The sequence below is a fragment of the Notothenia rossii genome (assembly GCF_949606895.1).
Source record: "Notothenia rossii genome assembly, chromosome: 6".
NCBI classification, from domain to species: Eukaryota; Metazoa; Chordata; class Actinopteri; order Perciformes; family Nototheniidae; genus Notothenia; species Notothenia rossii.
This window is the reverse complement of record NC_136909.1, coordinates 8,386,760-8,447,707: the sequence shown is the minus strand read 5'-3', so window position 1 is coordinate 8,447,707 and position 60,948 is coordinate 8,386,760. Positions and strand designations below refer to the sequence as shown.

General features: G+C 40.5%; 2 protein-coding genes across 2 annotated transcripts in view; both read right to left on the bottom strand.

Moving 5' to 3' along the window:
• Positions 1-16,704: 16,704 nt before the first annotated feature.
• Positions 16,705-44,087, bottom strand: cdca2 (cell division cycle associated 2). Its single transcript, XM_079687093.1, is given in 16 exon segments — positions 16,705-17,127; positions 17,129-17,730; positions 18,513-18,660; positions 19,462-19,533; positions 23,427-23,492; positions 24,306-24,436; positions 26,566-26,640; positions 26,721-26,766; positions 27,353-27,699; positions 29,128-29,248; positions 34,641-34,769; positions 35,138-35,280; positions 35,631-35,796; positions 41,160-41,296; positions 42,462-42,654; positions 43,883-44,087. Coding segments are annotated over 15 exon segments (2,718 nt in total). The 5' UTR covers positions 43,883-44,087; the 3' UTR covers positions 16,705-16,785.
• A 6,215-nt stretch (positions 44,088-50,302) lies between these two features.
• sema4c (sema domain, immunoglobulin domain (Ig), transmembrane domain (TM) and short cytoplasmic domain, (semaphorin) 4C) overlaps positions 50,303-60,948 on the bottom strand; it is a 113,325-nt gene continuing 102,679 nt past the window's right edge. Inside the window, exons 14-17 of the mRNA XM_079690790.1 lie at positions 56,894-57,051; positions 56,346-56,437; positions 53,663-56,151; positions 50,303-51,830 (exon numbers count right to left, since the gene is read on the bottom strand). Of these exons, the coding sequence (XP_079546916.1) occupies positions 55,256-56,151; positions 56,346-56,437; positions 56,894-57,051 (1,146 nt within the window). The 3' untranslated portion in view covers positions 50,303-51,830; positions 53,663-55,255. The remainder of the gene's footprint in view (positions 51,831-53,662; positions 56,152-56,345; positions 56,438-56,893; positions 57,052-60,948) is intronic.

The following is a 60,948-nucleotide window of genomic DNA, read 5'->3' as shown; positions in this document are numbered from 1 at the left end:
TTTGGCTGACCAGTTTCCACATTAAATATGATTATTAATGTTAATCTTTTTTTTTTTAGACCCCCTTTCGTGAGATGTGCTGCTTAAAATAGGATCTGATTGATTGCCTGTTTAGGAATAGTAGATGAGGATGTTTACATATTGAGTTGAGGGGATGTTTTCCAAGGAAACAACATCACAGATTTCATTTCACGCTTTCAATATTAACTCATGTATTAAGTCATGTAAAAGTATTTTTCAAATAAGAAAAACCTACTATAGCTGAAATGGTGAATCCAATAATTGATTTATTGATTAATTGATTGACGGAAAATGAATGGGCAAAAATTGTTTATTTGTTTAGAATATTTTAAAATGCACCTATCACTCTATTTTTAGGCAATAGCATAGGTCTCAGATATATAAAAAAATATAAAAAACATGTCTATGAAGTGTTTTTCTCAAAATACCAAACAGATCACCCATTCTAGCCATGCCTCATATCCCTCTATTTCACTTCCTGTTTCAAAAGTGCTGATTTGGGGTATAAAGCTTTTTTTTTTTTAAATTGATAAAAAAGGAGGGGGCTGAGCTCATGCGGGACCCGGCAGCTACTGTCTAAACTAAATACTGCCGTGATGAAACGCCATATCATGGATTATCAAGGATAATTTCTGAAACAGTATGGAGCTCAAAGGCTTTCTCTCTTGCCGGTTATAACACAAGGTGAGTTCCTTTTTACTTCCTGCTTCTTCACACACATGCTCTCCAGTACAGGTTAGCTCTGAGTGTTAGCAATGCTAATGTAAACACCGACCATATTACGTCCAAAACAGTTGGGCATTGTTTCTGATAGCAAAGTTTGTGTATTGTATTGATTAACAAATGTACTGCATCCCCCTTCATGCTCTGATTACCATGCTTTTAGTTGTTGTTGTTGTTGCTGTTGTTTTCGTTTTTAATTGTGACCTGGCCAGTTTCCCCTTAGCCTATACAGAGCTCTATTCCTCAAAATCCTTTTTTAGATCCTCTATTGTGAAGTGTGTACTTAAAATAGGATCTGATTGATTGCCTGTTGAGGAGCAGATGAGGATGTTTACATATTGAGTTGAGGGATGTTTTCCAAGTAAACGCAGTCTCTCGACACAGAACACTTTCAATATGAACCCTGTTGTTATTGGAATGAACTCACTTTGTCATAAGATGTTACAAATCATTTATGGGAACTTGCATTGAATTGTGCACGGTAAAAAAGTCCTGTAAAAGTACACATTTATGAGAACTGAAATATTGAATCCATTCATTGATTAATTGAATAACTGAAAATGAATGAGCATTCATTGATCGATTAGAGGAATATTTTAACATTTCTTCTAATACTACGATGACTCTTGTCTTTATAATACGTTTTTATTTATTTATTGTGAGCTAGCAACGTTCCAAATAGCCTATACGTAGCTTTATTAATCCAAATATATTTTTATATCCCCTATTATGAGATGTGTACTTTAAGTGCACCTATCATGCTATTTTTAGGCAATAGCATAGGTCTCAGATATATAAAAATATATAAAAAACATGTCTATGAAGTGTTTTGCTCAAAATACCAAACAGATCACCCATTCTAGCCATGCCTCATATCCCTCTATTTCACTTCCTGTTTCAAAAGTGCTGATTTGGGTATAAAGCGTTCATGCGGGACCCGGCAGCTACTGTCTAAACTAAATACTGCCGTGATGAAACGCCATATCATGGATTATCAAGGATTATTTCTGAAACAGTATGGAGCTCAAAGGCTTTCTCTCTTGCCGGTTATACCACAAGGTGAGTTCCTTTTTACTTCCTGCTTTTTCACACACATGCTCTCCAGTACAGGTTAGCTCTGAGTGTTAGCGATGCTAATGTTAACACCGACCATATTACGTCCAAAAGAGTCGGGCATTGTTTCTGATAGGGCCGTGGGTGTAAAGCCAGCCTACATTTCAGATATTACATGCAAATCTGGATCAGCTCCATTGTAGCCCCCTTTTTAGAGATTTGGGTACAGAGGAAAAGAGAGAGGGTTTTATTTTCTGACGCTGCATGAGTTCCCTGACACACCGGAGACACAAATTTATTTATAAAAGACATCAAAAAGTGCATTTTGCATGATAGGTCCCCTTTAAAATAGGATCTGATTGATTGCCTGTTCAGAATTAGGGAACGAGGATGTTTACATTTCGAGTTCAGCAGTTTTCCGAGTAAATAAGGTTTATTGAAAGATAAAGTTACATAAAACTAAAATGATTATTATGATAAACTTTTTTAAATAGCAGCTTTTAAACAAAGTGTTTACATGAAACACAACATATTTAACGCACAAAGATAATTAAAATGAACTAAAGCCCAGCAACTAGACATGTAATAATACAAAGAAAGTCAAACAAACTAAAATGTATAAAACATAAAGAAAGTAATTCTAGAAAAGTGAGTATTAAAAACTGATTTAAAAGACCAAAACAAATGAAGCACCTCAAAATTGTACTTCATACAGTAATTGAGTAAATGTACAGAGAGGTGAAAGTCAAATATTTTACTTAGTGTTAAGTATTATCATTAAAATATACAAAAAGGAAAAGACTATTTTAAATATTTATGCATTATTGTTTTTGTTGCAGCTGTTAAAGATGGAAGTCTTTATGAATGTAATCCAGGTAAATGATTATTAACAAGTAAGGTATTAAATACATGCAGTGAAGTAAAAAGTACAAGCATAAAATAACATAAAGTTGAATAAAGTTTGAAGTTAAGGATAAGTATTATTACTCAGGTATCTTATCTTACCTGAGTAATAATATTTATTCTTAACTCTTAAGTCTTCTATTTTATATTATTTTATGCTTGTACTTTACTCCAGTAATTTAAGATGGACCTTTATTGATCCCCGTGGGGAAATGCAGTAGTTTAACAGCAACAGGGTTAGGATGAAAAACAGAGCACAGATTAGAGGTTAATAAAATGGTACAGTATTTCAGTAGATTAGTTACTCTGCAGCGATGCAGATCATTTGTGAGTTCCTGTTGTTTCGGTGATATCCAGGCAGCGTCCAGGACTGCTTTTTTTGTCCGTGTGAAACCAGTGAGCTTCCTGCTGGGGCTGGCTGCCTGCCAAGTCCCCAAACCCCCCCACCATCCACCCAAACCCAAACTCCAAACCCCTCCCATCCTGGAAAGCGCTGAAACGTTCAAACGGAAATTTCCAGGGCCTTGTCCACCCAAGAGCATGCCCCCACCCGTCCAGTGACCCCCACCCCCACCTCCACCACCACCCCCACCACCACCACCACCACCCAGACGCCTCCTCCCTCCCTGTGCCGCCCCCCCCCCCCCCCCCGAATTGGATCCAGAGGGACGGAGAGCAGCTGGAAGGTGAAGTGCAGCTTGAAAAAGTCCAGCCAGACGCCTCTCGTGCTCCCTGAAATTCCCCCTGAAACCCCCCCGCCTCCTTCACTTGAACCCAGGAGTGTTTCAGAGTGCTGCGAAGTACACTTGTACGCCAGACAGAGAAACACTGAGGGAGACGTGGAGAACTTCTCTGTTTGACATATCTATTGTCGTTTTAAGTGAAGCGTCTGACAGGGCCATTAGGACGCTCAAATGGCTCTGACTTTAACACCTTGGAGAACACAGAGGAGGAACAAGTCCTGGTAATCAATAGTGCTGAAGAGGGAAAAGGCTGACACATCTAAATCCTGGTGTTATCAGTTTTTAAGGCAGGATTAATACGGTCCCTGTAATTAATTAGGAAGCTTGATTATGTCACGAGAGCCAGAAACGTTCCAAGTTGGTCAAGAGAGCAGCATGTCTAAAGAGGAACAATAATGCATAATGTATATGATAATGTAATAACAAAACAAGTAGTTCAACTTTTAAATCGCTGCTTCTTCCATCAAAGGGGAATAGTTCATGAAGTTCTGCAAAAACAAGGGAGTGCATGGAGCATTTGAGGGTCGAGCAGTTATTGGGTTATGATCTGTAAGATTTAAATGAGGGAGGGATCAAGTAGAAGATGATAGATGAATATCTCAAGATTGTTATTTCCTAGACAGGAAATCAATCCACTTTTGTGATACAGAAAGCATTTTTTTGTTGTTTTGGTTAAGGCGTAACATACTTGAATAAACCGGGTTAGGTTAATCGTGATGGAGCAGCAGGATAGTCGAAAAGTTCACGTAAAAGTTGAACAATTCGTTTTTCTGATTTAAAAGACTAAAGAAATATGTACTTGAGTTGAGAAGATTTATCCAATTCAATCCAATCCAACTTTATTTGTATAGCACATTTAAAAACAGCAGAGTTGACCAACGTGCTATACATCAATACATATATAAAAAGCAGCATAAATACATTTAGGCAAAACTAGCACGAGACAATGAAACCATACTTGTAGTCACAGACTGAAAAACTCACGATGTAAAAACATTTTAAAACACAACAAAATAGAAAACACAGACTGATACGTTTATCAGATTGGTGTGCGTTTTTTGGGAGGATTTGCTTAGCTTGGCACAAAGAGGGGATACAGGGGGAAATCTGTCTCTGTTCCAAGGTGAAGAATCTCGTTATCTAAAGCCCACAGATCAACATGTTGTATCTCATTTGTTTGGTCCACATGCAAGTGGAAGACGTGTAAAGACTAAAGTTGGATTTAACACAAATCAGCAGTATCTAGAACGGAAACAAAGAGAGTTTAATCTCCTTATTTTACTGCTGCGTGGAAAACAAGTCGAGTAAAGCTGAATACGGGATGCTCTTCATTTTGGATTGGAGCATTTCCAGGTTCACTCCCTTTCTTTGTTTCCTGCCTCCAATACGTTTCCATTCTCCATGAAGCCTGATCACATCTCCGGTAACACTCTGCTAAAACAACTTCCACTTTATGTGTCCTTGAGGGGTCATTGGTTTTTGCAGCAAGGAGTATGGAAGACAATAAAAAAAAAAAAACGCCTATACAGGGTACATGAGGGGGGAGAGGAGGACGATGTTTTTTTTCAGAGGGAGAGTATAACAGCTGTGTTCCAAGGTTGACCTTTTTATCATAGAAATTGCGTGTATCGCAGTCAGTGCAATAAGCCAAACATAGTACTTAACATGGAAACACAATAGTGGCATTATTGTATTGTAGTTCCATTCTATATGCATTCACTGTTAGCTATACTTCCACTTGAGGCAAATATCGTAATTTTTATTACACAATGCTTATTTTACACACATGCTTTGTGCATATAAAACCCATGATGTGCTTATATGATATGATGCAGTATTGTATGACTAATCTAGCTGTTATCTAAAGTAGTTTAAGTAAAATATACTGCCCCACATTGACAAACTACGACATTCAAATAATATGACGTGTATTTGTTGTTGATAAAAACAGAATACTATTATTGTATAATTCTGTGGAAAAAGCCATTGTGCATTACTTTCACTTTGAATACTTGACGTACACTATGCGAGGAATACTTCTGTGTTTTCAAATCAGGACTTTCACTTGTAATGGAGTATTTATGTCCATGTTATTTGTACTTATACATAAGGCTGTGAGTACTTTTAATACTTTTTGGCACTACCAGCAGCATCTTTAGGAGTCAAATCAAGGCAGCAGAAACCAGCCAGTCAAAAATACGGTGCTTGATGCAATAAAAGTGTACAGAATAAGATATACGATCAAATAAACCATTATTACTCCCTGTAGGAAAATTCAGGTGTCAAGACAGCGAGTGCAAAAAGATTTAAACACCGAATAAGAGAGAAAATAGTTCATAAAAGGATAAGAATATAAAAAATGTAATTACAAATAACAATAGGATTGAAACCAACTAAATGAAGATGAAGGAGGATCATTTAAACACAGTTGTGGCCATGGCCTTGCCTTTTTAGTTTCTTGAAGTTTGTTATGCTCTTAAAAAGCATCAAAGCACATTTTTGAACAGACACAAAGTTAATCTACGACCGCAGAAAGAAACCATAATACATGACTCCATGTTTGCCAAGTTTTATATCCAGACCTCCCACATTTCAGGCTGCTTCCCAAGTGCAAGCCTCCGCTCAGTGTTTGCAGAGCAGGATGCACCACAGACAACAATGCAGCCTGCAGGACACACACACGCACACGCATGCACACACACACGCACACACACACACACACACACACACACACACACACACACACACACACACACGCACGCACGCACACACACGCACGCACACACACGCGCACACACACGCACACACACATTCCTGTGGGCCTGATGGTAGGGGGGGGGGACTTAACCTCTGGAGCTCTGTAGGCTTTGTCTACCCCCCCTTCCTCCACCTCACCCTTCCCAACCACATGCCCCCCCCCCCCCCCCCCCCCTTTCTTTAACCAAGTGCTCGGACCGGTGCTTTCCTCACTCCACAAACAGACCCTCTTAATCAATGCCACTGGGATTTGGGAGTGAGATTTATGTGAAAAAAAGATATAACGCTTAATGGACGCAAATGACGTGATTCCCTGATCAATGTGTGCCGTGCGATCTATATTAAAAGCCGTTCACTTCGCATTTATTTATATTAATGATGCCTCTTTCACATTACGGCAGGGTAATGGGGGTAAAAGAGTACACACTGCCCTGAATGATGGGTCCTCGTAAACTGCATTACAGAGGCAGTAATGATGCGTGTTTGTATTATGTAAACTGTGGTGAATCGGTTATTCACTCGATACGGATCCTAATTGAATAATGAGATTATTTTCCGTGTAAAGATATGCATGTCCCCCCCCCCATGCTACCAACAGATGGAGCATGTTATGTAATTATGTTGATGTAAATTAAAATCACAGATTACCCTCAGAGACGTGTGGCAGAGTGACATGATTACACGTATCACAGGAAGGCGATAAATACCTCCGTTCCTCTGGGATTACAGTATGCCGCCCAGGTGACAAAGACAAGGGGTTTTGGGGTTTTGTTTATACGGAGAAAGACAGAAACCTCTGCTCAGAGCGATGATAATATCATGTCTCATTCATTCAAGTTCACACACACTTCCTGCCTAAAAACACACATCTGCAGGGAGGGAGAGGACGGTTAAATTGCAATTAAACACATTTTAAAAGCCTTTTTATATGTTGGATGCACTTCAATCACAATGGTGGCTGATTTAAATCTTGATGATGATATACAATGGGATTTTTATTACAATGAATGGTTGTTTGGGATATATTTTCATTACATTTTTGGCTAGTTATATTGATATTATTGATTGTTGATGATACATTTCAATCTCTATATTGGCTAATTTACATTACAAGGGGAATCATAATTATATTATAACTAATACGTGCATATTTTACAATTTACAGTTTTTCGGTTTCTTCTCTTTTCTTGTCATTTACATAAGTGTGGGGCCAAGGGAGCAAGAAGGAAAAGAAGCTGAATCGAGTTCCTGGATTTCCTATCATCATCAACACAGGTACATCTCAGCTGATCGATGGACATCATATTCTCTGCAGACTTTCATGGTTCTCAGAGGATGAACCCTATTAGGGTCTTCTCCTCTAGTGCCACCATCATAGGAAGTATTTATACAACATTTGGAACAAACACTCACATCTACCTTATAATTAATTAGAGTAGCGTGTGTTATTTTTAACTTTTAAACAAACTTTGAGTGCAGATTGGTCTTCATGCTTCCCCCACCTCCCAGATCTTTAACCTTCCACATGTTTTTTTTTTACTTAACCCTCCTGTTGTCTTCGGGTCAAATCTGACCGATTTACTACTTTCATCAATCAAAACTTTTTTGTTTTACATTCGATTGCATTAAGGCTTCATGATATCCTTCACAGTAGACATTTGCACATACAATTGCTGATCACCAATTTCATTGAATTTGACAAAAATGACCGCCATAAAGAAAAGGAATTAGTAACCATCCGGATCAGATAAAACACACACAGACACACAGACACGCAGAACAATTTGACACATTTCCCGCTCTTGTGTGCCCATCCCCCCACATGGATCACACCTGGAACACGCAATACATGTTTGTTCAGTGTCTATTCTTTGTATATTTACTGCAGTTCTTCATTTATACTAGTAGTCTGATACAATACTTACAGTTTGAAAGGGTGTTAAATGACATTTGGTGATGATTAATGGTTTTTGTGTTCATGTAATAGCAGTTAAAACAGGACCGGTCAAATTTGACCGCGAACACCAAAGTAAGGGGGGGAAACGAAGACAATAGGAGGGATAAACCGATATATTCCTGCACTTTAACTTTATCTGCATATTGAAGTATGAATGCTTTGTTTGCATATTGAAGTATGAATTGTGTTGCCTTCTAACGAATGTTGTACGTCTCTTGTTTGTTTTTTTGTATTTTTGATGGCACCTTAACAAAAGGAGTAGCTCTTATCTCATAATGACAATAAAGGATTATATTCTATTCTATTCACGAGCATGGTTATCAGTTTGGTTCAATATATTTGACTACTTTTTGTTTCTTCTCTTAACCTTCTTCCTAAGTAGTCTGTATGGCAAAGACTCACGATCTCCAGCCTGTATTTTCTGCACATATTGATTTTCCCCCCACACTACATCACTGTTTATTTCTCTGTACACACAAATTAAGTGAAAATACAAAAGAGCAGAGTAACAGGCAGTCCACACAAAGGCTGCCCCAGAGCTTAAGTGCCAATGAACTTCCAGTTCGAGGTCATCAGTCAGAGTAACTCCACTTCACCCTCCATGGCAGACGCTGCCTCCCACTCCCCGAGGCTGTGAGTCCTCGCCTGACCCGCAGAATCACAACATCCCCTTCGTCTGGAAGTCATCACTGATCCTGGCAACACTCAGGGAGCTCTGAGGTCATCAATAATGAGTCCATTTACTTAACACCGACCCAAACACCTGCTCATTCATCACGGCGGACACATGTCAGCCTGGCCCATTGCTCACAGATCTTCATCAGGTCACCTCCGGCTCTGAGAGACTTCACAGAGTCCATGATACACACACAACACGCTCAGTGCAAATAGTTACACAGCCTTGCACCTCCATGACTGGCTTTTCATTGCAACATCCCGGAAACGCTGCCAAAGTGTGTGCATGGATCGTGGAAATTCAAAATACTTTGATTGTGCTCCTGAGTATTGCTGCTTGTGGTTGCATTTGGCAGGCAATGTGTGCACTGATGGAATGATTAATTCAACATTTCTAGGGTTCTTTCCAATAAAAACATCAGGCGGTGCCACAATGTGTGTGAAAGTCTTTATAGAAGCTTTAACCACAAAAGAGCTTCTGTTTTTCACTACAGCAATATTGGGAGAAAGCCACTGAACTGGCACACTTTCTAATATACATTAAATCTATGGGTGAGGGACACAGAACGGTTTGATGTTCATGATTATAATATGAATCCTATGACAGGAGGACGGATATTTTAACACCAATACTTCTTCTTGTCCCGGAGTCTCCATGGTGACGATGTTGGCTCAGTTAGCTCCTCCCCCCGGACCTCAGAGTCTGAGAGGTGCAACATGTTGATCTGATGGAGCATTTATGATTCAAGTGTAGTGGTTTGTTCTTTTTTTTACCCAGCTTTCGTCTGCTAAATACATGAAGGCCTTTAACTTTTCCCAGCATGCAACAGGCAGAGCTGAAGACCCTGGACAGGTCACCAGACCAGCGTTTTTCTGGACAGAACACTGGTTATTATTGATGATAACAAATATTTAAAAAGTGAGAAATTATGTGTAGTTTTATTTTGTTTCCAAATGTAATATTTTGTGCCCGTGTAGTTAAATATAAAATATGATTTACCTTAGTTACACACAGGATTTTTTGGAAGTTACAACAAAAAACATACATTAGAAGACATGATGTATTGTATCAGTTTAGAGATGTTAACAAACACATTAAGCCAATTACAACCACTTTAACTTGGAAACAGAGATTATATTTCATATTTGGCAAATTGAAATACAATTCTATTACTTTTATTATGTGTTCATCATAAATTATTTGGTATTATCCAGTACGTTCACTTCCATTAAAGAGTTAAATCATCTTCAAACCTTTTTGTTGAATTTGTTGAAAGTTTCCAAAAACATTGAGATTGGTCAACAATTAAATCCATTGTTTTAATAGACATGTTAAGAGAGTTAGAGTTTGAGCAAGCGCTACTGTGTTTCGTATACGAGAAATGTTTCCACTTCAGTCCAACCCGGCATCAAGTTCGGACATGTTCAGACTTTTTGAAGACCTCTACAGGTATGTTAGTGGGCAGCTCTCTGCGTAACACACGCAATACTGACACTCAAAATGAGGGTAGATCAGAATATCTTGACTTATTTCTCAAGACTTGATTCTCACCTCAGTAACCTGGGACTCTCACTTTGATTTACTCCCATCTCGGATTAAATGACATCTGAAATCTCAATTATACGAGCCATCTTGAACATTTAGGCTAATTATATGAAAGACTAAGGCATGCGATCTGCATTATTATGCTCTTAAAGTAATCAATAAACAACATGTAATATAAAAAACACGCAGATCGTTTAAAAAAGTAGCACACGCTACAAAATGACTGATTTCTAAAATACTTCCGGTGCACTAGTAGTATGAGCTTGCCTACCTACGACAAGATGAACTGTTTTAAAGAACTATGAAGCAGTTTGAACCCAAACCCTTTGTACACCTTGTTGTCTGAGTGCAGCTGTTTGAAGCCCGCAGACACACTGGGACATAAAACTGAACTGGGATCAGCTCCAGGCCTTTGTCTGAGCTCCATAGGAGAGCAGTCAGTGTTCTCTGAGCATCAATAAGAGAGGGCTCACAGCTTCAAGCACAACTTAATACCATTCAGATCCTAATTAACTAATTGAAAGTCTCTAGATCTGGAATAACTGACTGTGCCTCTTTGTGTGTGTACAAAAAGTGCCCATCGGTTTACAAACGAGTGTACAGTGAGTGTGAAGGGCCCATATTTGTCAATGACTCTCTCATTACTGATGGCAACAAGGGCCCGTAAAGAGTTGATTTATATCTGTGTGTGTGTGTGTGTGTGTGTGTGTGTGTGTGTGTGTGTGTGTGTGTGTGTGTGTGTGTGTGTGTGTGTGTGTGTGTGTGGGAGTTGGATGGCATAAGGTCAATCACATGAAGCTGTAAAATGAGACGTAAGCAGATTTCATAGGAGTAGAGGGGACCAGATATAGAGCAGGGGGAGATTCAGTGGAAAGAAATGGACTCCATCTTTTTTTGTTGGGAGTCCTCCTGTCCAGCTGTCAGCCCGCTCCCTGTCCCATGGGGGGTTGCCTAGGTGACAGGAGGCCACATGTCTTGGGGGCGTCGTTTTTGGTCAAAGGACCCCATTGTTCTTGTGTTAAGCCGTCTTCACTATGCCCGTCTGCCAGGGACAGGGGCTTCGGCTTCACACCCCTCTCTCTCTCTCTCTCTCTCTCTCTCTCTCTCTCACTCACACACACACTCTCCCGCACTCACATCCAGAAATCACCCCCCCCCCCAACACACCCACACCCACTTGTATAGAGGTGAAGCAATTTGGCTGTACAATCACATAATGAAACAGCAAAGTCATAGACGCTCTCAGTTACGATTTTTGAAATAATTGGCAGTCATTGTTCTCTTTGTTTTTGAGGTTTTATACTCATGTCATTATACCGTCTAAGACTGTCATTAGACTTTTTTTCAACTAACCAAACGTCACAGAAGTCACATTTACAATAAATCCAGTTTCTACTAATGGTTTCCTTCTGGTCTCCCTCTGTATGCGTTTAAAAAAGGAGCAACATCTTGGAGACAGCACGATAAAAAACACTTTAACTTCAGACTCACCAAAAAATACTTTTATTACAAATAGGGCATTAAAGGGGACATATCATGCTCATTGTCAGGTGCATATTTGTATGTTGTGTCTCTACTGGGACATGTCTCAAAGCTTTAATGTTCAAAAAGCTCTTTATTTTTCTCATACTGTCTGTGCTGCATCACCTCTTTTCACCCTCTGTCTGGAACCAGAGCCCAGTCTGCTCTGATTGGCTAGCTGGCCGGCTCTGTTGTGATTGGTCAACCGCTTCGAGATGTCCCTCCCCTTAGGCTATCACGTACAATGTGTTTGAGCGCTAGCCAATAGAAATGCGAGTGATGATGACAGGGCCGCTTTAGACAAAGCTCTCAGGAAATGTTACCAAACCTGACAAAGATTGAAAAGCTTGAGGTGAACAACTTGTTCAACTGCATTCGATATGTGATTTATTATGAATTGAATGCATGTGATAGTATAATACAATGAATGTGTGTGTGATAAGTTGGAAACCGTGGTTACTGATGGATAATTTAATCATTTCTGAGATGATTCATTTGTGTCATTCATCAATTTACAATCTTCCTTTCTTGTTTATTCGTAATTTTTATAATTGAGACAGTCATCATATAACTTCAGGACAGTTTATTTTGGGGTGAATCATAAGAATGTATGTTCAATAAAACTGAAAAGAAAGAAGCTCTCAGTTACATGTTTTGAAATTGTAATTGTTGGATGCTTGAAAAAAAATGTTTTTGTTTAGTTTTATTGTCGTTTCATGACGCCATCTAGGGCCATCATCGAATAAACCAATTAGTGGCAGATTTAAAACCCACTGAGTCATGAAGACATCTCTAGTTTAATTCTCGTGTTTAAGTGCTCATTTCATTTACTGCAGCATGGGGTACCACCAGAATCAGAGACAGGCCATAGTCACTCTACCGGACAGTATTTAAATTTCAATCTGTTGTATCTTATTCCATTTATACATTCCCTAATTCCTGCATTTAAATTGCAGTTGGGTCTCTTGCACTTTATGTATTTGTAACTTGTTGGAGGAGCCGGGTATTTGCTGTGCGAACAACAAAAAGACCTTCCTTCCAAATCCTTGACTTGTTCAAAAATGTAATTTAGCATTAGAATAAAAGCAGCCAATCAGTTTCTTATTTGTATGCCAGGGGTGTCAAACTCAAATACACAGTGGGCCAAAATAAAACAATGGGTACTAGTGGAGGGCCGGACTGGTTCAATTTGTATTGCAGAACTTATTGAAATGAACTTATTGCACATATTAAAGCTGGAACTAACGAAGCTTAAATGATTGCCTATAAAAACAACATTAACCTCCTGGGACCCAGCCCATTGAAAATGTCCACTGTACTGGACATTTTGTTAACATGCATCTCCTTTGACTCTTTTGAGCTACTCTATCAATCCCTGATGTACTTACTGTACAGAGGACATCCTGGTCTTTCCAGTGATATGTCATTGGTTAAAATTGCATGCTGGGAAATTCCTCTTTTTTTTTCATCCAAAATGGCTGGCATACCAAAAACAAAATGTTATAGAAGCAGGAGGAGAAGTCAAATATTGTTGAATAATTGTAATTTTTACCATGAAAATCATATATGTTCTTGTTTATTAACATGTGAGGAACTATATAATTAGTTCTGAAAGCAATTAAATAATTCAAGTTTTCAAATAACAGCCCTTTTATAAATGTCCATTCTAGTGGACGTCAGGACCGTCTTCATGGACTTGATGACTCAATATTGTTGCAGGAGACGGAACTGAAGCAGACATTTTCTGTACCAGATGATTCAGATAGTGAGCTCTCAGATGATGAGAGAGATGATGATTTCACACCTGGGATAGAAGAGGGTCAAGAAGAAGGGGGGGAAAGATGCAGGAGGCTCCATGAGCACACAGATGCATACATAGAGACAGATAGGGACGAGCTGGAAAGACATGGCCCTCTGTGGGCCAAGAGTAGCACGTATGTCTTATTGTTGATTTTATTTTAAGTGGAGCCATGAAAAATGAGAGTTGCCTCAGGAATGCCAGCTTTGTTTCTATGAGCAGGTCAAATGGAGACCACATCCATACAACTGGTCAAGATGACCCTACAGCCCGTGCCGACTGGAGTCAATGAGGTACTTTTCCCACTACATTGACTACAAAGTCTTTGAAGGTCTGGAAAGATTCACCAAAAACCAAACTAGTTTTTTAGTGACCAAATAAACAGCAATGTTCAGATCATTTAATTATTCATGTTTTAAATAAAGGTGAATGTATTATTGTATTAATATCACTCTATAACCATAATACGTTACATAGTTTGTTCATTTTGGCTGTCTTTTGAAACTAATATGGTCCCGACGTCCTCTACAGTGGACATACTGTAACATTTTAAAATAAAATAAAAAGTCTAAATTGCAAGATGTTTTTTTTTAACCCTAAATAGGTAGGAAATCACAAAAAAAAGGAAATTGGAAGACACTTTTTCCTCGGGTCCCAGGAGGTTCATTAAATAATCAGTCGCATTCATTTCTTATGGCTCTATCTGCAGCTTTTCCAGAGTCATTTCTTATGATTACATTTCCCCACAGGCCAACAACAGCTTCAACAAAACTATTTAAAACTATTTCCCTCAAAGAACAAACCAAAAATGCCCTGTTGTCCTGAGAGAGAAAGTTCAGAAGGAAACATCCATTAAACTCAGTGTGCTGCTGTGATGCTAGTTCAGATACTTGGCATCTCATCTTGGGGGCAAGTCCATCAATGTTTGGGGTCAGGCTCTGAGCGGAGGAGACCCTCAGGATGGAGTGAAGGTGTGCGTGCAATATACCGGCGGGCCAGATCTAAAATAGTAATTAGAAATGATCCTGGAGGCCGAAATTAAACCCAGCAAGGGCCTGATTTGGTCCCCGGGCCTTGAGTTTGACACATGTGGTGTATGCTCTATAACTGTCGTGTCTGACATGTTATGCCTGCATTAATAAAAAAAGGTTAAATCAGACAGGGGAGAGACAGTCCTCACATGTTATTGTTTGTTGCATTGGTGGTGAAGCCCAAGACTTTCGGCTTCCATTGAGAAAAGACCCTGTAGCTGCTGTGCATGATCAGAGCAAAACAATGTAATCCTTTGGAAATAAGTAATACACAAATTAAAAAAACGTAACAACCGATTAGCCGCCCACACTTGGAGGGTGCAGCCTGAACACTTTTGCCAGTATTAAAGCGTTAAAATGAGTCTGCTCACATGATGCTTTGGAAAACAAACAGGAAACACAAGAAAAGCCTGAAGTCATTCTTGTTCCGGAGGCAGCGCCCAACAAAAGCCCCTTTGACACAAATAAAAGCATCAAATGATTTCCTGTCCTGAGGATAACATCAGCTCCAGTGACGTGTTCTCTCCTCATCAGAATGACAGATGGATACAAAGCACCAGCAGATGGCGCTGAAGCCCCACTGCGCACACACACTTTTATATTAGTGTCCATATGAGTGTCCATCAGTGGGAACTTGGCACTCACTCGGAGCAGAAACCCTCCGGTGTCCTTCAGCCAAGTGACTCGGTGTAGAAGGAGTGAGTCAATTACCCGGTGATGGATAGATTACAGCCATGCATCACTCTGGGAGCCAGCTTCCCGATGTGAGCTGAATCTCAAAGTCCATTTGTTAGCGCTCTCTCTGACAGATGGTAAAGAGCGGCTCATTTGAATCTGCGACTGCCGCAATCTGAGGTTGGAGGTCAATCTACTTCCAGACATTTGGCTGTGATCACGTCGGTAATTTATGTGGCGAGGCGTTCAAGTGATGGAGAAAAGGTCCTCGGGTTTATGTGAAGGCATTAGGCTGAACTCGCACCGCCGGATCGACACAAATGTGCGGAGATAGTGGCCGTTTTATTACCTGAATGACTTTTTTAAAATTTGATGAGTTTAAATCATCCGTATAAATGCAAACACAATTTCATCTCATGAGGTTTCTTAACTTGCAACCGAAGCGTTTTATCAGAGTCAGGAACACTTTGACGTGCCAATGAGAGTCATTGGGATCACAAACATATTTCTGATTAAGTGCAAGTCCATTTCAATGGAATGGGCTATTATTATTAAAGAAATTACAATTAGTTCCGAAAGCTGCGGCCAGGATTTTAACAAACCCACATTTCACCTGTGCTGGAATCAGTGCACTGGTTACTGGTGTCCTTCAGAATGGATTCTTGAGTGCTTTAAAAATGATTTACAAGGCTTTACATAACCTTACCCCAACATACGTAAGTGACTGTCTCTCATTTGATCTAGAACAGCAACCTCCATTGGAATTTTTAAAAGTAAATGAAAGACCTATTTTTTTTTATTTGGCTTATCATTTGGGGCAATTGTAGTTTTTTGTCATGTTTTTATTCTTTTATGGTTCAGTGATATAATTCTTTGTTTGTTTATACCTTGTCTTTAATTATGTTCCAAATGTTCCACATTTTCTGTCATACTCACACCTTGGGCTGTGTCAAGCATGAAAGGTGATATATATAAATAAAGTTGTCAACAGAAAAAAAAAAATATGTTTAGCTCCAGCAGAAACAAGAAAAGGGTTGTTTGAAGCTAATAATTAGATTTCTGTTGACATTTCCCCCCCCATTACCAATCCACCGTTATTATTACCACCCCCCTATTGATTGGCTATTGATCGGGGAGGTGGTCAGCAGAGATGATTGGGCTCGCAGTGACTCCAGGCGAGGAGGGAGGGGGGGGGGGGGTGAAACTCGCTACAAATGACTGGTCAGCACTTCTAATTAACAGAGGACAAAAAGCATCAATATACAGCTAAAATAAAAACACATCAGCTTTTTCCTTTGGAGAATCATTCCATTTAATCTGGAGCAAACAGGGGGGGGGGGGGGGTATGCATGAACGTGCGATGGATGTTAGTTTTGAAAGTCTCATGAGGGTTCTTCAGGGAGTTTCAGAGGGGGTGGGGGGGTAGCTCTGAGACGCCGGCCCCTGGTCTTCCTGCGGGACTCTTTTAGGCTCTCAGGGGAGGTGTGAGGGACCCAGACCATCCCCCCCCCTGAGCTGTTATGTTTCACGCCCTGGTTCCTCAAACTGCGGCGCACAGAACGGCGCCCTCTGCTGGCCACAGGTTTGAACACATCCTCAAAATTTAAGTAATCCTGCCAGGGGGCCAGTTCCAGGGGGGCCGGATCCAGGGGGGCCGGATCCAGGGGGGTCGGGTCCAGGGGGGCCGGGTCCAGGGGGGCCGGTTCCACGGGAGCCAGGTTCACAGGGGCCGCCCCCACCCCCCCCCCCCTCCTCCTCCTGGCTGTCGGAGCTGGACCGGATGTCGTCTTCCTGTTCCTGCGCCTCCTCGTCAGGGAGCGTTTGAAGCGGCTCTGCCTGCTCCGTCTTCACACAGATGTTTCGAGAGCCCCTCCTGCCACGAGAGGTTTTCCTCTGAACCGTCAAAGTCTTGTGAGACCCTCCCCCTGAGTTTGGAGCGCCATGATTTTCTAACTTTCCCTCAGAGTCTGTGCAGGGACTCTGTGCAGGAGTGTGGAGGTTTTGCTCAGCGTCTACCTCCTCCTCTGGCACCGGGGTCTCCCTGGAAGCCTCTTGGTTTGTCGTGTGTTGGTCTTCACGCAGCTCCTCTGTGGTTCCTTCAGTCCGGTTAATGAACAGGAAGTCGTCAGCACAACTGACCTTCATCTTCTTCGGTCCACTGCTCCTCTCCCTCTGTCCCGACGCCTTCCTGCTCTTACCTGTGGCGCTTTCTGAACAGGAGGGTGGAGATGTGACTTCTGAAGGATCTTCCAGCACGTTTCTCAGGTCGACAGTCGCTTGAGTATCGATGGAAAACTCAGGGTTCAAGTGGGCCTCTTGATTTGGAGCTGTTGGGAGAAATGAGGAGAAAGGGAAATTAATGTTACTAACAATTTCTAACTTTCAGGAATCAAACTTCATTTGGTAACTCCAACTAGAGCCGTCCATATATCAGATTTTTACAACACGATTATTGTTGCCAAAATGATTCACAATGACGACCTCAGAGTTCCTAAAGCTTAAGGCAGTCAGGAGTTTTATTTTGATGCCCCAGCACTGAAATCATATTTTACATTCACTTTTATGGATCAGTGTGATGTTAATGTGAGAGGGATTCGGTAAGTAATAAAAACAGATATTTATTTTTAAGTTTTTACAATGCCACATAGGAAAAAATAAATAAACCTGTGTTATAATTTCAGACTTTCAGACTTAATTATTTAAATACCAATACCTTTTAAAGAATCCATGTGAACCATGGATAGTGTAGCTTTCAGTCAGATTGTTCTATATCTTTGGTTATCGTAGGTTTCACCCCATTTCTGACAAATGAATGAAACTAATGTGTGTGGGGTGTTAATGAGACATGGTGAACACAAACACATTCATTATTTAAGAAGTAATGATTATTTACACAATGTAATCTAATCTGTATGATTCGTTTGTTTTTTCAAATGACGTTATCAGCAGTACATGGCGACTGTTTTTAAGGGTTGTACGTTATGGACAAATGTATATGTGGGAGGGGGGGGGGGGGGGGGGGGAACATGTCTTTTTGACCCAACAGAATAAAACTTGGATGAACAAAATACACAGTTCATAAGACAGAGTTATTGCATGCACGTTGTACCTGTGCAGATGTGGGGGGGGGTCTGTTGAGTCAGTCTGGGGGAGGTTGGCGTCTCAGCGATGGGACTTAGATCGGGGTTTTTGCAGACGTGGACACGGAGGCCGTATCTGGAACGGTCCACCTCTTTGCTCCACCGCCGAGCCGCTACCTGAGGAGACAAGATGCACTGTGAGAAGGGGGGGATGAGGGCCTGACATGTCATCTCAGTAGGTACCAGAACATTTTTGATTGGGGCAAATGTAAGGTATTCCTCTTCTGTAACACAGTATTATTGTGTTTAAATGTATACTTATTCTAGCCAAGGCCTTAAAGATCTCCTATTATGCTATTTTTAGGCATATATTATGGCTCTCTTTCATATACAAATATATGAAAAACATGTCTTTGATGTGTTTTGCTCAAAATACCAAACAGATCATGCATTTAAGACATCCCTCATATCCCTCTGTTTCAGCCCTGTTAGAGAAACGGTGTACATTTATTTCTAGAGGATATTAATGTGTTGATTGGCCCTCAGATTACAGAGATGCCTGCAGAATGACACCTTGTGCTAAAGTAGATTCCAGGGTGTTCCCACTCGGCTTTAATTTAATCCCTAAATAAGGTCTGCATATGAAACATGTCGTGCCGATCTAAAACAAATCCAATAGTAGGCTTACTAGCTCCTACACGCTAAGGCAACTCAAATCTCTCACAAGCAAAATAACCTCGTCAGTTAAAATGCCATTTTATTTCATTACTATACGATACAGTATTTATTATCATTATAGTATTACTATTTCGGTGATAAGATAAAATATAAATTATATTTGATGCAACTTTAGTTACATTTCCATGACCTTTCCAAAACTTTGGGAAAAATATTGTTTTCCAAAACTTTTCCAGGGCCTGGAATTATCATTTTGAATTTCCATGACTTTTCCAGGTTTTGAAATGACCCCTGACTCACCTTCGTCTTCCCCACAGCTGACTTGGCAGCAGAGCGCGTCGGCCTCATCGCTGGCTCCATCTCCTCGGGCTGCTGCAGGAGCACAGAGCTGGTGTTAGGAGACATTACACGGACGCTCTCTCACGCGCACATTTCCTCGGATAACACTTCAATTCTGATCCAGAGGAATTATACAGTAGATTAGATGGGGAGCACGTTATGACCCCTAAATTGTTACACAGCAGTCTGGTGTGGTAAGAGGACATTTTCTACATGTGTGAGTAGGGATGGGTATCGTTAGGATTTTATCGATACCGGTACTGCTTATCGGTATGGGTAGTTTGATACTTTTCAATAATTTGGTGCTCAAAATTATAGACATGAATACAAGATGTGAAGATTAAACAGTAATTGTATTGTAATTTTGTTGCAGAAATAACTGTATAACTTATACATTAGCTTCTCAGAAGCAGACACAAGTAAATAAAATAACTTAAAGTGGCCTGGCTCGCCCTATCATGCTTTTTGGGGTTTTCCCTCAGAGGACGAAAAGAGGCTTTTTTTTTTTAACATTTGTAAATCATTTACATCTTCATCCAGACATTTCAAACTGACAACCTAGCTCGACAAGAGGTTCCTTAAAACATTGTCCTACAGTGACATCATGCAAAACTGTGATATGAAGAAATTGGTCAAAAGGCTAAGATGGCAAAAAGATAAAGGCGAGTACGTATATTATTCTGGATTGTACTTTTAAATCATCACAAAATAAATGATGTGCTGAACTGAAACACGTCAATGTGTGTCTGAAGGTTTAAACATAGAACAACGTATTTGAGCTTAAAATATGTCAATTCCTATTAAACGACCAACAATTGCTGATACACACATTGAAACGTTGACCTTTAACAACATTTAAATGCAGTTTTCCAATTCACAATGACATCTTTAAGTTTAGCTGGTTTATAAAGCATTCAATGAAAGGCCAAATTATTATAGGTGTAGGAACTCACATGAATACACTGTCAGTGTTAGGGATGGGTATCGTTAGGATTTTATCGATACCGGTACCGCTTATCGGTATTTTTCGATACTCTTATCGATACTTTTCAATAATTTGGCGAACTAAAAAAAGACATGGCGATGTGCCTGCAAGACTGCACCCAGGTAAACAAAACATATTACCCGTGCGCAGCAGCTGACCTGCCTGCGAGCCTTCACTCAGGTCACATTTACACACGGCGTGGCTGAAGCCCGCTAGCACTATTAGCACTAGCAGTATCGCTAGCACCGTTTTAGATTCAATGAGAGTCTCGTTTGCAAATGCTTCATTAAGTTGCTTGTGTTACCCCCTTTACAAGCAACTAATTGAGTACATACACTGAAAAAAAATATAAATGCAACACTTTTGTTTTTGCTCCCATTTTTCATGATGAACTCAAAGATCTAAAAAATTTTCTAGGTTAAATCCTAACCCTAACATGTCACCCATTGAGCATGTTTGGGATGCTCTGGATCGGCGTATACGACAGCGTGTTCTAGTTCCTGCCAATATCCAGCAACTTCGCACAGCCTCAGGGTCTGGGGGGGTCCGAAAACCAGTCAGTATCTGGTGTGACCACCATTTGCCTCACGCAGTGCAACACATCTCCTTCGCACAAAGTTGATCAGGTTGTTGATTGTGGCCTGTGGAATGTTGGTCCACTCCTCTTCAATGGCTGTGCGAAGTTGCTGGATATTGGCAGGAACTGGAACACGCTGTCGTATACGCCGATCCAGAGCATATTATGCAACTTCCCGCAATTTCACCGCATAAAATCTCATCAAAACCCTGCATGTTTAATCGCATAATCACGTTTTTTAGCCCGCATAATCAAGGATTTTTGCCCGCGTTTTTCTGGATGGTCTAAACAACATTTGAGAGAAATGGTTATTTTGAGTATATAGAAAATGTTTTAGATCTTTGAGTTCATCTCATGAAAAATGGGAGCAAAAACAAAAGTGTTGCATTTATATTTTTGTTCAGTGTAGATTGCACCTTGCACTATCGCCACTACATTTTTTAAAAGTGCACCCAGACCTTGGATCGCTTCGCTCTGTCCGCCATGCCAAAGTTAGCCATGGAGTGCCACAGGGCTCAGTGCTTGGACCTATTTTGTTCACCCTATATATGCTTCCGTTAGGCAATATTATAAGGAATCATTCTGTAAACTTTCATTGTTATGCGGATGATACTCAACTATATTTATCAATCACGCCTGATGAAATTAATCATCTAAATAAAATTCAAGACTGCCTCAAGGACTTAAAAACGTGGATGACCTTACATTTTTTGATGTTAAACACGACCAAAACTGAAGTTATTGTACTTGGCCCGAAGAATCTACGAAACAAATTATCTAAAGATATATTAACTATGGATGGCATTAATTTGGCCTCCAGTGAGACTGTAAGGAATCTTGGTGTTATATTTGATCAGGATTTATCCTTTAACGCCCACATAAAATCAATTTCAAGGACCGCCTACTTCCATCTACGTAACATTGCAAAAATCAGGCATATCTTGCCTCAAAACGATGCAGAGAAACTAGTCCATGCATTTGTTACTTCAAGGCTGGATTATTGTAACTCCTTATTATCAGGGTGTACCAAGAAGTCAGTCAAGTCGCTTCAGCTGATTCAAAATGCTGCAGCTCGTGTACTAACCAGAGTTAGGAAAAGGGACCACATTACTCCTGTTCTGGCTGCCTTACATAACACAGCTCCCTATAGAACACAGGATAGAATTTAAAATTCTTCTTCTTGCCTACAAAGCCCTTAATGGGCAGGCGCCATCTTACCTAAAAGAATTCATTATACCCTATTGTCCTACTAGGGCATTGCGTTCCAAGAATGCAGGGTTGTTGGTTGTTCCTAGAGTCTCTAAAAGTACAATGGGAGCCAGAGCCTTTTCTTATCAAGCTCCACTTTTGTGGAATCAGCTTCCAGTTTGTGTTCGGGCGGCAGACATCCTATCCGTTTTTAAGAGTGCGCTTAAGACCTTCCTTTTTGATAAAGCTTATAGTTAGGGCTGATTAGATTCAGCCCCTAGTTTTGCTGATATAGGCTTAGTTTGTCGGGGGACATCTTACTTCTTCCTTCTCTCTGTCTATACCCGTGTACTCTCATGTTCCGATTAACCCAGCTTCCCCAAATGTCTTTCTTTTTGTTGTCTATATACGCCGGGATCCGGAGTCATGGATGATCCTGCGGTCCTGTGTCATGGATTGCGAGTCCTGGATCTTGAGTCGTGGCTGTGGTCCTGGATCATAAGTCCTGGATGGATATACTCATGGATTCATCTTCCTATTATACACACATCCATTTCCAAACATTTGGACTACCTATGTTGCAAATGTATTATCTTTTCAATTTACACACGGCATCTATTGCACGTCTGTCCGTCCTGGGAGAGGGATCCCTCCTCTGTTGCTCTCCCTGAGGTTTCTCCCATGTTCCCCTTTAAACTGTGGGTTTTATCTGGAAGTTTTTCCTTGTACGATGTGAGGGTCTAAGGACAGAGGGTGTCGTATTGTCATACTGATATTCTGTACAAACTGTGAAGTCCACTGAGACAAATGTAACATTTGTGATATTGGGCTATATAAATAAACATTGATTGATTGATTGATTGATGCCAGCGGGAGTCTCACAACAATAATAAGCGCGCTCTTGCGAGAGATGACGAGTGGCATTTACAGTGGCCAATCAGAGGGGTCTCAAACCGGATACATCACACGGGATGAGGGTTCCCAACCAACCAGAATGGTTTAAAGTTAAACCAAGGAAGTAGACGTAACACATAATACCGATAGCAGCACCGTTTGTCCAGCGGCTTAACTGTATACCGATACCGTCCAATCAGGTACCGGTATTGACTTAGTACCGGTTCTCGGTACCCATCCCTATGTGTGAGAAGCTGAAATGAGTGGGTGGTGTTAGCAGACCTTTCTCTTTCCCTTGGTGGAGCGACAGGGAGCCTCACTGCCGGCTGCAGGGGCTGATGCTGGCTGCTGGGGAGGACATTTAGAAAACTCTCAGTATACCACATATAGCAACATATCAAGGGCAGTGAGAGTCTGGTGATACCAAGAGGCCGTCACTGCTTGAATGTGAATCAAATTGGGTAAATCTATTATATGAACCCATATAGAGTGGCGCAGGGATGATGTATGTTTGCACCTTTTGTTCAGCCGTGTAAACTCCACATGTCTGCCTTACTTTTATAATTTTTTAATCATAAATCTAATCGCCAGAAGCAAAATGCTAACGTTATGCTATAAACGAGCTACAGGCGAGTACAGCAGGGTCGCACGACTTCAACGTCACGCCAACTAAAGATCCATATTCAAACATATAGATTCTAAATAGTACAAGTTGAAGCGTTTGTTTGAACAGTTTGCAGGAGGCAGGAGGCAGGTACTTGCTTTCAAGCAGAACAGGGCAAACAAACTTAGAGGAGTATTTACGTGTTCGGTGTAATGACGTATAACGTCCTCAACAACTTCTGTAGTCCTATTCAGCCACTTGGTAACAACCATCGTTTTTCAAACACGTAAACTCTTCAAAAATCACCAGTGGGGTCACTGCTGATAGATTTAATGTCGTAGAACAAAACGTTATCCGTCTCTTCAATGTTTGTCAACCAGACCTTATTTCCAGTTATTTTCCAAAATCCTATAGAGAAAACCCATCGGCTGAGACGAGGGAACCGGTAGTGGTAAAATGCTGACTCACTTCCTGGTTTTAGGACTCGTTCCTGCACCACTCTATTGAGCTCTGCTGGTAAGCAGGTGCAACCCACTAAAGCTTTAATGATGTTAGACCTTTTTCCTTCGGTTTCTAGACTTGGTCGGAGCTTCAGGCTCTGCTTCAGGTTGCTTCTCCTCCTCTGGCAGTGATGCAGGCTCGTCCTCAGCATCCGTCAGGGAGGGCGTGCAGAGAGAAGCTTCAATCTCTGTGGACAAGAAACAGAATGGGGAAGGAAATAAGCGTGTATTTAAATCTGTAATAAATGATTTATTCTGTTGGTGATACGTTTTAAGGCAGGGTCATTATGAAATAAAAACTAATATATTTATTTTTTAAGGGACACTATTGTAGTGGAAACGATAGCTGTTGAGTCAAGAGTCCTTGCATCGTGAGGTAAATTAGATTTGAGAGACTTTTTAATGCTTTTTTTAAGACTGTAAAAAGATCCAAGACATTTAAAAACAAATCAAGGCTTGGATGAATTAGTCCAATGCCTTAAGGGTCAGCTGGAGTTTGAATATTGATTATGTGATTTTGCATGGTTAACGATAACCAAAAGAGACACACAAGTTAATGTTCTGTCTTTGATACTCGCAAACAGTTTTAACTTGGGATGCTCCGATCGATCGGCCGATACTCACTCTGTGCCGATCGATCGGAGCTCTCTAAAAATGAATTAGAGAGAGAGGGGGGGAGAGAGGAAAAGAGAGGGAGAGAGAGACAGATGGAGAGAGAGAGAAAGACGGAGAGAGAGAGCAGCCGTTTCTCAATCTCGAGGAAACTGGCTTCCAAGCCAATATTTCAAGGATGCTACGTCATCGAGTGCCGCCGAAGTACTGTTCCAATCTCCAGTAGGGCTTTAGGAATACACTAATCTCACGATACGATACACGATATTCAGCCAACGATACGATTCGATATAATTCGATACACTTACATCATTTTCTGAAAGATTTTAAAAAGGGACAGTGTGATTTTGGTGACATCTTGTGAGTGTTCCATTGACTTGAATTGAATTAATTCAACTGAAAACTGAAAGCATCAATTATACAATATATATATACAGTGGGGCAAAAAAGTATTTAGTCAGCCACCAATTGTGGAAGTTCTCCCACTTAAAAAGATGAGAGAGGCCTGTAATTTTCATCCTAGGTATACCTCAACTATGAGAGACAAAATGAGAAAGAAAGAAAATCCAGAAAATCACATTGTCTGATTTTTAAAGAATTTATTTGCAAATGATGGTGGAAAATAAGTATTTGGTCAATAACAAAAGAGCGAGCAGAGTGCCAGGCGGAACACGGGGGGATTTGAATGGGACTTAATGTATCGATAGCCGCGGCTGAAATATCGATACTTTCTCGGGAAACAAAATATCGATATATATCGCGGGATCGATTAAATTGCACAGCTCTAATCTCCAGCATACTTGGAATTCCACCGAGGCCGCGTCCTTGGTTTGGGGGAAATTTCGAGGCTGCACATGCGTAGACTTCGCGTCCTTAAAATCCCACAATGCTTTGCGCACGGACCAATTTCAAAAACCCGTGCGGAGAATGGCTGAACCGACGCAGCACAGCACACATTTACATGTAAGTATGTAGTGACGTAGAACATGTGTTGGTAAATATGTTACTTTGTGATCACCAAAAATGTGTTCCCTGAAAGTAAAGCAAGTTCATAATTAGATAGACATCGTGAGGTATTTATTTTCAGTACAGTTTATGTTGAAAGCGTTAGAGTGGCACGATTGTTGGCCTGTTCCATTCTTCTTCGTTTTCCGAAACGTGGCTTGGAAGCATACTTGCTTCGTTTCTGAAGGAAGTGACTTGGAAGTACGCGACTACCAAGCCAGCATCCTCAAGATTGAGAAACGGCCAGAGCTTCCGCTCATTTCTCCCATGTTATTATCCAAAGTTAATGTAAACTTGAATAATGTACTTCATTTGAATGTAATAATTATGTTGGTTGTTGTTTGTGGAAGCGCCAGTGAATGAGCCCCATTAACTGAGTTTTAAACATCAATTTAAATGGAAAATCCCCATAGGTCCCGCCCACTCGATCGGATCGGCCGATACTGATTCCGGCGATCCGAGCATCCCTACTTTTAACATCAATGATATTCCCCGTTTTCTACGCTCCTGGCATTGAGCGTGCTTTCTAAAGTCGACTCGAAATGAGAAACCTGAGCCGTTTGAGCGACATGAAACAAAAGTACAATTCATTTCCTGTTAAGTCTGACAGTTTGACACTGGAATGTGTAAGGTCAGGGGAGAAGTAGAGATAAAGACATGAAGTTTAGTGACAATGAAAGAAAAACATGACAGTATTCACCTGTCAGACTGTTAGAGAGAGACTCCTCGTAGAAAGCAGTGTCCAAAGTTAGCGGCTGCAGGTCCAACGTCCTCTCTGACAACAAAGGGAAAGAGCTGTTATCATACAAACACAGAGAGACAATAAGCAAAAGTAAGCAAAGTGTAATAATCCACCTGTATCTTCCGTTACTTCAACATCCTCCCATGAAGGGAAAACGATCTAGAGAAAAAAAGAAAAACAATTGAGTTAAATGCTGGATGTAACTTAAGCTATATCCTGGTTCGTATAAGTGATATACAATGATTAAACTCAAACATGTCATCTTATATCTAGCCTGTATTCTGGGTAATATCATGAAGTATGAACAAAAAGCCTGGGTACTATATTCCGTTTTTTTTTTTTTTAAACAAACTGTTTTAAGGGCCGCACAATTTGTAAATGATTATTTGTATTACTATTAATTTAGTTACAATTAGTTTGACCAATAAGAATGATACATGTTGCAACATTATTCACATTACCATAGAAAAATGTACATCAAACTAGGGCTGCTCGATTATGGCAAAAAATTACCTTGGTTGGTGATTGGCTAATGGTTACCTAAGCCAAAAAATCGTTATGACATCATAAAGTGGCCAAAATCTGATCAGCTCATTTTCAGACAGGTTTTTATATAAAATGGATCAGGACAAAAAGAGAGAGAATCTTTGTTCCTGAAACTTTCAGAGTTTCTTTACACAGAGGGGACACGTCTTGATGTAGAAGAGACATGAACAAGTGGATTTTGCATAATAGGTGACCTTTAAAAAAATTCTAGCAGCGTCTCTACCTTTCCTCCCTCCTCTTCCTGAGGGTCTTCTCCCACCGACGGCACTCTGCGGGTGCGAGGTATGGCGAATGTCGGCGAGGCTCCGAAATCCGTGGGGCTGCTGAGGTCCCGCTGAGTTTGTGGCGTTTGGGATTCGATCCTCTGCGGGGTCTTCAGCACCGAGCGCGGGTGTAAGCATCCCCGAGGTGTGGGGGCTTGGACTGGGGCTGGGGTGGACCCCTTCTGTAGCGGGGTGCTGGGGGGCAGAGCCTTATCAAAGAACTCAGGAGAGAGCGGACATCCAAAGCGCACACTTTTCTTCTTCGTCTTAACCGCATCCTCTCCTGAAAAGACGGAAACACTTTAGAACGCAGCCATTGAGCTTTTCTCCCGGTAGAGGGGAAAGATACTTTGCTATTAACTCCTGTTTCTTTATTATTGAATCATGTCATGGTAGTTAGAGACATATAACAAGAAATGGAATAAAGGACATCTATTGCAGTGGTTCTCAACTGGTGGGTCGCGGCCCGTTTGGAATGGGTCGCAGATGTGTGAGTGAAGAAAAAATTATTCAACTCTTGAAAAAAAGTCAAACTTTTATTTTGAAGACCCGATTTTCTAACGCTGTGCATGCAGTGGGCGTTAGACTGGAAGTAGCGGAGACCATAAACGGTTTTGAAAACTTCTGTCACGTAGTGATCATCTTCTCAATAAAACATCTTTGCTGATGTTTTTTCGAGTCTTCTGGCCAATCAGAATCAAGATTGTTGCCGGAAGTCCCCACGGAGAATAACTTCGCGGTAGAACAATTTTTTATACATCCATGGGTACAACTTCAGATAAAAATGAACACATAATGAAATATGACCCCCGGTTTGATGATTGACAGGTCACAGAACAATGGGGGCTATCTACCCTTACCCACAATTTAAAGTAATTCACACACACACATTCATCTCCTCTTTATTCTTCTCGCAGCAAGCTGTCAGAACAAAGTGAAAAACAAACAATGGCATAACATATTATTAATATGTCGGGTAGTAATAGATGTATTTATTTTCTTCTCAGAGTGTACCAGAATGCGTAGTTTATATGTTAGTATTTCTAGAATCCCCTCAGACCCCCCTTGTGGGGTTGGGTTTTCAGCATGTGGGCCTTTCTATGTTACACAGTTCAGCTTTGATTCCATCATCTCATTAAATCTATTTTAAAAGCATACTTTAGTTCTGTGAAAGGTTATAAGGGATATATGCACTGTACTTCACTTTAACTAATATTGTATGCTGAAAAGCGTATATATTAAAGCACAATTTCTTGTTGAATAGATTTGAGTGGTTCAAAAATGTGGGTCGCGATTTATTGACAAAGGACAAAGTGGGTCCCGAGGCCTGACCAGTTGAGAACCACCGCTCTATTGTATTTTCAATGACATACATGACATTTTTCTTAACTTAAAAGTGCAAAACTAAACACTTTGATTGACCTTATTGCTTTCTATCAACTAAATATATCCTCAATACTGAATAAATATCCACATTAAAAAGGTGGCGATTCATCCATTTAAACCCTCTCCCCCCACAGCTAAAAAACACACAATCCAACTCCAACACAGGAAACTCAAATTCTGTGAACTTCCTGTTGAAAATACAACTGAATATTTCCCTGAAGACACTGCAGGTTGTTATCTGTGCATAAAGCGAACCTCAAAGGCTGGTTGAGATGAGATTACAGGGCCGTTACTCATGCATTGCCACTGAGAGTGCTGTGTTTACCTGGGGGCTTCACCTCCTGCAGAGAGGGGAGGGAGAAGTTGAAGAAAGGCAGGGATGGAGAAGCGGCTGAAGCTTCATCAGGTGGTGTCTGACCGGGGCTTTGGAGTTCAAAGAGCCTGTCCTGTTGAGAGAGAATACATTAGGCCCCCCTTCTGTTGCACTGTAGTTCAAGGGGCTTCACAGAACAGGCCAATACATCCCCCTTAAAGGTCCCCTATTATACAGCTTTTCATCAATATATTATAGCTCTCAGATATATACAAACATGTCTCTGAAGTGTTTGGCTCCAAACACCAAACAGATCATTGCAGCATCCCATAATCCCCTCTGTTTCAGCCCTGTTTCAAAAGTGCTGATTCTCTGTCTGTTACTTTAGATCAGTGTTTCTCAAACTCTTTCATACCAAGGACCACCGCTATGGAAAAGTACACTATGCACGTTAGGTTTCAGGTTTATTGGCATATTGGACAGAGATTGGGTGTTTTCAAATTGTGACATTCAGTTAATGAAAAGTCCACAGACATCTCTACCTTTAGCAGAGAAATGTTAAAACACTCTACCGACAAACTACGTGGATACACAAGTCAGAATCGTCAAGTTCATTCATGTTAGGGGACATAAACATAATAAAAACATGTTGTTAAGTGGAGGAAGGGTTCAAGTATGAGGTTTTGTGTAAAAAAGAACCAGATTCATCTTATTATCTAACTCTTGGTTTCCTATAATATTTAAAACTGATCCAGAAAAACATGTCGTAAGATCTCGTCTGTAAACAGATTGTTTTTAGCAACAGCTGTCAGCACTGACCTAAGTGACAAAGGCTTGATTTGAATGCTAGCTAAAAAGAGCCTGTTCAAAATGTTTGTCGTGTCAGAAATAACACAGAAATGGTTAGTTAGCATTAGGGCTAGGGCTGCTCAATTAATCGTATTTTAAATCGCGATTACGAGTATGGCTTGCAACGATTACGAAAACAACGTAATCGAAATAAAACTTCTTTTTTTTTTTAATTATTACTTTTTGTTGTTGTTTGTTTTTCAGTTGAATTATACTTAAAGTTCAGGGTAATCAACTGTTAAAAACATACTATTCACATTTTTTTTCTCCAATAAATGGATGTTTTCTAAGTCAATGAATAATCGCATTTAAAATTATTGACCCAAATATTCGAGATTATGATTTTTGCCATAATCGAGCAGCACTAATTAACGCCATCACATTAAATACAGCCGTAGTAAAGTGGATCGGTAAACAGAGACCTGCCATGTCTTAGAAAATGGAAGTAAGAACATAAGGACAAGCGGAAACACTCCACACCACAGAGTACTTAAAACTGTCACGGTAACATTTCTGAACATGGTGTTTTCTCTCTTGTTGCCTGCACGACCAGACGTCCTGAGCCTTTTAGGGAAAGACAGCAGTTTGTGGGGGAGGAGACGGTCACAATATTGTAGGTCTGCCTTGATGTCACCTGCTGTGTGGCTGCAGTGGAGAGGCTTATGATTACTGCTTGTGCCACCACGCTGCAACGGAAGTGTGCTATCCTGAGACTGTGGGCAAAGGCCATTACACGCTTCATTTAGGGAATTGTGAGCTTGGTTAGTTAACCTTACAGACATCACACACGTCACTTCCCTTTGGCAGATATAAAACGCTTGAATCTGGTTGTGCTTGTGTCCGTTGCTTGCTCTACAGAGAATTAAAAACAACCCATTCGAGATGATGAGGAAAAAAATAAAATCTACGTCCGTTTTTAAAAACAGGGAATTCAATTAGCACCCATTTTCAAATATTGTCTGTGGCAGGTAAACATTTCTTAGCAGGTAGGTTTCCTTATAGACGAGAGCAGAGGTATGACACTTCCTGGTGTACTTTGATCATACCTTAAAGCTGTCGTGTCATATATTGCCTTCATGCCTCCACAGAAAGGATGAAAAGAGTCAGTCAATTTGTTTTTATCTGAGGGCAACAGTTTAATTTAGATTGAGGTTAACACCAATCGTGAAATGGCTGTAATGTGATGATTGAAAGGAGTATATGTAGATGCTGCACTAAATGAAAAACACTGATAATCCAGTGTTCGCCTGCGGCCTGCCACTTGTCCACCGACAGACTGAAAGACATCGATTCTCTATTCGGTTTTTAATGTTGTCATATATTGCAGCCAATCATCAATCGTCAAGGAGATTGTCTAATTCAAGGTCCAAAGCTTTTATTGGTCATTCGTATATAGCTACAGTGTAGCTATGTATGATGATGACAAACTGTGTCTGGGCCCCTTGTCGATACAAAAATGCACAGTATCCTTGTTATTTGAATATGACTGGCAAAGACCAAGTACCCAGATGGGTTCCTCATGTATTTTAGAAATTATTTATTCTTTCTAAATGAAAATTCCTAAATAAAAACATAGTCAGGGAGTTAGACCACTTGATATATTCCATATTTTTATACTGTCTGGTTCCAGTGACTCAGCATTTGCAATTCTAAATCGTTCTACAGAGATTTCACAAGCGGTAGACAAATAAAATATTGAATGCCGGGGTTACATTTCCAGTGACCTGCTACAGCGGCGATCAATGTTTAAATTGTGGCCGGCCGCCATGAATACATCAATGTTTATTCTGTATATGTATGTCTGTATGAAAACTCATGCAACAAGTTTTGTAGTCTGCTAGTATTTGGTACTGTGAACTTCTCTCCACTTAAAAAATATTAAGGTCATTCTGTTAGTCAGATGGGATTGTCACAAGGGGAAGGCATGTGAGCAGAATCACAAAAGTCTACATTCATTTCTCAGGGAGTCACTTCTAAAGGTTGTGTGCATGTGTGTGTTGCAGTGTGTGTATGTGTTGCAGTGTGTGTATGTGTTGCAGTGTGTGTGTGTGTGTGTGTGTGTGTGTGTGTGTGTGTGTGTGTGTTGCAGTGTGTGAGTGTGTTGCAGTGTGTGTGTATGTGTTGCAGTGTGTGTGTGTTGCAGTGTGTGAGTGTGTTGCAGTGTGTGTTGCAGTGTGTGTGTGTTGCAGTGTGTGTGTGTTGCAGTGTGAGTGTGTTGCAGTGTGAGTGTGTTGCAGTGTGTGTGTGTTGCAGTGTGTGTGTGTTGCAGTGTGTGTGTGTTGCAGTGTGTTGGTGTGTGTGTGTGTGTGTGTGTGTGTGTGTGTGTGTGTGTGTGCTGCAGTGTGTTGGTGTGTGTGTGTGTGTTGCAGTGTGTGTGTGTTGCAGTGCGTGTGTGTGTGTGTGTTGCAGTGCGTGTGTGTGTGTGTGTTGCAGTGTGTGTGTGTTGCAGTGCGTGTGTGTGTGTGTGTGTGTTGCAGTGTGTGTGTTGCAGTGTGTGTGTGTGTGTGTGTGTGTGTGTGTGTGTTGCAGTGTGTGTGTGTGTGTGTGTGTGTGTGTGTGTGTGTGTGTGTTGCAGTGTGTGTGTGTGTGTGTGTTGCAGTGTGTGTGTGTGTGTGTGTTGCAGTGTGTGTGTGTGTGTGTGTGTGTTGCAGTGTGTGTGTGTGTGCGTGTTGCAGTGTGTGTGTGTGTGTGTGTGTTGCAGTGTGTGTGTGTGTGTTGCAGTGTGTGTGTGTGTGTGTGTGTGTGTTGCAGTGTGTGTGTGTGTGTGTGTGTGTGTGTGTGTGTGTGTGTGTGTGTGTGTGTGTGTGTGTGTGTGTGTGTGTGTGTGTGTGTGTGTGTGTGTGTGTGTGTGTGTGTGTGTGTGTGTGTGTGTGTGTGCAGTGCATGACATTAAGGATTTTGGGAGATGGCCCTGTGTGCCATCTAAGCTAATTTACAGATGGCCCTGAGCCCAATAGAGATTGCCCTGAAAAATGCGCGCGGACGAAATTACGCACAAAGGTTTTGGGGGGCCTCCCCCTAGAACATTTCGATTTTTGCAGGTCTTAGATGCTGTCTGGTGCATTCTATAGACTGAATTATAAGATGAACCACCACAATATTACAATTTCAATTGTATTCTTCATTTCACTTGTTTGTGTTTGCTCGCTTGCATGCCCTGCATAGCTATAATAAATACTTAAGTTGTTGGTCAAGACACTTTCCATTTGTTGAAGGCAAATGCCTTCCCAGATGTAAAAAAGTAGAAAACATTACATGCAGCTATAACTGCCAAAACAAACATTATTTACGCTATTATGGCCCCTGTTAAAAATGTTTGTAATGTTATATACTGTAAGTCGGTCGAAAGAATGCCTCCTCATCCAGAAGCTGACCGAGCAGACCCGAGCAGCCGAGTGCATCCGCGAAGCACACACAATGGCGACGTCAGAGTTCCCGTTAGCAAACAAATCTAAATCTCTTTGGTCAAAATGTCCGGTCAAAATAATTTCCCTTTAGCGCAATACCGCTTCAGTTGCGCCACTTATGTGACAGACAAGAAGAGTATGTGACAGACAAGAGTAGTCAATTCTAATGTCTAACACATAATGTGGAGAAAGAGATGTGCTGTATGGGTTGATTGTGCGTTGATCTGTTGCTAATGCCTCGGGGTTCCGGTGGGCATGTAAACAAATGCATGCTGCGCTATACTTTGTGGCCTCACCCAGTTGCATAGCGACACTTATTTTTTAGGTCACGGTGTCTTTTAATAAGCAGGTAGTCATATCATTAGCTAAAACTAGCTGGATCTGATCGATATGGACATAAACGCGAGTCAAGTCTAATCTGACGGGAGAGAGAGATCAGCTGCTGCTGACGAGTCGACACGCAGCTCTGCATGATCACATGCAGCGGTGAGCGGAAAAATCAGGTTAGAATATCGCACGTAGCTATTTTAATTACCTCTCAAACTACCTAAACTAGTTATAGATATGTTTAGTTTTACTGTCGGGTCACTCATTACTGGATCCGCGAGCTGCATGATACTGGTATAATAGATTGCCCGATCGGGCAACCAGCAGGTGAGGCTTCATGGCCCGAGCTAAATACTAGATGGCCCCGGGCCATCGGGCAGTCCTTAATGTCGAGCCCTGGTGTGTGTGTGTGTGTGTGTGTGTGTGTGTGTGTGTGTGTGTGTGTGTTGCAGTGTGTGTGTGTGTGTGTGTGTGTGTTGCAGTGTGTGTGTGTGTGTGTGTGTGTGTTGCAGTGTGTGTGTGTGTGTTGCAGTGTGTGTGTGTGTGTGTGTGTGTGTGTGTGTGTGTGTTGCAGTGTGTGTGTGTGTGTGTGTGTGTGTGTTGCAGTGTGTGTGTGTGTGTTGCAGTGTGTGTGTGTGTGTGTGTGTGTGTGTGTGTGTGTGTGTGTGTGTGTGTGTGTGTGTTGCAGTGTGTTGCAGTGTGTGTGTGTGTGTGTTGCAGTGTGTTGCAGTGTGTGTGTGTTGCAGTGTGTGTGCGTGTGTGTGTGTTGCAGTGTGTGTGTGTGTGTGTGTGTGTGTGTGTGTTGCAGTGTGTGTGTGTGTGTGTGTGTGTGTGTGTTGCAGTGTGTTGCAGTGTGTTGCAGTGTGTGTGTGTGTGTGTGTGTGTGTGTGTGTGTGTGTGTGTGTGTGTGTGTGTGTGTGTGTGTGTGTGTTAGAATCTAACCTGTTGGTTCTTAGCATGGGAACCGGCTAGGATCTCAAAGTCGTCGTGAAGGTTTTGGGATATAAGCACAGCGTGGGCCTCGTGCACAGTTTCACTGGATGTCAGCGTCCCTGTTTCTTCCTCCTCCTCCTGTGGATATAAATAAGCAATTCACACTGGTTTTATTCTGCTTCCCAGCACCACCACAGCAAGAACACAATATTTCTGTGGATACAGGAAATGGGAATTTATCAAACTGCTGTTTTAGTGCTTTGAGGGATACAGAAAACTTGATATTGCACTTTACGAATAGAAGCTTTAGACAAAGACAAAACAAATGTGATGATAAATAAATAAATGTCAGCACTTAGTGAGTTTGTCTCTTTTTGGATGCTGAAAAGTTCACTGAAAACTAGCATTCAGTTAAAAATAAATCAACGGATTGAATGGAGGCGGAGTACAGAGAGGGAAAACCTTTTAGGTAAATTATTTAAAGCAGTGAAGTTAAGAGTCAGTACCTCCTGCTCCTTCAAACTGAAGGGGGGGGTAGGACCCTCTCTAAACTCCATCTCGCAGCCCTGCAGGGGGCCCAGGCGCCTCCTCTTGCTGGGTGGCGTCTTTGGGGGGTGGTTCTCCTTCCCTTCATAAGGGCTGTTCCCATCTGACAGGGATACAAACAAACATGGAAATAAACAAACGGGACTTTGGGACACCTCGGTTAAAGATAAACCAGCACATATCAAATAAACATATCGTCACAAAAACACAGGTTGAATTCCAACTTTTGAAGAAAAGTTTCTCAAAGCACGGGAGCCAACGTTTCACTTCGGCATCAACCAGCTCAGGAACGTGTTGTTTATGACGCTAATCAGAAGGAAAGTCTGCTGTAACAGAGTTTATACTGCGCTGTGCATTAATCCACCGCCTCCAGACATCATAATAAAAGCCTACTGGCATAGATCCTTGTTGAGGAATGAAACTATTAATCCTGTAGCAATGAGGCGGCCTCACCAGACAGATAATCTCTTGTCTTGATGCATCCTCCAGTGTTGCTGTCCTGCTTTGGCACGGGATCACAGATCACACTCTCCTCCACATCCATCAGGCTCTGGAAGGAGGCCATCTTCTGCCTCAGCGTGGCGTTCACTCGGGGAAGTGAAGGCCCACTCCTGACGGGCTGAGGAGAAACAAACACATTCGCTCAGTGATGAAGCCTGACAGGCCATACACTCCTGAAATTACACGAGTGGTATTACCGACAGGCAGGACATCGATCACACACTGCCCATGAATAATACAAGTTATCTGAGCAATGCTTCTTCTTCCAGTTACATCACGGTCTTCTTTCAATTAGGATAACACATTAGTTAAAAAAGACTTTCCTTCAAGCGTCATTTGACTCTAAACGGATTTGTATTTGTTAAGTTATTTCACAACTAGGGAAAGTGCACATTAATAAACATTGCTGTAAATGCACTTGTGTTTGCAAAGAGGCTCATTTGAATCTGTAGTCCCTGGTCAGATCATTCAGTCGGCCTAAAAACTAATTATAATATTGAAAAAAGGGATCAAAATGCATTAAAAATGTGCAACTCCATATAAAGGGAATGCAAATAAAAACAAACATGCATATTAGAAAGCGACAGGTTGCATTAGACAGAAGTACAGACAGACAGTGGACAGTATATTGCAATTTATATAACTAAATGTGTGGATCCTTCAGTGTCACTCACCCCCTGCAGAATAGATGGTTGTACAAAAAGTAACTTCTTAAACCACCTCTGCATCATACTGCACTTCTAGACTCTCCATTTATATTCTCACTGGGTTCCAAACATTCACAGATGCCAGAGAAAGAGAAGGTTTACTGTAGCTGCCACTCGCCTTCTGTGGCAAATGCTGCTATTTAAACCCGTATTTATCGTGTAAAATGTCGCTGTTTAGGCATGACTTTATCGAACTGATCTGTACACAGGACTGATGTGCGATCTCTATTTTTCAAAAAGATTATACATTATCATTTCTATTCAATTTTACTTGGAGCATGGTTTGCTAAAATAAACAAACGTGCTATATTTATGATGAAATATTGGCGAGTGAGGGTTGCAACGCCCTTGGCAATTGTCGCTTCTTGCGGGGAGTTTCGCCTGCTTGCTACGATAAACCAGCTGTATGATGACTAGTAAAGACAAATAATTAACAAATAAATATCTGTATTGACACAGCAACGTGTACACTGGTGTTATTACACTTGGCTACAGACTTAGGGCAGCTGTAACTGATTGCAGTTGCCACTGCTAGTGAGATGCTCAGGTTTACTTTATAAATTAGGCAAAGGACAGTTATGTTTGCCCCATGCCTTCAGCAGCAGGCCATTCACTTTGATTTGATCCCGTTATGAAATGTCATCATTTCGACAATAAAGAAGTGCTACATAAACGTTTTCTTGCACGTTTTATCGAACCATCTCCGTTTCTAGCCTTCAATATATTTAAAAAGAGATCTCTCTCTCATCTGCGTGCGGGGGCGGGGCCTCACAGACATGCTGCTGCGCTCACAGTTCTGCCGGTAATGAATATTACATTTTGTGAGGAAACTTTTCCACCAATAATTCCAATAAGTACAGTATTCCAAAATGTATTCACTTCAGGTTTACGAAAGTAACTGTAATCAGATTAGTTGTTTTTCAAATGTAACGTGAGCTGAATATTTAGGCTACTTGATTTTTGTATTCTGATTACGTAACGCCGTTACATTTATTCTATTACAACCCAACCCTGTGTACAGATCATCAGTCCTGTGTACAGATCAGTTCGATAAAGTCATGCCTAAACAGCGACATTTTACACGATAAATACGGGTTTAAAAATAGCACACACATCTTGTGGCAACTCCCGTTCAGCAGCGGCAGATGCCTCGGCAAGTTGTGGCATCTGTGGCATATGCCGGACGGAATTGCCACTGCCTGCAGATGCCACGAAATGCGCTTGCTGTTTCTCCCCCGCCGTGTGTTGCGTGCATGTAGCAGTCGTGTGTGTGTAACAGGGTAGGGTTTTCACAGCGGTCATGGCCGTCGTAGCCCCTCGGTCTGGCCGTTATGCCCCACAAATAATTGTACGTCCTACGGCCACCATGGCCTGTGTGCCCCTCACACTGTTAAAATCTTGAAGTTGCTTTAAAAGCGTCAGAACAGTGGTTTCTGAACTGCATTATGCTGCGTTCACAACGGACGCGATGCGAATATCCTCATCGCTCTAACCGCTGGAGTTTCACCGCGGCTGTCAGCTGTGTTTACTCCTGTCATTCAAACAGGACGCGCTGGAGAGGGGGCGGGGCTTATTTCAATGTAAATACTGTGGTGGAAACCAACTACGACAAAATTAACCTATTTTACAGTGATTTAATTGTAATACACGTTTCAAAATGATGCTGAAGTAACTACATACTGATACCGGTTAGTAAAAAACATGAATTCAAGCTTTGACAAGTGTGTAGACAAGACGGCAAGCGAAAAACCTTTTAAAATGCGTGTTTTCTGAATGGATCAATCAGGCTAAACTAACCTGTAACTGCTCCGTCCGTCCACACTCACAACAACGTCCTAAAGACAGAATTAAAGCAGTGATTGTATTCACCGTATTCATGACAGTCTGAGGTTTGTACATGTTTAACTTTTGTCCAGTTTCTGAACAGAGCTGTGAGGAGTTGATTAAAGAGACTCTCGTACACACACACACTGAAGGCTGTTTCTTCTGCTCTGAAATTGAATATATTTGTTACATATTAATATCATTTTAGATTTTTTGATTAGATTGTTTCTGATTTGTGAATGGGACAAATAGTAGATGGAAAACATACCAAACACTAATTATTCAAAGTAAAGTATTTTATTTTATATACGGTAATACTAAGGAGGCATAGGCCTATATGATGATATAATGTTTGACATTATTGATATTAAAACAGTGATTTGTTTTCCATGTCATTCGTGTGTTTTTCTTATAAAAAAAAGTGAAGTTATTTATTTGTAAGCTCCAAATCCAAATGTTTCCCTCAATGGACTTTGCGCCCTGAAAAAATGTGTGACACCAAAGGCCAAATGGCCTTGCCCCTAAAATGACGAAATACCAAGCCTGGTGTGTAAACTGCCCCGGCCCCTCGCACACAGACGGGGGAGAGAGAGAGATCTTGTCTGGATCGGAAAGATCGAAAATACATCATAGACGCATTTTGTAGTCTTTTTGCATATTAGAAACAAGTTGGCGACAAGACTGCGATATAATGTTTATGTAGCAATAACACATGACATATTTTATATATGTCTCCAGTACCGATAAAAAAAACGATAACGTTGGAGCTTAACGGCGCGTAAAACAAACGTGATGACGTCACAAACGAATCCACGACTGAATTAGTTGGCAACTAATTTGGTAATCGATTTTAATTGATTACCGTAATTTTCGGACTATAAGCTAGACCCTCCAGAAAAAAGCGGGCAAAAATCCTTGATTATGCGATTAAACATGCGAGGGTTTTATGTGATTTTATGCGGTGAAATTGCGGGAAGTTGCGAAATATGCCGAAAGTTGTGAAATATGCCGAAAGTTGCGAAATATGCCGAAAGTTGCGAAATATGCCGAAAGTTGTGAAATATGCGGGGAAAAATAATAAAAATGTTTTTAAATATTGGGCTGTCTTATTTATTCTCTCTCATACACAACCTGCCACTAACGTTAAACCCCTTTACTATTCAATTAAACACATTCAATGTTTATTTATTGTAAAAGCAATTGGGCTATTTTAAATCTCACACACACCAACAAGTTTGTGTGTCTGAAACGCTATGTGATACAGTACAGTTTACACAGCACAGTACATGTTCTGTAGCTACTATTGCACTAAATGGTAACACTTGAATACGTTATGCAAATATGCAACTTGTTTGTTGAAATGTTAATAAATGGGAGCTTCCTCAAACGGCCATCTCTTTCCCGACAATCCCCTCTGTGCACGAACCCTTATGGTAATTAAACATTAAAACACCTGCTGCGGCTTATATTCAGGTGCGCCTTATAGTCCGAAAATTACGGTAGTTGTTGCACCCCTATTAAAAAGTAGAATCAGATGTTGTCTATTGTTAGTTTACCAAAAATATGCTTTAGGGAAAGAAGTGGATTATGAGGTAAAAATGTCTTTAAAACTGTAATTTGATGTTTATTTGTTTTAATGCCATAGAGACATGTTACTGTTATAGTACACTGTGTCTGACCAATAACTTGTAATATCCACTCTCAGGCCTAAAGGGTGCAAGTCTTTGATTATTAAATATTGGGTGAGGGATCACTTTCATGAGCTGTCTATTCGGCGGTTACTTAAAGGAGAGGTGTCATGGCCATTTCCACTCATCATAATTCCATTGTTGAGGTATACTAAAATAGAAAAATACTGTGCAATTTTCCAAACTCACATTGGTTTCGCATACAGCATCTCTGTAAAGTATGTGTATTCAGCAGTATTCACTTTCTCCACTAAACGGCTCGCTGCAGCTCCCGGGTACGTGCTTTCGTAAGCACGTACCCGGGAGAATCAAATGGATGATGACGTTTCACCAACGAGGCGTTTTGGGGAGGTATTTTCTGTTTTAGAGTTTTGCTCGCTACAGGGTGTACTTTGAGGGTTTTGACTCTGCACACCGTTTACATGAAGAAAAACCTTCATAACACACAAGGGGACGGGTAATAACCGGAAAAGCATGACATGTCACCTTTAAGTTATAAGTATGGGAACCTTGCGAGTCCTGGCGAAGATAGGCAGCAGCAGTTCCAGAACACAAATAACAACAATAACAGAGAACGTATGGTGACACTCAGAGCATCATCATAAAAAGGCATCTACAGAAAGAGCTGCTGCTTCTCGGTCATTAGGAAGTACTTTAAACTTGTTTAGAGGGAGCAGCTCCCTGAGATTCAGTTAGTGTTGCAGCTGGTTCCAAGCAAACAGAGCCGCTTTATTTAAAAGCATTTGCTAATTCAAACAATCCATACATTTCTGCTCTGTTTATTTGCTGCTTTCAACTAAGAGCAGTCAACACAGGGGGAAACACTTATCTCACTTTGTGCTAATGACACATTAATGTGTGTATTTGGTACCAGATCAAAATAAGCTAATCTTACATAAACTCATCTGAAGGCTCCTTTTGAAGCTGGAGCGAAATGGCCTGAAAGAAAGTTATTTAACCGAGTGCACAGACAGCATATGAATATTTACTGTGGATGTGCAATACTGCTATTCGTGTAGAACTACTATTAGTAATGGCAGTGAGGCCAGTCTTTGTATGCATCTGATGATGAACAAAACTGTACCGACGCCACACGGTCACATATAGAATCAGTAATAGATGTCGGGTTCACTATTTGATGACAGAGATGACAGAGAGCCCATCAAACTCCTGGCTACAGTCTGAACATTGCCTCACACTCCAATATGATGTGGCAGCAGGAGTGCAAGATGTTCTCATCTGCACCCTGAGAAAGATCTCACCTCTGGAATTCTGGAGCCTGGCGGAGTCTTCATCCTCTGCTGTGCCATGAAGCGGATCAGGGAGTTGGTCTCCGGGGAGCCTCGGACACCAACGGAGGACCTCCGCCTAGCCTTCATTTGTGCCAGACGAGACTTATCTACAGAAGAGGGGAAAGAATGACACTTCAGTAAAAAATCAATAGTTGCCGTACGCAGGAAATACAAAATTCCACATGATGTTTCTTTGCCTCTGATTGAACGCCTCAGTGGTGCTTTATAGTTAGACCCTCCAGAAAAACGTGATTCTGCGATCGCAGTATTTACCGCATAATCAGCAAAATGGCACAGATTTTTAAAAGGCCACATATTTATCAAAAGGCTGCATAATCCCCGCATTTTTCCACACAAAGTTGAGAAACACTTTTTTTAACTCGTCTTGAGGTGACGTCATCAGCTCGCGCATCACAGAATGTAAACAACACTGTATAGAGTGAACGTGTGGAGCTCACACGATAGAGAAAACACCAAGATGAAAAAATCTAATCCATCTCATTTACCGACGAACATTTCTACTAAAGACCGGGAAAAAAGTGGGGGGAAACTATTCTGCACCCCGTGCAACTGTGTGTTGGAGCATAAGAGAAAATCGACGGTGACGACCCACTTTGATTCATTCAAACATTCGCTGCTTTCTGCTGCTGCGAACAAGAAAGCCATTCAACTCACGTTCACAGAGGGATCAACCTCCAAAACCCTTTCGAGGGCTACAAGAAACGAAGTGAGTAGCCTACAAGATTGAAGCTGGTCAGATAACGAACGAGTAAATTAAAACAGAATGAGGCGGAGAAGTGTGTGTGTGTGTGTGTGAGATTAAAATAGCCCAATTGCTTTTACAATAAATAAACATTGAATAGTAAAGGGGTTTAACGTTAGTGGCAGGTTGTGTGTGAGAGAGAATAAATAAGACAGCCCAATATTAAAAAAAATTGTAATTATTTTTCCCCGCATATTTCGCAACTTTCCGCAATTTCCCCGCATAAAATCACATAAAAACCCCGCACATTTAAATCGCATAATCAAGGAATTTAGCCCGCATAATTAAGGATTTTTGCCCGCGTTTTTCTGGAGGGTCTATATAGTGCTGAATTTGGTTGTTAGTATGTTTCTTTTTGGAAGGTGTACATACTAATATTACTGGTTATGAAAAGACCTAAAGTAAAACGTGAAAATGTATGGTTTCTAACAGTTGTGTGTCTGATATATACAAAGTAAACATGCATGTAAACAAGCAGATTAACATAAAATAAAGACCAGTCCTCTCACCTTTGTGGTTTGGCAATGACGCTGGAGAAAAGCTCCGGACAGAGATGCCAAACTGAGAAGGCGTGAGGTTGCAGAACATCATGGGGGTACTGGTGTCATTTAAAACACGATGAGAGTCCCCTTTTGAGGGGGTCAACATGTTCTCGTTCTGATCTCCATCGGTGCCAGCAGTGTTACTTTCCAAGGTAGCCATCTGCATAGACAATTTGAAAACAGCTTCATTACACCATGAGCAAATGTAACGTAGGATCACATTGGTTGTTAGTAGTATTGACAAGGGGAAATGTAACATGGTTAACAGGTCGCTAAAGTCATCTGTATCTTCGATAGAGGAGCAAAAATAACAGAACTTAAAAGTAGAACTACCAGGGTGTAGGGATACTCTGGTAGTAAAAGTCCTGCAATGAAAATGTTACTCAAGTTAAAGTACAAAAGTATTACCATCAAAATATACTTTAAGTATTTAAGTGTGTCAGTGTACTTAGCCGAGGAACACACTCCAAAACTTCACAGAAGATGGAACTGTGTGTGTGTGTGGGTGGAAAGGGGGAAATGTAACATGGTTAACAGGTCGCTAAAGTCATCTGTATCTTCTACAGAGGAGCAAAAATAATTATTACAGAATAATGTATATAGTATGTTTTGATTATAAATATTGATGCATTAACTTGTTTATCAAGGATGGTAAAGGTGCAGCTAGTTTAAATTACTTTGTATATTTTAGGGTAGCTAGTTAACATTACTCCAGGTGTAACTAAAGTATTATTTAAGTGTTGATTACATTTCACATTATTGATAAAAATGTGCAAAGAAACTAAGACATTAAATAAATGTGGTGGGGGATAAGTACATGATTTACCTCTGAACTGTAGTAGAGTAGAAGTACTAAGTAGCAGTCAATTGAAATACTCAAGTTAAGTACAAGTAACTCAAAACTGTGCTTAATTAAATGTACTTTACATCACTGATTTTCTTAATATTTAGTTACAATCAGGCTCATGCTTGTAGGTCATAACAGTTAACAGTTGTGTGAATTAAACATGTATGTGAATAACGTCAATAACGTTTAAAATAGTAATGTTTCAAATACTTTTCCCAGCATGCTACTTATAAAGTAAGCTAGCATCCTGCTAACATTAACAAACTCTGCTAACACTTAGCAACCATTGGCTAGCTCAAAATACCCAGCGTGTTCTTCATAATAAATGCGAGTATTGAATGGATGATTAACTAAATCATAAAGTATTACACAGGTTAAATAAATACAGTAGATATCTACAAGTGACCTAACGTTTTTATCGCCAACTATCTCTGAAAATTAGTACGAATGCTAATAGTCGATTAGCTTCCCATCTCTTTATATGGGACGTTAGCTTACAGTAGGAACATTTTAGTTAACATCATAAAGTGACAATGCTTACCTGGCAAATAATAGTGATGTCTCCTGCGTGTATTTATAACAATACAAAAATGGAAAACACATGTATTGCTAACTGTGTTATAAAAAAATAAAAAACATCTCAATACATGTTTGAGGTTAAGAATACACACGATAAAATCCGAGAGCAATTCAAATCTCGCTCCTAACGAGAGCCAGTGGCTGCGAGTGTGTTTATTGGCGGTTGGCAAACCAAGTTGTAGGTGCATTGGCTGCGTAAGATCCCTCCGCGTAAAGTCTCTTGACTCTTGAAAACAAACACTTATAGAACTTCAAAAAAATGCCGTGTATTTTGTATCGTTGTCAAAAAATGTGAAATATTAATAACAAAGGCATGTATTAATAAAACGTCGATATAAAGTAAGAAACTGTATCGTTGGGAGGGAACTAACTTCCGATTTGTTAACGTCTTGAAAAGCACTGGAACTCGTTTAATATGAATTGGCCAATAGAAATGTCCGACATGATATCACGTGACATCGAGAGTCAAATCAGGAAAAATAATACATGCATGTTTCCTGCTATTTTCTTGATCATATTAAGAATATATTTATATTTGTTTATGTATTCATTTATAATCCGTGTATCTACCGTCCAATTGTTTTCTTTATTAAACACGTAAACGGAAGAGCGTCTGAGAGGCCTTTCTGCTTTTTGCTTTTTACCTTACTGAGCGAGGGGCGGGGAGAAACTCACGGAAGTGATTTCAAAACAAAAGCACTCGTTTGCTTGGAACGGTGATAATATTATAAACAAGGGGAAACAAGGTGAATTTAGCGATCACAGCAAAAACGGCCAAGACACATATTGAGCCCAGAAAACGAATGTTATTAAGGGCTGTAAATATAATAAGCCTATTTCTAAAATGGTTGTTGTTAGGAGATTTAAACTATACAGCGATTCTGCACTGCGGTCACTCAGCCGTCTCTCGAGTTTGTTTTTTCAAATCAGCTGCTTTTTATTATTCCTGCTATATTTGACGAGTGATACAAATATGTGTTACCACAAGTTCGTAAGGAAACGTACACTGTTGGACTCGGTTCTAGTTTGACTGCTACCATAAATAAAATGAAGTACTTCTAATATGTAGGCTACTTAGTGAGTAATCCTCTGTCAAAGTCCCCTCCATAGTAGCCTACATAATGCAGGTTTTTCTGCTGTCTCTGGTGAATGATAAACATATAATTTTACCATTAGTTCTAAATGAAATTGATACTGTTTGACTTTCTATTAGTTAGCCTACTACTAACAATACATTGAAGTACTTTTACTGTGTATTTTTTGAGAAACACTGTCAAAGTCCCCTGCTGAGAACAAAATCAAGCCACTTCTGTTAAGTTTGATGAGGGAATTCTTTTTTGTTACCATTAGTTCTTCGTGAGATTGATCCTGTTGGACTCAGTACTAGTGAAACTACCCCCACAAGAAGCCTACTATGAAGTACTTACTGTGTACTTTTCCAGTACTCCTCTGTCCCCTCCTGAGTACAAGAATGCATGTTTCTCTGCTATTTTGAATAAGCGTTAAAAAACCTTTCTTCCTTGGACTTATATTGTTGGACAGAGTATTTTAAGAGGATATGGTGGACATGATATCAGCAATACTTCCAGTCAGTAGGCTACTCCAGCAGCAGCATTTTTACACCTTGGAAAGTCTTTAGAGTCTGGACTGGATAGCTGGTCTATCCTTCAGCACACTGACACACTCTGTCACATGGTTGTCCTCTTATGATGCTGCTGTCTTTTAAGATTATTTCTCAGCCGCTAGTTCATTCCTCGCAGATTCTTCAGTCTCATCAGCCTCATCCTTCCATCAGGCCCAGTCAACGCCTCCAGCACACTTCCAGTGTCTGACTTCATATGATATCGTCCTGATGCTATAAGGGTGATGCCCCATGATCACAAAATGACCCCTCTAAAGTCTGAGTGCCAACTGCCAAGGACCTCATATTATGTCTGTCATTAATGTTACATCACCCATTATAACAGTTTTCTTTCCTTTTTTCTCTTCTCTTAACTTCATAGTCCTGTCTTTAAGTATAATACAATGTAAAGTATTTTTCCTGCACCATTTTAAGGCTTCAAAACAGGCATTTTTAGTGTATGTGTTTGGAGAAATGACACAATCAATGGTCCAGAATTGTACTTTATAAACTCTGAATCTTGTGTTGCTTGGTGAAATACAGACTGGTTAAGCCGGCCAGGTTATATGCCTTTTTTGGAGCCCTTTTTTGTCATATTTATTCAAATGTCACTAGTTATTTAAACAAACCACTATCTGAGGATTATACAACTAACCATAAAACGCCCTTTATCTAGAGAGCCATTGAAGCCCATGAAGAATGTATACTTCCACAAATCTTTTCATCTGCTGTATTAATAAAGTTGCCACGTGTTTCCAAATTCAAGTTAAGGCACTATCTGTGCAGAACATTACAAATATTCTTAATTTGCAGCTTTAAAAAAAAAAAAGTGTTCAGAAAGACTGCATCAATTATATGCTATATATCTATATTTATATGTATATAATATCAATATTTGTATTAACTAACCGAAGTCAATTTAAATAGCGGGCACAAATGGGTTAATTGCCATGGATGTGGTGTTTGATATAGTTTACGTTCAATTTCAACTATTTTAGGCAGAACAACGTTTATTGACTAAACCTTTTTTAATAATTTACTATAATTTAGAAAGGTTTTTGTGAGAAATCATTTCAAAAGTAAACTTTTTTTTCATTTTATATTTAAATTTGAAATGTTTGCACACAACATTATTAATGTATACATTTGTATACATTTTTTTAAAATGATGAATCCATTTATTTTATTGTGTTTCCTTGAGGCTGGGGGAGATATCCAGTATGTAGTTCAACCTGTTAATGTTCTAATACAAGTAAGTATAACATGGAAAAGGAAATAAAATAGGTTTCATATAGGATGTGGATTTACTTTCTCTCACCTTGTAATTACACAATCAAACAATCTATAATTTAGCTCTGGCCTTCACTCACAAAAAAACATTTTGTTGAATTGGACACATTTTTCGAAGCTCTATTGACTGACATGCAATGACTGGGACTGATGGAATAATCCGTGAGGAATGAACTAGGAGCAGAGACATAATCATATTTTAAAAGACAGCAGCATCATAAGAGGCCAACAAGAGTGACAGACTGTGTCAGTGTGCTGAAGGAGTTGGGACCAGCTATCCAGGCCAGTCTCTATAGACTTTCCAAGGGGTAAAAATGCTGCTGCTGGAGTACTGACTGGAAGTATTGCCGATATCATGTCTACCATCCTCTTAAAATACTCAGCAATATCAGTCTCAGGAAGAAAGGTGTTTTAACGCTTATTAAAAGAAAAACATGCATTCTTGTTCTCAGGAGGGGACATTGAAAGAGGAGTACTGGAAAAGTACACAGTAAGTACTTCATAGTACTTGTGGGGGTAGCTTCACTAGTACTGAGTCCAACAGGATCAATCTCACGAAGAACTAATGGCAACAAAAAATAATTCCCTCATCAAACTTAGCAGATGTGGCTTTATTTTTGTCTCAGCAGGGGACTTTGACAGAGTATTTCTCAAAAAATACACAGTAAAAGTACTTCAATGTATTGTAAGTAGTAGGCTAATACAAAGTCAAACAGTATCAATTTCATTATGAATTAATGGTAACATTATATTTGTATCATTCATCAAAGATAGCAGAAAAACATGCATTATGGACTATGACAGAGGATTACTCACAAAGTTCACAGTAGAAGTACTTCATTTTATTTCTGGTAGAAGTCAAACTAGAACCGAGTCCAACAGTGTCAGTTTCCTTAAGAACTTGTGGTAACAAATATTTGTATCACTCGTCAAATATAGCAGGAATAATGAAGAGCAGCTGATTTGAAAAAGCAAACTCGAGAGACGGCTGAGTGACCGCGGTGCAGAATCGCTGTATAGTTTAAATCTCCTAACAATGTTGTCCATTTTAGACATAGGCTTATTATATTTACAGCCCTTAATAACATCCCATCCCTGGGCTCAATATGTGTCTTGGCCGTTTTCGTTGTCATCGCTAAATTCACCTTGTTTATAATAATCACCGTTCCTTGTTTTGAAATCACTTCCGTGAGTTTGGCCCCGCCCCTCACTCCAAGGACCATTAGACCATTTAGTAAGGTAAAAAGCAAAAAGCAAAAAGGCCTCTCAGACGCTCTTCCGTTTACGTGTTTAATAAAGAAAAACAATTGGACTGTAGATACACGGATCATTTATTTATATCTTTTAGTTTTTTTTAAATCACTTTTTCTTCTTTTTAATCTATTCATTACTTTGGCACCGCACTCATACTAACTACTTTTTTTACACACATGCAACAAATTAAAGAAGACGATAGATAGATAGATACATAGATAGATAGATAGATAGTTAGGTCTATAGATAGATAGATAGATAGATAGATAGATAGATAGATAGATAGATAGATAGAAAGATAGATATTAATGATATTTACAAAGGGGGATTTTTGATTGCAAAGTCATGATTAATGTGGGTAAATTGGCCACGTACAACAGAAAATGTCATCGCTTTATGTAATGCAGCCTTAAAAACCAGGAAAAGTTACATTTATGCCATGATACCATAAACACAATTTAAGACAAGATCTAGTTTCATATCACAATATCGACAAGATACTGATTCCCTAGACCCTACTGTGGGTTTACATAACTTACACAGCATACTATAAAATAAACAAGGCCCAGAAGGCGGGTGAACTGTGTTCGAGTCTTGGAGAAATCAGTAAAGCCCCCTCACAGAAGACAGTCACATACACACACACACCTGACACACACACACACACTCACCTGACACACACACACACACACACACACACACACACACACACACACACACACACACACACACACACACACACACACACACACACACACACACACACACACACACACACACACACACACACACACACACACACACACACACAGAGTTCCATCTTCTGTGAAGTTTTGGAGTGTGTTCCTCGGCTGAGTACACTGACATCAGATGCGACAGTGAGCCTCTCTCCATAGCTGGGACTGTGGACCACATGAGACGTGTGGCTTCTTCTGTTGACACCAGGCAGGGCTGTGCAAGTCGAAGAAAGCTTCTCTGTTCTAGTTATTGTGCAGCACTGGCTGGGGAAATGAAACAACTCCAGACATCCACAGGTGAAAAAAGTAGGAGTTCCTGTCCAATGCGAGTTGTTCACAATCCAAAATATAGTATTTTGAGAAAAAATTATGTCCAACACAATACAAACATCTGTATATGAAATGATCAGTCCTCTTATTTTGGGTTTTGAGTTTCTACACGTTTTTAACTGTCTTTCAGGTGAGATACTTCAGGCAAAAGGTTTTTTTTTCATGCACTAGTGAAAAGAATACATCCAAAATACACATTTAGATGTTTTTATGACTAACTTAGATTATTTACGACTGTAGATTTATTTCGAGATGTACCAAAAGTTATTTTTAGATTATGCATAATTTGCATATTTATGTAACAATTCAGAGAGCCTTGTAATATTGTAATCAACTTGGGACGTTTCATGGTAATATCTGTCTATAGTGTATTTCTATCCCTTTCCCCTGTAGTGTCCTGCATAATATATCATATTTTCATGGAGTTTTTTCTCATACTCTGACCCAGATATCTCCTCTTCACTATCACTGGCATACACCACACTTTCCCAGTTACATTCTTCTCTATATTCTGAATGTTTTTAGCGAGGGTATTTTTTCATATATCATTCATAGCCTGATTTACATAAAAATGTTTGCTAAAATGATGCCAAAAGGTTTTAGTTCTTTTCAAATTGCTTTGAGCATTTTCTGATTTTGTGGATTTATTCAGAGAGACATCTTGAATTCAATACCCCGTGAACACCTTTGACTCTTGTACGTCATCAAAGTGAAGCAATCTATTGAACCTGGCTTTATGCAAGATTTAGATATCTGTTCTGGAAAAGCATGCAAATATCAGCAGAAATTGTTAAGATAATGCCTCATTTGCATATTTAATCTACATTTTTACAGAAAACGTATTATACATATTATACATGTATTAAACGTAGTAATTAACTGTGAAAGTTTCATGATGATATCTATTTTTTTAAATGTTTACCCTATTAACCTACTGTGATATAATGGCCTTATTGTCACAGAAATATTTTAAATAATTTAACTGACTATTATTGTCATCCTTTTAGGAGTAACACCCTTAAATATCCCTTGTTTTGTTTTTAATAAGTTGGTTTGAACTAATTTCAATTTTAATTTAATAAATAAACTGACCGTTATGTGAAATATTGTAAGGACTCCCCCTTTAACAAACACAATCACACAACAGGAGTATATCTCTATTTTTATTTGTGTATATATACACATATAAAAAATAAGGGACATATGTACAATGATAATAAATATCAACACGTTTGTACAAGTGAAATAAGTTACTTAACATATTTTAAAAACAAACATAAAAGATCATTAACAGTCGAGCAAAAATGGGGCAAAATGAACTTGGGGGTGATAATAGAATAATACAAATAATAATGCAATAAAACAGCAGAAAACGTTATTAGCAAACAAATGTGTAAGAACTGAAAAAATGCACATAAAGTACATTACGCATGCATTTTTCTATCAAACTTGAGACCTGCAATTCTTAATCCTTTTAGTTCTTGCAACATGTTACATTAAATAAAATGCCTGATTGTAAAAGGGAAATATATTAAGACAAGTACCAGTGTAAGGAGCTAAAATGTTTGAGCTGTTTTGCTTTAAGGGATGTAGAAATATAAAGTGGGCACATTCTGTCACTGAGCTGCTTCAAATCAACAGATACATTTTTGGTTTTTGGGTCTGGACAAATTAAATAATGGTTAAAGTTTTGGTACATTACCCGGCCTTTCATAAAGTAAGGGGTTAAGAATTTGGTTCCAGCAGATCTCTACTGATATACAAACAGGAAGCAAACAGGAAGTCCATCAGCTCAAGCTGTTTCGCCTGAGGGATAATTTAGCTGCATTCAAAATATGCAGAAATGTTGTAGACGTTAGCTCAGTTTAGCAAAGTGGACGGATTTCTGAGACTTAAAGATCCAGTGTGTAGGATAAAGAGGGATTTATTGGCAGAAATGTTAAATATTTTGTAGGAATTGTGTTTTCATTTGATAAGGATCAAGTCCTCAATGCGGAGTTAGCCATTTTGCACCGCCATGTTTCTACAGTAGCCCAAAACGGACAAACCAAACACTGTCTCTAAAAAGGGATTTAACATTTGTTTTGAAGGGGCAGCTTGAATTTGGTGGCGCGAAGGCCTCCGCAAATTCACGCTTTGAAAAAGGAGGGGTACTAAATCCTACACACTGACGCTTTAAATATCAATCTGTAGTCAAATTCAATCAAAACTATTTCAAGCGGAACAATAAGCAACTGCAGTCTACTTTGGCTTATCCAAAAGGTGAAGAGGCACAGAAAAAGTAAACCCGTTGAGATGCAGCCATGAATTCCTGTACAACCCTGGAACCATAAAATCGGACATATCTTTAGATGTTGTTTTTTTTCAAAGAGAGCATTGTTGTTCCACAATATTAGCGTCTGTAAAAGTCCAAAAAATGGCTGATCAAAATGATGCACTTGTACACAGATGATCATATCAAAGATGTCGGGTCCACTTGCAGAGGATCATGCAACACTATGATGGAGGGCCGATGGCTGAGTACCTCTTCAACCTCACTTTCTTTTTGATATTCTACATCTCTCTCAGCGCTCTGTACACAGTGGGGGGGAAACAACAAGGTCTTCTCGTCCTCCCCTTCCTTCATACAGTTCTCCTCTGGTCCCGACAGACACGTCCCAAAAAAACGAAAGCCACCCCTGATGGACGAAGAGAGAGGGCAAAAATAATGTTAGGTTAGAGAGGGGAAGCGGATGGATTTCAAAGTTTCCTTGGATTTAGAACAAGAAGTAGGCTATATTATTTCATCCTCATGAAACCATGACATTCTGTGCGGATTGGAGTTAGGTCATTCAGTGTGAAACAGTGTTAACACTTCATCATCCCACTCCGACTCATTGGACCTGACTTAAAAACAACAGATGTAATCTCCAGCTACAGTAACATTAACAAAATATATTTATTTGTCAGTTTTGAGCAGGAGATTGGTGAAAAGGTCCCGCACACTGTCTGAATCTTGCGAGTAGAACATTTTTATTAAACGGACATTTCAGTCCGACAAAGGTCCTTCTAAGGTCAACTTATTTTGATCCTTGTCAGATTGAAAATTGTTCTCGTTTATGAAATCTTCCAGTCGCAAGATTCAGGCTTCAGGCAGTGCAGGTCCTTTTTCTTATCTTTTGCCATGAAAGTAGTTTTTCTGATGCACCTGTCCCCCGGAGACTTATATAAAAGTGTGCAGCAAGGACAGCTTATGATGAGAAGGAGACTGGTCAAATGGTGCAGAAAATAGGGTTTAAAATGACTGGAGTCTAACGCCATGCTATCAGCTCAGTGAGAATAAAGCTAATGCATTCAGATAATGCATTGTGATTTTAAAATAGGCTTTGGTAGCCAGGGTAGTGTTTGATTCCATAAGGAATAATAACACAACTTTATATCTACAGCAAGATGAGTCTTGTGCATTAGACTAGTCTCTGCTCGTGGTTCAATTGGTGTTATCTTAAAGCATCAGAGGCAGAGATGATAATCTCTATTGTGTCATTATTTAAATTACAGGAAATACAGATATTTGATTTCTTGTCAGGAGTTAGATTTCAGAAAAATCAGATGCATGTCTGCTAAATCTGGAGCTATAAGACAGTTAGCTTAGCATATTATTTGACAACAGGGATGAATAGCTGGCCTCGTTATGTTTAGTTGGCAAACAAACCTGCCTTTGTTTTTATAGCTCACTCATTTACATGTAATCTCCTAATTCATGCGAGAACCAAAATGTACGCATTGCAGACTCTAATGGGGTTATATGCCGGACAATTTATTTACAGTGAGCAGTAAACTGAAGTGTTTATACATTTCGGTTTTTGTACGGATTAAATTATTATTTAGTTACGCTTTTTTACCTAATTAAGTTAAGGAGGAACAGCACAGTGTTGAGTACAAACTCATTAAATCCACGAGCCATATGCACTAAAGTATGTTATGTTCACAGTGTAGTGTATTGAGAGGAGACCATTATTCAGTACATTCAAGAACAGACAAAGAAAGAGGGGCTGGACATCTATAAGACCATTTACAAAAAAAAGTAACTTTCTCAACAACCATTCGTCTAATGTACTTTACACTTGGCAAGTATATACCGCTGAGGAAGCAGTGTCAAGTGGGAAGTTGTTTGGATGATGAACGGTATGAGTAAGCTTCAAGCGCCAACGCTAAAGGCCGAGCTATCAACCTGTTTCTAAAAAATCTAGTTTTGAATGGGCTTGTCTAACTAAGATAGAGTGATCTTCTGTTTGACTTTGTCGATAAATGTTCGTACCATCACTTTCACACTTGGCCCCAAGGAAGTGTAGTGTCGAGTGTGAAGTTGTTTGGATTAGCAATTCTCGAGAAAGCAGAAAGCAGCAATACCGGAGGCCAAGAAACAGGCCGAACGGGGTCTACACGGGTAAACAAAATGGTTCTTAACACTACACCGAGGAAGTACTTTGCTTAAATCTGTTTGCATGAATTTAATTAAGTGGAAAAATACCTTTCTCTGGTTCACGGCCGCTTTCCTGCCTGGAGCCAGCAGTTTGGCAGCACGGCAGCAATCAGTCTGTCTGTCTGTCCATCCTTCCATCAGCACTGTGTGTGTGTGTGTGTGTGTGTTTGGTGTTTTAGTCCACAGTAGCCCGGGTCAGTCTCTGGGCATCGGTATGAGGGGGAAGGGGTTTCATGGGGTTGTAAGGATGCATCACAAACACACTGTGGTCCAGGATGGTTGGCATTCAAAGGACTAAAAAGTGTGTAGGTGTGTGTGTGTGGGAGGGGTATTTTCCTTCTTGGCAGTGCAAGTTACCGCCCTCACCATACACTAACATATAAAGCACTTATTGAGGCATCCACAGCGGTCGCAACAGTGAGGGTTCAACTACATTCTCCATGCCTAATGTCTTCACGTCAGCTTCAATTTGGAATTAAGTGTGCAGTTATGTTCCGCCGCTAAGAGCTGAAAGCAAATAACCTTTTCTTTCTGCAGAGATAAAGAATCGTCCTATAAAGGGCTCAGCCAAAACACATATCTGTTACACACTCTGACTCTAATAAATGTCGTACGGAGTGCACTTGTTGTGTATTGGACTTGAAGGTCACCGCTGAGCAAGGAATGTGCCCTCACATTGTCATTCACAGAGGGGATCCATTAGTCTCCTAATAACCGTTTGAACACGGCTGTAGTCGTGTAAGACGTATAAAAAGGAACAACAAGAAATGTCTTAATTCAAACCAACCATCACGTCAAATGAAAGTGGAAGGGATCAAGGACTTTCTCCGAGAGTAAATACAACTTGGGAGAAAGAAAAAAAATTACAAATTGAGCAGAGAAAGTCTTGAGAGACTGTCCTTCATTCAAACCCCCCCTTGTGTCTTTCTCTCCAATTCACTTCATTTTCCATTTAATTTCCTCTCTCTTTGTCTCTGGCTCTCTCTCCTCTCTGTCCCTCGCAGAGCGCCTGCTATGGGGACGTGATTGTCGTCTTGCTTCGAGATTAATTAGTCTTTTTTATACCGCTCTCACACTCTTTGCTCACTAATACAAAAAGGGAAGACACGCTTCCAGTTTTTAAGCACAGTAAGCTGAAAGAAGGTCTCAAAGGACCAGAAGGACACAGAATCAGTTCAATATTTTCCAGTCAGTTGCACTTGCCATTCATCAAGCGGTTTCAGCACAGAGGGCTAAAAGCCTCTTGGTCCACTCAACGTCAATGAAACGTGCCCTTCAGAGCACATGTAACGCCATTTGTTAGATTTCCCATGCTCGAGGTGTGCTCCTCTGTGTTCAGCCTTTTTTTTTTTAAATACACAATTTACACAGGTGGCGACGGCACAGTGGAAGCAGAAAAAAGCCACAACCATGAGTGCCCGGAACACACTAATTATAGGAGTGCATGTTGGCGAACACAGTGTATGAGTGTGTATTTTGAACATGCTGTGTGCTATAAATGTCAACAGTGAGCCAAACAGGCATTGGCCGAGCGAATGACAGCGTGTCACTGAAAGAGAGAGAGAGCAGGCGTCCTCAGGAGGAGGGAGGTAGGTTGGTTGTTTTGTTTTTCCAACTCGGGGAAACGGAGGAGGGACACGTCTAGACGGAGGACTCCTCGGGGTTGGCGTCGGGCAGAACGCTCCTCTGCTGCAGCGTGCGTCTCAGCTCCTCCTTGAAAGGGCTCGAGTAATCATTCCCGCTCAGGCCCAGACCCCCCAGCCCGCCGCCCCCAGCGCCAGCCCCGCTAGCCCTCTCCTCCCCTGCTGTGCTCAGGTTGAGGCGGATGTAGCCATTGCTACCCGAACCTCTAATGTTGGTGAGGCTGAGACGGCTCGGGGAGTGGATGGGCTGGCCGGGGATGGCGCTCGGTGACGCCGTGCTGCTCACGCTGCTGGGCCCTAGGGCATGGCCGGGAACGATCTTCAGCGAGCCGTCCGAGTAGTAGTAGTTGGCGCCCGTCTCCCAGAAGCGGTCCTCGTCAGTGGGCATCTTGCTGGGCACAAACGTCGGCGGCTCTTTAGGGAGGGTGATGGGGTAAACCAAGGTGCTCTCAAGGGGCTTCATGTCGGCTCCTTTCCCCAGAGCGAGCTTCAGCCTCCTGCGCAGGTACAGAGCTGCGACGAGGAGCAGCAGGCACGCCGCTCCGAGGGTGATGACCAGCACCCAGAAGAGCCCCATGCTGCTGTCTGGAGCGCGGGCCTCCATGAACACCGGAGGGCTGGCCACCACGGCCACCTGGTAGCGCTCCGTCTGAAACTTCACCCCCTGCTCCTCAGAGTAGCAGATGTAGCGTCCCGCCTGCATCTGCCCCGCTGCGGGGACCACGAGGGCCTTCAGAGTGCGGTCGAAGTGTGGCCCTCCTGCTTCAGGGTCACCGAGCTGGAGCTCCCGGTCGTTCAGGACCCAGAAGGGCTGAGCCAGGTTGGAGACCAGCTGGCACGGCAGCACCATGTCCGACCCCACCACCACTGTGATGTTCTTCAGGCGGGAGTGCTCTGCAGAGGGAGAAGGAGAGTGGGTGTAAGAGGTGGTTAAGGGTCGTCCATCTCATTGACATTTCACTGCAGCTCCCTTCTGCTTGATTCCATTTATTTAACTTAATCCAAATGTATTCATTCAGTTCAGCTGCTCCTGCAATGGCAGTCTATTCCCACAAGGTGCCACTACTGAGGTGGAGCCCCCTACTCACCGGGGCTGGGGATGGAGACAGGCTTATCAAACTTGGCTTTCCCCCGGCTGAACCTTTCCAGCATGAGGTCCTGAGACAGGGAGGAGGTGGAGCTGGAGAGGAAAGGGCACAAAGCAGAACAGAAGATTAGTAATGTTCCCACTGAGTTCTACAGAAACAAACAATCTGAATCTACAGAGAACACAGCAAAAGATAATATAAGCTATAAATGAGCCCCAAATGTCAGTTTGTCAAATTAACCTTTTGTTACATCAAAGATATTGACCACATTTTGATGATATAGTTAAATTTGTTCAATAACGGAATTCACAGCATGTAATTCAGGAGGATGTCACTCAAAAAGCTTGAGGGTGATATTCTGTAATACCCTGCAATAAAAGCAGGTAATAAACTGTTTATTTCCAGCTGAATGACTTTCATTATGGTGTCAGTAAAGAGTAACATAATATCTGAATACTGCTTCAGGGGCTTTTAAGAAATATCAATACTAAGCGTATAATGTTATTTATATGTGTGTTAGAGTATGAATGCATGGGGTCTGGGCTCACCCGCGGTGGAGGTCGATACGGACGCAGGCACGGCCCTCGCTGTCCCAGGCGCAGTAGGGGTCTCGGGCCAGCAGGCAGTCTGGCTGGGACTGATAGCGGCTGCAGTTGGCCAAGGGCAGCTGGAGAACCTCCGATCGAGAGCCGATGTACAAGTACTTCTACACACAGAACGCAGAGAGAAGAAGACAAAGAACAGATCCAGCCATCGCCCAGAGACAGAAACCAGAGAGAGATGGAAAAAGAGAGAAAGATAAACAGAGAGTGACTCAGTTATAGGAGATAATGGGATAATCACTCTCAATTACAATAACATTCACCCCCATGACCCTCTTCAAATCCAATCTGGATTGCGCTCTTTTTACAAAAGCTGTTATAAAATGTCTGGTCGCGGCTTAGCCAGCTTTAATGAGATAAGCAGCGGGCTTTGGGGCAGGGGACGCCCCGTCAAAAAACAAGCATCGATCGGTGGACACGGCCCGTGTCAACACACAGGCTCCGGTGACAGGACAGGGACTCTGAGAAAACAACCGGGGCAGAGGTTCAACTCCCCGCGGAGGTGAAGGACTGTAATTACTGTTATTGTGAAGAGGGTTTTGTATTCATGAGGCGACGCTCAATCTGGAGAATAGCAGTGTTTAAAAAGTGATAATACAATTTTCTGAGTGGCAGCAGGCCAGTGTCAGTAGATCTGAGATTGTAAGTGCCTGGCAAAAAGGGTTTTAACGGACCAGCAGAGAATAGATAATGTTTACATTCAACGATAGATGGTTAGATTCACAAAGTGCTCTGTGCTTAACACAAGCTAGCAAGACATTTACGTTCCGTGCAACAACATAAACAACGTAAGTAAATGCCCCCACTAACGAGTATCTGATGCCCTTATGTGTCTTAAAAACTGTGGTTACTAACAAGTGACCAAATAAGACTGATAAACATCATCACATAGAAAACTAGCCGCCTTCAGCTTAGCGGTTGTCAAGTCATGTGATCGTGATACAGTTTGTTTATAGCCTCATGTTAGCTATTTACTTCTGGTGATTGCATTTATATTTCCCTATTAACTATTTGAACTATTAGAAAGTCCACAAGTGGATATGTGGAGATTATCTTGCTGAAAAAAACATTTAAAGATCTTTTTATTTTTTGTCAATTTATTGAACATGTCAGAAACAAAACATACAACAATAATAATAATAATATATATATATATATTCTTTTTTTTCACTCAAAATAATAATTATAACAAAGTACAACAAAATAATAATACAAAAAAAGAAAAATAATTATAATTCTCAAATAGTCTGTCATGTTCAACAGGGGCAAGAAGAAGCTTAAAAAACACTTTTCTGGTCCTACCCCCTCTAGCATACATGTTCCTTATAAATAAAATATTAGATCATCGTCATCAGCGAGATGTTTGTCTTGTTAATTTGTTTGTTTTTTTACAAAACAATCAGAAAGAAATTACTTTTACAATTACAAGAAATAACAAATGGGATTTGACAGGTCCTGTTCATAACCATTAATGATTTGGCTCCTAAATAATACATGTGTGTTTGCCTCAGATCTTGTTTTATGGAATATACCAACACCCAGTGCCCCACTCGATTGTTGTTGCAAAGAGTTAGGAAAACGGAGATGATAAAATGCTCCTTAGCGTCTACCCAGATAGTGCTGAGTATTTGAACATGTGTAGGAATAGGTGTTGAGATATGGACCTTATATTCTGTAAGGTATAGTAGGCTACATTACGTTATAAAGCAGAAGTCATACTGTGATCATTGAATATCAATGAAGAAGTGATGCAACAGAGAAAGAAGGAAAGCTAAAGGAAAACCAAAACTCTTGGTTCAAGTCGATCAGAGGAAGTGCAGTGTGCAAAAACAACAAAGACACTTTGAGGTGCTTTTCCCCTGAAAGAGCATTAAGGTTTCTGATCATACATAAAACAGTACATCAAGCAGATGGCTTTAGGCTACCATACTGAGTTAGAACAGCAGGAAGCTCAAACCTTCAAATGATGAAGGATTCTCCTCCAGAGCCACAAAGGCATTTGACATCCTTACTCATGCACAGGCTTTAGCATTAACCGTTTGGTGCATGTGTACAAATGGGAATTATTTCGTACCTATTATTGTTATCACTGGCTGCTAGCACAATTACTTATCATGGTCCCTTACTGTTTAGATAGCGTGTGTGCCAGCAGCTGTTATTAATAAAACACATCCTTTATGAAACTTTTAAAATAGATATCTTTGCTGTTTATTTGTACTGGCTGCTGGTTCACATACTTTTTTATGTCCACTTACTTTTACAAGGCTTCTACTTAATTTACCATGGTAGTGTACTTTTTAATTAATTGTATTAACGTCTGCTTTGCTCTTTATTTCAGATGACTTTATGCTGCACTGATCCTTATCGGTTAAAACTGTACATTTCCCTCTGAGACAAATAAAGGATTTCAGATTCTAATTAAAACGCTTTAAGCTGTTTGGATACTGTGAATGAAATAGTATGTTATTAATAACACACATCCTGCACGTCACATTGGACTTTAGTTTAGTTAAGTTATACAACATTTTAAATTTTGACTGTTTAAGCGTCCCCTCTGTGAGACCAATAAAGGATGTCTGATTCTGAATTGCAATGGAAAATTAAAACCCGTTTAAATATAGCTCTAGATATCTAGATATAGACTGTTATTCTACGCACGAAAAGTTTATTATTCCGCCGACTTATTTTGCCGTGCTTCTCATCCCGCATTGAACGTCGCAGAAACTCCGTTCAAACATCAAAACGTTCAGCTCGGTTGGGAATCGATGGCTATTACTTTTCTCATTCATAACTTTCATAATTCCAGAGATACATCCCATAATACATCACATTTTTAACCATTGAAGTCAATGGAGAAATTCTTTAACTTCAAACAATCTTCATGCGACTTCAACTGCTAACTGTTCATTCGTACTTTCACTCAGAAACCTCATTCTAACTTTAAAATGTTACAGATCTTTCTGACCTTTTTTGTGTAAAACAACTTTTAAATCTGATTCTTACTTTTAGAGATATTAAACATTGTTCAGACCTTGTTTTAGAGGTTTTCTTCAGATTTTAACATTAACTAGAGTGCGTGATGTCACAGCTAGAGGGTAGAAAATCTTGAAATTTGCCTTCATATATTGACATAATTTATCATGACAAACGTAGGAAAACATCTCGTAGCTTGAAAAATGACAAATAATTAAGCAAAAATAATTAAACAAAATGCCTCTTGAGGACATGAAGTGACAACAACTTTCAACATTCCTCCATTAAACCCCATTGTAATTTCAGGCAGATATTTCCTCACGGTTGCAGCCGCACACCTTTAGTTAAACTGCCAAAAAGGCCACATTATTAACCCGAAAGTGTACAAAAATTACACTTCAGATACTCAACTTCCTTGACATGCTTCACGTTTTGAAATTTCACAGATATCTGTTACGGTTAACTTCTAACACAAAACGTTCACATGTAAGAGGTTTATCTCTCATTCAGAACAATGAAGCCTTTGATCTCTACAGAGCTCGTTAGCTCAACTATAAACACCTGTGTAATGGAACACGATGATGTCATCGCTCCAACTGACATGCTCAGAGCAGCAGACTTCAGATAGCAGTGTGCAAACAGTCCAGCCGTGAAGACATCTACGGGACAGTTTTGAGATTTCTTCAAATGCTGTTGCCATGGCAACACAATGCTCGCCATGAAACACGGCTTTCTCATAACTTCAGTGAAACTGCTCAAAACGCCCCAAAACGTCACAGGTTTGGTAACGATGCAGCCATCAACGCATCTAAGCGTATTATGGGGTGTCATCAAATGTCGTTGCCATAGCGACAGATCATTCGCCATCAAGTTAGTTCAGAAGTTTGCAGTTCAAATATTCCGCTGCTTTTCCAAGGCTTTTTACTTTATTTTCTTCTCTCTTCACACATTCAAGCCCCCAGTGTTCATGTATCAGTTCAATCTAAATTCTTCACATTTCAGCATAGCAGTTTAGCGTGAGCTTTTCA